Raw genomic sequence first — 72089 nt, 5'->3', positions numbered from 1 at the left:
CTTCTTCCTCCCACAAATACGAATATCTAGCTCAAGCACGAGTTCTAGCTCACTTTGCTGTGATTTTCGATCTCCTTGCTCAAAGCACCTCTCACAAAACTGCTTGGGGAGATTGTTCCTTGGTATGTAACTCCTCCATTGGTCCAATTAGTTTTTGCTCTGGTGCTTTATTCATTGCAATTTTTTGCTGCCTAGGTGACCATGTTCTTGAGCCTCTCGGGAGGCCCTAAAACCTCTCGGGAGGGTTGATCTGGAGTCCGTTCGGGGCTCCGGAGAGGGGGATTCGTCGCCGTCGTCATCATCAACCATCCTCCATCACCAATTTCATGATGCTCACCGCCGTGCGTGAGTAATTCCATCGTAGGCTTGCTGGACGGTGATGGGTTGGATGAGATCTATCATGTAATCGAGTTAGTTTTGTTAGGGTTTGATCCTTAGTATCCACTATGTTCTGAGATTGATGTTGCTGTGACTTTGCTATGCTTAATGCTTGTCACTAGGGCCCGAGTGCCATGATTTCAGATCTGAACCTATTATGTTTTCATGAATATATGTGAGTTCTTGATCCTATCTTGCAAGTCTATAGTCACCTACTATGTGTTATGATCCGGCAACCCCGAAGTGACAATAATCGGGACCACTCCCGGTGATGACCATAGTTTGAGGAGTTCATGTATTTGTTGGGGAACGTAGTAATTTCAAAAAAAAATCCTACGCACACGCAAGATCTTGGTGATGCATAGCAACGAGAGGGGAGAGTGTTGTCCACGTACCCTCGTAGACCGAAAGCGGAAGCGTTAGCACAACGTGGTTGATGTAGTCGTACGTCTTCACGATCCGACCGATCAAGTACCGAATGTACGACACCTCCGAGTTCAGCACACGTTCAGCCCGATGACGTCCCTCGAACTCCGATCCAGCCAAGTGTTGAGGGAGAGTTTCGTCAGCACGACGGCGTGGTGACGATGTTGATGTTCTACCGACGCAGGGCTTCGCCTAAGCACCGCTACAGTATTATCGAGGTGCACTATGGTGGAGGGGGGCACCGCACATGGCTAAGAGATCAATGATCAATTGTTGTGTCTCTAGGGTGCCCCCCTGCCCCCGTATATAAAGGAGCAAGGGGGTGCGGCCGGCCAGGGGAGAGGGCGCTCCGGAGGAGTCCTACTAGGACTCCCCTCCTTTTTCCTAGTTGGATTAGGACTTGGGGGGGGGGAGGAGAGAGGGGGAAGGAAAGGGGGGCGCCGCCCCCTCCTTGTCCAATTAGGACTTGGGGGGGAAGGGGCGCGCGGCTGCCCCTTGGCCGCCTCTCCTCTTCCTCCACTTGGGCCCATAAGGCCCAATAGCCTCCGGGGGTTCCGGTAACACCTCCGGTACTCCGGTAAAATCACTATTTCACCCGGGACACTTCCGATATCCAAACATAGGCTTCCAATATATCAATCTTCATGTCTCGACCATTTCAAGACTCCTCGTCATGTCCGTGATCACATCCGGGACTCTAAACAACCTTCGGTACATCAAAACCTATAAACTCATAATATAACTGTCATCGTAACGTTAAGCGTGCGGACCCTACGGGTTCGAGAACTATGTAGACATGACCGAGACATGTCTCCGGTCAATAACCAATAGCGGAACCTGGATGCTCATATTGGCTCCTACATATTCTACGAAGATCTTTATCGGTCAAACCGCATAACAACATACCTTGTTCCCTTTGTCATCGGTATGTTACTTGCCCGAGATTCGATTGTTGGTATCTCAATACATAGTTCAATCTCGTTACCGGCAAGTCTCTTTACTCGTTCTGTAATACATCATCCCGCAACTAACTCATTAGCTGCAATGCTTGCAAGGCTTTATAGTGATGTGCATTACCGAGTGGGCCCAGAGATACCTCTTCGACAATCGGAGTGACAAATCCTAATCTCGAAATACGCCAACCCAACAAGTACCTTCGGAGACACCTGTAGAGAACCTTTATAATCACCCAGTTACGTTGTGACGTTTGGTAGCACACAAAGTGTTCCTTCAGTAAACGGGAGTTGCATAATCTCATAGTCATAGGAACATGTATAAGTCATGAAGACTGCAGTAACAACATACTAAACGATCGAGTGCTAAGCTAACGGAATGGGTCAAGTCAATTACATCATTCTCCTAATGATGTGATCCCATTAATCAAATAACAACTCTTTGTCCATGGTTAGGAAACATAACCATCTTTGATTAACGAGCTAGTCAAGTAGAGGCATACTAGTGACACTCTGTTTGTCTATGTATTCACACATGTATTATGTTTCCGGTTAATACAATTCTAGCATGAATAATAAAAATTTATCATGATATAAGGAAATAAATAATAACTTTATTATTGCCTCTAGGGCATATTTCCTTCAGTCTCCCACTTGCACTAGAGTCAATAATCTAGTTCACATCACCATGTGATTTAATACCAATAGTTCACATCACCATGTGATTAACACCCATAGTTCACATCGTCATGTGACCAACACCCAAAGGGTTTACTAGAGTCAATAATCCAGTTCACATCGCTATGTGATTAACACCCAAAGAGTACTAAGGTGTGATCATGTTTTGCTTGTGAGAGAAGTTTAGTCAACGGGTCTGTCACATTCAGATCCATATGTATTTTGCAAATTTCTATGTCAACAATGCTCTGCATGGAGCTACTCTAGCTAATTGCTCCCACTTTCAATATGTATCCAGATTGAGACTTAGAGTCATCTGGATCAGTGTCAAAATTTGCATCGACGTAACCCTTTACGACGATCCTTTTTGTCACCTCCATAATTGAGAAACATATCCTTATTCCACTAAGGATAATTTTGACCGCTGTCCAGTGATCTACTCCTAGATCACTATTATACTCCCTTGCCAAAATCAGTGTAGGGTATACAATAGATCTGGTATACAACATGGCATACTTTATAGAACCTATGGCCAAGGCATAGGGAATGACTTTCATTCTCTTTCTATCTTCTGCCATGGTCGGGCTTTGAGTCTTACTCAATTTCACACCTTGTAACACAGGCAAGAACTCTTTCTTTGACTGTTCCATTTTGAACTACTTCAAAAAAATCTTGTCAAGGTATGTACTCATTGAAAAAACTTATCAAGTGTCTTGATCTATCTCTATAGATCTTGATGCTCAATATGTAAGCAACTTCTCCGAGGTCTTTCTTTGAAAAACTCCTTTCAAACACTCCTTTATGCTTTGCAAAATAATTCTACATTATTTCCGATCAACAATATGTCATACACATATACTTATCAGAAATGCTGTAGTGCTCCCACTCATTTCTTGTAAATACAGGCTTCACCGCAAGTCTGTATAAAACTATATCCTTTGATCAATTTATCAAAGCGTATATTCCAACTCCGAGATGTTTGCACCAGTCCATAGATGGATTGCTGGAGCTTGCATATTTTGTTAGCACCTTTAGGATTGACAAAACCTTCTGGTTGCATCATATACAACTCTTCTTTAATAAATCCATTAAGGAATGCAGTTTTGTTTATCCATTTGCCAGATTTCATAAAATGTGGCAATTGCTAACATGATTCGGATAGACTTAAGCATAGATACAAGTGAGAAACTCTCATTGTAGTCAACACCTTGAACTTGTCGAAAACCTTTTGCGACAATTCTAGCTTTGTAGATAGTAACACTACTATCAGTGTCCGTCTTCCTCTTGAAGATCCATTTAATCTTAATGGCTCGCCAATCATTGGGCAAGTCAATCAAAGTCCATACTTTGTTCTCATACATGGATCTCATCTCAGATTTCATGGCCTCAAGCCATTTCGCGGAATCTGGGCTCATCATCGCTTCCTCATAGTTCATAGGTTCGTCATGGTCAAGTAACATGACCTCCAGAACAGGATTATTGTACAAATCTGGTGTGGATCTCACTCTGGTTTACCTACGAGGTTCGATAGTAACTTGATCTGAAGTTACATGATCATCATCATTAGCTTCCTCACTAATTGGTTTAGTAGTCACAGGAATAGATTTCTGTGATGAACTACTTTCCAACTAGTAGGACGCCCGTGGGTTGCCACGGGCCTTTCAAGTTTTTTTTCAATTGCACATATATGAATATAATGCATATCTCTATGTGCCTACCACCCTCCATCTCTCTCCCACCTCTCAGTCTCACCCTGTCTCTCTTTTCTCTCTCACACACAAACCCCTTTCCCTCGACTCAAAACTTAATTTTTGGCTCAGCTCAATTTTGCTCAGTGTTAACGTTCGGCAGCTACGGTAAACATCCTAGAAGCTTAAACATTAAATTGAAATTTTAATTTTTATACAGGCTAAGATAACTTTTCGAAATTCTGGATCACACAAAATAATGATTATAATCTGTACAACAAGAAAAAATAACTTCACATTGTAAACTTTTTAATCCACGGCTAGACTTACATGAGCACCATGGCGTTAGTTCTGATATTTATTCTTGCCTATATTATACTTTTTTTATTTCTCGAGAAGATATCCACAACTAATAAGTAGATTTTAAGAAAAATTATCAAAATCACCGCATCATGGAAATGACATACACAGATGGACCATGGGAAAATAGTACTAAAATACATGTACGCAAGAATTTCTTAGAGGTTGATCATTGCATCGTGACAAGAGCTAACCTTGCCTAGACCGGCAAGATTCTAAGCAACAAGCCATAGATGTTTGGTTCACGCCTGACACTTCCCCTATTGGTGCCGCCACCTAGCGTCCAAGCTTGCTTTCTTCACATTTACTTTGTTCATGCCACCCCCAATCCAATCAACAGATGAGTTGATTGCCCATCACATCACTGGCATAGACCCTACAGTTCAAAATTTTAGTCTAAAAATAAAATAGATGTCGTAAGACTACTTTCAAGATAAAAACTCTTAAATTCATCATAAAAAGGAATGATTGACTGGTTTTAATACTGCACGCGCAACCATGTGTGCATATTAAAGCACATGAGAGAAAATATCTCTTTGGACAAAAAAACAAAAAACTTATATAGAACATTCCATGGTAGATGACTGATAAAAAGGAACAAACAAACCAATGAACTCCGATCTAATGAGAAGAAATAAACAAACAACAAATTCTAAATTGTAAAAGAAACTAATACTCCCGGTAAAAGAAACTAAAAGTTGATGACAAGCATTACATGTATATAGAACAAAGATTTATTCACTCTAAATTTTACACAAATTTGGCTCTTGAAGGAGGATGCTTTTTAGAACTTATTACCGGCCAACTAAATAGCACACCGCCTATATCTGCCTAGATAAATACACATGTGTTGGCACGGAATAACAAAAAAGAATAGCATATGCAATTTTGCACTGATCAAACAAATTTGGCATAATTCGGATATGTGTATTGAATATGACGTCATGCATATTTTAATATTTAACATTTTGATGCTAAGACAAAAAAATCTTTCATTTCTTACACTATCTGATTATAGATCACAACTACTCTACAAAGATGGAATGTGAAAAATAATGTGTGCCCTCTAACATGTAAGAAATAGCAACACTAAAATCACAATCTGAAGTTGCAAAGACACTTTAGAACAGTGACTTGCATGAAAACCACACACACACACACATTTACTCTTGACGATCAGGATATGGTAGCACATACCTTTCTCGTCTCCATACACTTCAGAAACTCTGCTCTCGAGGAAAAGTAATTATGCCAATAGCATTCTATGTTTTTTGTACAAATTAGGCAATGGACATAAAGTGAATTTCCACCAAAGAACGGAAACACAATGCAATTAATGCCAATAATAAGCAATGTATGCTCCCTATACAACTTAGATAGCTACCAAAGACGGGAGGCCCAATCTCATACTGAGTATGCAATGCTAAAGGTCATTAGTGTTCACCACAAGAGTTGATAACATTCCATCACGCTAAAGATCATTTAGTTTATAACTGGCAGCAGCGATGCCAACACCAGTAGCCTTCCCTGTGAATGCCTCCAAAGACGTAACATTTTGTGAAGTGACTCAAGTATCTCGTTAATCGGGCAAACAACAATATTCCTTGCAAGAATTCAAGTTGCAAAATTTGTATTACCATGTTTGAATACTCAAGGCATATATGTTACTGACATGGCTAGATAATTACCTAGTTATCTCAACCTTAGCACAAAAATCAATGTAAGCAGTTTTGAAACAATATGTACTAAATCATTAAACCAAGCATATATATTTCATTTTGCAAAATAATAGACTTCAACTACATTTATCAATAAGTGACCCATGGCTTAACCAAGCTTTGTGGTAGTGTTGGAACCTGCATCGCAAACATGTGCATGGTAACAGCTCTCATTCAATGCAGGATATTGCAACAAAATAGAAGCAGATGCAAAGGTGCAGCGACGATAACTATCAGGCATCACGTTCATGTCTAGCCCCGTGTTCGGCCAAAGTCAATGCATTCCTAAGATTTTTCAGACAACTTGCATATGACGCCTTATAATTTTCTAGTCTATATCCCATATATAATCAACTTTACTATATCTCATATGTACCTTCTAACATGTAAGAAATTGTATAGCAAATCACAACCTGGATAAGGAAGTCATCGAGTACCAATAAATTGATAGAAACACGTACATTTTAGTATTTTTAATTTTAAGAAAAGTTATCTAAAAAAGGTACATCTCATGTATAGCAGGCACTACTTCACTGCAAGTCTGCAATATGCTACAAATACACATACTGCGCAATTGGTATTCAATATGAAGAAAATAGGAAATCTTAAAACTGCTCTGTACACGTACTGACTATGATCAACATCAGCTATATAGCTCATTGTAGAATGCAGTCTTGTTAAATCTGGAAGTAAGTCATGTGTATGCATTTAAGAGCATAATCTTAAGGGCTTGAATTAAAAAGGGGGGGCAAAGACAGATTAATTGCCTCTGATCCATAACATATACATAGCAGCTGCCAGCCAACTCTTGTTGATCCTATCTAATACATGGACCTATTCGCCATTGAATAAGCCTACTGAATTAGCCGACCTCTCAAGCCAAGCTGGCATTACAAGCATGGCCATACTGTCATAGTAAAACCACCTTGAAGCATTTCAGCAAAATATGCAACGGTTTGAGAATAAAATGTGTTTGACCTAAAATGGGAGCACCTCTAGGCCAAGATTGAGCGACACAATCTTGTACCACTAAAATGCAGAACACGGAAATAGCTACAAAGTAAACTTGAGCATGCTGCACTTACCAAAAGCTAGTTGTCTACAGAGTCAAAATTGAATGGATGAAGCCTTATCATCAGGGTTGGGGAGTCGCCTTATCATCACGATGGGGGGATCGTCGCGCAAGCAGCAAGCACGACCCCCATGCCACAGCCTGGACGATCATGGTTGGTGATGCGGCGGTCGCGACCAGCGCCACTGTTGGGTTTCGTAGTAATTTCAAAAAATTTCCTACGCACACGCAAGATCATGTGATGCATAGCAACGAGGGGGAGAGTGTTGTCTACGTACCCAACGCAGACCGACTGCGGAAGCGATGACACGACGTAGAGGAAGTAGTCGTACGTCTTCACGATCCAACCGATCAAGCACCGAAACTACGACACCTCCGAGTTCGAGCACACGTTCAGCTCGATGACGATCCCCGGACTCCGATCCAGCAAAGTGTCGGGGAAGAGTTCCGTCAGCACGACGGCGTGGTGAAGATCTTGATGTACTACAGCAGCAGGGCTTCGCCTAAACTCCGCTACAGTATTATCGAGGTATATGGTGGCAGGGGGCACTGCACACGGCTAAGGAATAGATCACGTGGATCAACTTGTGTGTCTAGAGGTGTCCCCTGCCTCCGTATATAAAGGAGTAAAGGGGGGAGGCTGGCCGGCCAAGGAGGGAGGCGCAGGAGGAGTCCTACTCCTTCCGGGAGTAGGACTCCCCTCCAATCCTATTCCAACTAGGATTCCCCAAAGGGGGAAAGAGGGAGAGGGGGGCCGGCCACCTTCTCCTAGTCCTAATAGGACTAGGGGAGGGGGAAGTGGCGCAGCCACCTTGGGCTGCCCCTTTCTCCTTTCCACTAAGGCCCATGAAGGCTCATATGGCTCCCGGGGGGTTCCGGCAACCTCCCGGTAACCCGGTAAAATCCCGATTTCACCCGGAACACTTCCGATGTCCAAACATAGGCCTCCAATATATCAATCTTTACGTCTCGACCATTTCGAGACTCCTCGTCATGTCCGTGATCACATCCGGGACTCCGAACAACCTTCGGTACATCAAAATGCATAAACTCATAATATAACTGTCATCGTAACCTTAAGCGTGCGGACCCTACGGGTTCGAGAACAATGTAGACATGACCGAGACATATCTCCGGTCAATAACCAATAGCGGGACCTGGATGCCCATATTGGCTCCTACATATTCTACGAAGATCTTTATCGGTCAGACCGCATAACAACATACGTTGTTCCCTTTGTCATCGGTATGTTACTTGCCCGAGATTCGATCGTCGATATCCAATACCTAGTTCAATCTTGTTACCGGCAAGTCTCTTTACTCGTTCCGCAATACATCATCTCACAACTAACATATTAGTTGTAATGCTTGCAAGGCTTATGTGATGTGTATTACCGAGAGGGCCCAGAGATACCTCTCCGACAATCGGAGTGACAAATCCTAATCTCGAAATACGCCAACCCAACATCTACCTTTGGAGACACCTGTAATGCTCCTTTATAATCACCCAGTTACGTTGTGACGTTTGGTAGCACCCAAAGTGTTCCTCTGGCAAACGGGAGTTGCATAATCTCATAGTCATAGGAACATGTATAAGTCATGAAGAAAAGCAATAGCAACATACTAAACGATCGGGTGCTAAGCTAATGGAATGGGTCATGTCAATCAGATCATTCAACTAATGATGTGACCTCGTTAATCAAATAACAACTCATTGTTCATGGTTAGGAAACATAACCATCTTTGATTAACGAGCTAGTCAAGTAGAGGCATACTAGTGACACTTTGTTTGTCTATGTATTCACACATGTATTATGTTTCCGGTTAATACAATTTTAGCATGAATAATAAACATTTATCATGATTATAAGGAAATAAATAATAACTTTATTATTGCCTCTAGGGCATATTTCCTTCAGCCACAAGCCCACAACTGACTATTGGCATGGCTCCCTCTCTTGCAGCAGGAGCAGTTTCTCGTGCTCCCCGTCACCTCTCTCAGCTTCATATGCCGGCCTCCTCCTCTTCCCTGATGCATTATATTGTAGGCCGCTGTTTTATGTTTCTGAAAAAAAAAACTGGATTTGAACTTTAGTTTTCGCTTCCCAATTGCATAAGTAAATGTACTGGCAAATCCAACAGAATAATAAGGGAGTAAACCATTTGTAGAATAAACTCCAGATCTAACAATATGGGAGATAGCCTTCATGTATGCATGTCATTATTCTCTCACTTGTCTAAATGATGAGAGAGGCACCAAATATGATGTCTAGGAAATGCGAGCTAGCTACAGGATACAAGTCCAAAATCAAAACCAAGCTAGCTAATTAATGGCCTTTAAAAAACTAATGGTCTTTAACAAACCAAGCTAGTAAATAATTATGCAGTTGGCATGGATCAGTACAAGTTAAATTACAAGCAGCAACACCAATGGAATTACGGATCACCAGAAGCAACCATGCACAAACAAGCACAAGAAAGTCCATAATTATGACAAAAACTGAAAGTTAAGGCCAGCCAAGTTCTATACGGAAAGGAGAGTCCAAAAGTTAAGTTTGGCCGTGCTAATTTCAGTATCTACATAGAACAAAGCCTTTAACAAAAAATCATAAATGGATTTAAGATGGTGGGAGGATTCTGGATAGTTGGCCTCATCGGAAATAGATGCATTCGGTTGTGCTTGACACAGATAGGATAGTAAGATAGCGAATAAATCACAATTTTATTCAGGTACGAATTATTAGGAATTCGATGCCACGTTAGAATTAACATATTTGCATCTATATTTGTAACATCTACTTGCAGATTGGTCGTCGAGTGGCTCAGGTTGTAGGTTGTAGGCATAGAGGTACAAAGATTTTGACAATGAGTAAACAAATAGTCTGCATTTATTCAGAAAGCCATGCATTTGGGCATAACAACTTGAGTTTGGTGGAAAACATACCCGATTTTTTCACAACTTTGCTCAGTCATCCGGTCACCGTCGTCGGACCTCACAAGGCATAACAATAGTTTCCTTGTGCCAACCTTGCAGCCCATTAGTCAGAAACACATCATGTCTGTTTACCCTCTCCTTCAGCGACATCATCACCGATGTCACACCATTCGTTCCCATTGTTCTTTATCTCCATAGCCACAATGCTAAAAGGAGAAACTTCGATCGAAATGCGACTGTGGAGTGTGGTCGATCGAGACGAGACCAACGGTTGGTCACATGGGCAAGGCAAGGCAAACTAGAATTGGCATAAGATTTCTTCATGCGACCGTGGAGTGGAGTGTGAACATCCTACTCCTGCTCAGGTCGAGTGATGATCCACAAGAGCTAACCTTTGCTCCTTGCGTGATCGAGACACAGACCACAAGAAGGGTCAGTATCTTCCGCCACCCGTTTGCTCGAAACGGTCACTCCTGCGTAAGTACTCCTACCTGACTGCCGAGGTACTTGACAGACAACAAACTTTCTCTATCCATTCATACTTGTTTGTTTAATTTTTTGTTCCTACGAGAAGCTTCATGATTAAGAATACGTGAGAGGAATGCAACAATGACAAAGGATGCCCATTTTAGGTGGGCGTGACTGTCAGGTGTGAAAACTCTAGTTATGGTGCACTGCCGAGCCAGAACCATGCTTGGAGAAAAGAAGAACCAAACAACACCGATGTTGTGATGAACCAGACTCTTGCCATAGATCAACATCGATGAGCATACAAAATGATTTAAAATTACCTCGCAAATTGCGGATATAGAAGAAAATAAGGCAACATGCGGAATGGAAACTGGCCTCACCATGACACATGTCACTTTCGCGATCCTTTCCAAACATCGGACCCGTTGTCTTGGGCGTGGTCCCGATCAAGCGTTGGTAGCTGGAAATTTGAAAACAGATCCCGAAGATTCAGATCAATAAAAATTACAGTGTCGCTGCTTACATAGCCTAGCATCCCTGGAATGTGAGAAATAGAAGTCTTCCAACAGAAAACTATGGCATAAAAGGAATATTCCCTAATGTGGCATAAAAGTTAGTGTGTAAATGATAATAGAGTAGACAAACGAAGTTATAGGACTAAGATGAGAAAAACCTCCTACTTGCCCATCCAATATACAATGATCAGTAGACAATGTCGGGCTCATTTTATTACTACAACAACCTTGGTTGTTCCTGTACAACGCAACATAAGCATAGATATTACCTCCATTTTTTACTTCAAATTAATGGAAGGCCCCATAGGATACAATGCTGGTGACGGCAACGGCAAGGAAGCGGCTCTCCTGGGTAGGAAATCAGACGTACAACGATCCGGTTGACTGAATTTTCTGAACCGTTTCTGTCTTAAGCACCTAGCTAGGCTAGGAAATGTAGAGGTAAATCTTCTACCACATTGCCTCACACATCAGGCTCTATGGTTGTCTGTTCTCTGCTACCAAGAGATTAGACTGGACATTTCAGTCCGCGCATGTCTGCTTGCAGCTTGGCGGAATGCTGGCCATAATTTCCGCTGTCATGTTTTGATAGACATTTTCAGTCTTTATTCAGACACACACTCAGTGTCCTGTGTTCGATCTCTTTGCATTGCTGAAGTGGAACGACACTCTGCATCATCACCCTCATCCTGAGAGTAATCACACTGCATTCTTTTTGTATGCATAACACCAGCCCAGTTTTACTGAGACTACTGTTTATCCAAGACTTAGACTTTGCCCAACACTTTCGTCGAACTAATGCATGTGTGAGAGTGGAGAGGTAGCCACACAGTAAAGCTACACTGTGGCGCAACATTGTTGCCATGTGCTATATTCTTTCATCTGAAATGTGATTTTAAGGCCAATGCATCTTCCTCCTCTCTTTCCTCGAAGGTGGAGTACATGGATCACCGAGACAGGAAGCAAATATCCTAGACGGTCTTTCTGGTTGATTATGCCTGTTACCAGGGTGCTTGCTATTTTGAATGTGACCTATAACCCTGTATCTAGGATATACAGAGACAAGTAGCAATAGCCGTGCTCTGTTTTGCTGGTGCTATCAATCGGTGAAATGCGTATGAACAATCTGGAGCAAATTGTGAGAGACAGTGATGGGTGAAGGCTGGTAAAAGTGAGAATATGACCTGAAAGCACACTCTCATCAAGGTACAGCCAGTCTGCTAAGGTCTTGATTATTATTTTTGTGCCCATGAAAATAAATCCGTGCTTCTCAGCCATTCCCTACAATTGTTAGCAAGTTGTAACTTGTTGCATGAATATATAGTGACAAGAGTGTAGACGAACATGAATCTGAAACTTACTTGTAAATTAAAAGGTCGTCGATAGAATGTACTCCCACATGAAAATAAGTTGGACGGTTGGTCGCGCATGGATGGCAACCAGGAAGGGGTTGACGCAGGTGACGTCGTTGACTACTCAGCAATAAGATCCTCACCAAGTGGGGAGTTGCCACACCCGTATGATGCAGAGGAACTTGTCGAGTCATAAAGTCCTCCTGCTCATAAAGCATACATCTTTGGTAAAACCAGAACCAATATGATGTCTGACAATTTTATTCCCATAAAGCATTGTAACAAGCAAATGTCAATGAGGTTAAAAAGTTATATAGCTCTATGAAGCATTTTAGCAAACAGATGGCGTGGGTGGGTAAGTTCATGCACTCGTAAAACAAAAAAGTGGGGAAGGGGAAAGGAAGGGGACAACCCGAAAGCTTTGATGGATATGTGAGATTCGTCTCTGCACTCATCGCCTGGCAGCGTTGAGGGTGTTGCAGTGCTGAGGTATGGAGGGGAGGCGATGAGACCATGGCCGGGACAGAGAGCCAACTGCAGGTGCGGTCAACAATGGCGAGCCACTGATGGGAGCAGAGGACGCAGCGATGGGGATGGCGAGCACGAGATTTGGCACTGCATGCCGCAGGGATCTCCTCCTCCTCCTTCCAATTCCATCCCTCGCCCTATGTTCTTCACCTCTTGAGATCCTCTCTGCCTCCCCTCTTACCGACTCTCATCTGCTATAGCAAGAGAGAGGGGCAAGGCGGTTGTAGTGATGTACCCTGGCCGGATCCCGTGCGTCAGAGCATAGCTGTTGAGTTTGCCGACCACAAGACAGTGATCGGAGGATCCGCGGGGACCGGCAGGGAAGACAACGACCATCGAGGAAGACGATCGGCGGCGACGGCTCCTTCCTCAGTGGAACACGGCGGAGGAAGCGATTCTAGACATTGTGGGGACTTGGTCTTCGGCGGCCACCTCGAGCCCTTCCGTCACGGCCGCGCGACCTCAGATCCGGGAGCCGCTTCCTTGACGAGCATGTGCGCATCGCGGACGTGGAGCTTCGCCGCCTAACATTGACGATATGCAAGCGGATCCGACAATGGGGAGAAGGGTGGGAGCGGTGGAGGTGGCTGAGCGGGAGGGAGGCAGGGACGGCGGCGGCGGCGGAGCAAGAGATGGGAAGAGAGCGGTCGCACGATGGGTGGATCGAGAGGAGGGTTTTTTTCGTGCGAGGGAGGCTAGGGCGTCGTCCGATTTTTTGTTTGTGCGAAGGGGATCGCTAGTCATCGTTGATTGGTTTTTTTACCGTAGATCGGATCGGGCGGAGGACGAAAAAAAACAGAAAAGGTGGGACGAAAAATAACCGGCGGAGACTACCAACTGCTTCATTAGGAGTAGAGATAAGGGAGCAGGTACACTTACCTCATCAAGTTCTACTTTCCTCCCACTCACTTCTTTCGAGAGAAACTCCTTCTCTAGAAAGGATCCATTCTCAGCAGCGAATATCTTGCCTTCGGATCTGTGATAGAAGGTGTACCCAACATTTTCTTTTGGGTATCCTATGAAGACGCACTTCTCTGATTTGGGTTTTGAGCTTATCAGGTTGAAACATTTTCACATAAGCATTGCAACCTCAAACTTTAAGAAATGACAGCTCAAGTTTCTTGCCAAACCATAGTTCATACGGTGTCATCTCAACGGATTTAGATGGTGCCCTATTTAACGTGAATGCAGCCGTCTCTAATGCATAACCCCAAAACGATAGTGGTAGATCGGTAAGAGACATCATAGATCACACCATATCTAATAAAGTACGGTTATGACGTTCGGACACACCATTACACCATGGTGTTCCAGGTGGCGTGAGTAGTGAAACTATTTCACATTGTTTTAACTGAAGGCCAAACTCGTAACTCAAATATTTTACTTTTGCGATCATATCGTAGAAACTTTTATTTTCTTCTTATGATGATTCTCCACTTCACTCTGAAATTTTTTGAACTTTTCAAATGTTTCAGACTTGTGTTTCATCAAGTAGATATACCCATATCTGCTCAAATCATCTGTGAAGGTCTGAAAATAACGATACCTGCCGCGAGCCTCAATATTCATCGGACCACATACATCAGTATGTATGATTTCCAACAAATCTGTTGCTCGCTCCATTGTTCCGGAGAACGGCTTTTTAGTCATCTTGCCCAAGAGGCATGGTTCGCAAGCATCAAGTGATTCGTAATCAAGTGATTCCAAAAGCCCATCAGCATGGAGTTTCTTCATGCGCTTTACAACAATATGACCTAAACGGCAGTGCCACAAATAAGTTGCACTATCATTATTAACTTTGCATCTTTTGGCTTCAATATTATGAATATGTGTATCACTACGATCGAGATTCAACAAACCATTTTCATTGGTGTGTATGCCTATAGAAGGTTTTATTCATGTAAACAATACAACAATTGTTCTCTAACTTAAATGAATAACCGTATTGCAATAAACATGATCAAATTGTAACATCCTGAAATTCTAAATTTTGGAATGTTATAATAAATAGATAGATTTCATTGATTGTTTGATTGATTGTTTGAAAGTGAGTGAATTCAAAACTTTTGAAAGTTAAATGAGAGGGAATAAAAGGACTTTCCCAAACTTTCATATTTGCTTTTATGATCTCCATGAATTCAAATTCTTTTCAACACAAAACCCTAGAGAAAAGATGACATGACTTCTTCCATTTAAAATGAAAAGGGTGTTTGAAAAATATTTGATTCCATTGGGAAATATTTTCCACTTCAGAAACTTTATGCAACTCAATGATTTTCACGAGAGAAGATAAAATGACTTCTTCAAATTATGAAATATGAGTTGGGAGTTTCAAAGGATCAATTTCAAGTCCTTTTGGAATTAATTTTCAATTTGGATTTATTTGAGTTTTATTCAAATTATTTTCCTCCAAAAACAAAATATATGGAAATTAGGGTAACATGATTCCCTACATTAGAAAATTGCAGAAAAATTAATTTGAAATCATTTTGGTATTTTTAAAATGATTTTTGTTGAATTTTAATAGACCAGTAGCACTCTTTGAATTATTAAAATTTTGTGTATTTTATTTAATGCTAGAAAAATGTTCATGTCGTAGAAAATCTTTTTCTGAAAATTTTGATATATAATATGCCTATATAAAGTTTTATTTTATTTTCATTTTTCAGTTTATCACATTCTGTTTTTTTTAAAAAAAAACTGCACGCGCGCCGGAAGCTAACTGTCGCCCACGTGCGCATCAAAGTACCAGCGGACACCCTAATTTTTTCTTTATCCTATATGGGCCAGGCCCAGCTAGTCTTTTCAGTTTTTCTTCTTAGGCCGAATTTTCAAAAAAAAAACTGCACGCGCACGCTGCGGCCGGCCGAAAGCCTTTAGGCCCATCGCCTCTTTTCTTCTCTGTTTCGTATATTTTCGTCTACGTTTAGTCCCACATTGCCTAACCTTTGACCCCTAAGTCTCTTTTCCATCAATAAATATAGACCCATAGAGCCTCCAAAAATCATCCAATTCGCGTTAAATCAATATTTTGGTTTAACTAGATTTATTTAAGAAAAATATATTTTTCTCTCCGGCGCGACTTCTGGAAATTGTCTTCACTCTTCAAAGATGTCTTTTCTCTGCCTTATAAAGATATCTTTCTTTGTTTTTTTCTTCTTATACCTCGGTAGTTTATTATTTTTAGACTAATACGATAGAATAATTAGATTATCAATTAATCTACGTATTTATACATTAGACCCTAGCCCGTAGCTATTTTTTCTCTCTCTCTTCCGTAAAACAGCTTGGCCCTGATTTTTCAAATAGCCATAACTTTTTACTCGTTTGCCCAAATCCAACGAAACCAACGCCCACTTCTTCGTTCTGATCTCCTCTATCCAGTAATCCAACTCAAACATGTTTTTGAAAATTTTAAAATTTGAATTAGATCAGATTCGAATTCAAACTTCTTTTGATCATATCTTTTTATCCGTAACTCCGTTTGAGTTGATTCTTTTTGCAAATCAAAGCTCTTGACCTAAATTTTTTGATAAGGCCAAATTCACATAATTTTGGTACTGTTAGAAATTGTTTTATGTTGCAAGAACTATTTGCTTGGTTTTGATGTTTTCCGAATCGACTTCTTCGATCTTTCTGGTCTTTTGAGTGATTGCTTATGTGTGGTTACTATTGCTTGATTACGATAGATTGACCGGAGTGTGATGAGTAGAGCTATCAAGAATTTTGAGTGCGAATCATCTTCATCAACATTGCAGGCAAGTTCACACTTTGATCATACCTTTTTCTACAACCCAGTTTTTTTGCATTAGATCAATCTTCACACATTGCATGATTAGGATCTAATTAAACTGTGGGATGGGAAGTAGTTGAGGTAGTACCTATTACCTGTTTATTTTCAAACCCTTGGGAGTTACTCTACGTTTGCTTATTAGGCCATGCTACGCTAGTAGACGTGGATTTGGTGAGTGTATCCATGACAGATGTGAGATTGTTAATTAATGGTTTATTTAAGGTGGCAACTTAAACACACATCTGGGTGGATTGAGGCACCTGGTTTCTATCAGGACTTGCCTGTATTTCTTCGGACCGCCACCCAGGCTCAAAGGGATCATGAGATTATTCAAACTAGAAACTTCCGTGTGCAGCCACAAGCCATTATGGGCTCTGGCATAGTTGACTAAGTTGTGCGAACTCTTACAGTGGTAGACTAGCAGATGTAGGGGATGTAGGTGGTACGGTCTACCCGATCGTAAGGTGCTAGCGCTTTTGAAAGACTATGTCTCGGTCATCCATTTCTCAAACACCATGTAGTGCGAGAAATCCAACGGAGGCGATCGAGTCTTGTGGGGAAAAGTGCGCAAACCTCTGCAGAGTGTATAAACTAATCATGATTAGCCGTGTCCCCGGTTATGGACATCTTGAATATCTAGTACTTGGATATCATGTGAATCTCATCATATTACTTTAAATGAATATTGTTGGGTTTAATGATGTTACTTAATTGGGATTGAGAATGCTGTCAACCATTCTCAATGTTCAACAACCACCATGATAGTTAAATAAAATTTATTCCTTTGCAGTAGGGAAAAATTGGCTTTCGCAAAAACCTTATAACCATAGAGCTTTTCCACCAGGCAAATATGCATGTAGTGATAGCCATTGTTCATCATTTTCTCTATGGTGTGAATTTGCCAGTACATTCAATGTACTGACCCGTTTCGGGCTGCAACGTCTCATGTTGCAGGATTATCTTACGACGAGTAAGTGATACGTTAGGGTTACGATTTCTACACTCAACTTTGCCGTTGGTGTTGATGGGAATCCACAACCTTGTTGCTTCCTCTGTATGGATTGAGGTAATAGTATTTACGTTACTTTATACATGTGATTTACCTCTGTTATAAATCCTTCGAGTACTGTGTGTGTCAGCATACCGATCCAGGGATGACACTTAAGCACAGAGACTTGATCCATTCGGGTCGGGTCGCTACAAGATGGTATCAGAGCACATGTTGACTGTAGGACGTGACCCTAGAAAACTGGCAAGCCCATAGCAAAGATTTTTCTCTACAACTTTCCCTTTCAAAAAGATCTTTTACCTCTCTTCTCTTCTGAGCTTATTCAAAAATTCTCTTTAGTGAGACCATACCCCTTTTCCCTTTTTACCACGAAGATTCGACTGATGAGACCACTCCAAGAAGTACAGGATATCAGACTAGTAAGACCATTCGGAATGAAGAGGATTTTACCATACATTATGATAATGGAAACTACAACTGTTGAAGACTCTGAAGACTAGGAGAATTGGAGGCTCTGAAGAATCCCCAGATTTGTATGACCTAGGAATGCTACCCTTATGGAACTTGGCAGACAATGGAAGTTGTCAATGCCCGAGATCAAGGTGTGTTGGAGAAAGACCGGAGCATGTAGAGTTGAGAACTCAAGGATTTGTCAAGGAAAACCCTAAGGCAGGAGATATCAACTATGGAGAGATAGCTCATGGAAATGACAAGAGAACAACCACGGCTATCCATGAGGTTATCGCCCGCTTATGCTATTGTCACCGTGCTGAGTTAAGGATGCATTTCTTCAGAATGGATTGGATGGAAGAAGGCTGATGGAGCACCTATTAGTAAGATGAAGTTTAACCTTAGCCGGTGTATCACCAGGATCTGGAGTAGTACATCAAGAAGTTAAGATGGAGCTACAAGAAGCCGTATTTTGACAAGGAGCATTTCGTGAAGAACTTAGTTCCAAGAAGCGAAAGTAGCCAAGCTGGAGGAGCTACAACCTCGAGATACCGAAGAATTGTCAGGAACTGAAGGACAGTATGACCATGGTTCATGCCAAGGATGTTGAAACCTAGAAGTTTGAAATACAACTCTAGAATATTAAAGGATGTCACGAGAGATTTCACGTCAACAGAGATGATCTAGCAAAAGAACTTGAGAAGACAAGCATGATCGGAAGAAGCCATTGGAGGCATGAACAAGGTTTGAAGAATTTGGAGACGTTGAAGATTATTGACCTTTAGAAGACCAAACCCCTGTTATATACCTACGTTAGATGCGACGTTTGTGAGCTGTCATTTGTTTGATGTTTTTCCCGACGGCCACAAATAAAATCTATCTTTTCAAAACTTTTGTTTGTATTGTGTGTCCCTCTCCCTCTCCCTTATCTTACCCCAAACCCACATGGACCCAATAGCGGATGAATGGAGATGAGCTTGTATTTTCTGGACCGATGGGTCAGTTGGAGACAGACCGATGGATTCAGAACATGGAGGATCACATGGAGAATAACCTTGTAGTTGGAAATAATATGACCCAGCATGCTCTTCAGTGCTTTGAAAGAGGTGTTGCTACTTGGTGGAGGATGTAGCAAACCATCAATGGATGGCAAGGAGTAACCACTTGGAAAGAATTTAAGTTGACTCTGCCAAAGTCTCGGCTTGTTTCCCAGAAGTTGAAGCCTTATGGAAAGGACATGAAGAAACCTTGTGCATGCAAGATTTGTGGAGAAATCGGGCACACCCAAAGAAGAACTAAGTAAACCCTGCACCAAGTCTTGCTATTCATGTGGAGAAGAAGGACACATCTCCCAAAATTGTTTGAATGGGGATCTAGTAGAATTCCCGATAGAGGAAGTAGAATATGACCCACGGGAAATAGAAGACCTGATTAGAATGGGAAGGTCTAGGAAGAGAAACAGATTGGATTCCAGGAAGGACCTGAGTCGTATCACCTGTTACAGGTGCAAGGAGTCAGGACACTACCTCAACAATTGCCCAAAAATGAAACCTCGATACTTGTCAGAAGTAATATGTTTTAGTGGTAATGGAGCAGGGCACTTTGCCAGAGAATGCCCCAAGGAGAAGGAAACTTGTGCTAGATAGTTGAGTTTGCAACAAAAGTAATGGAGTAGTGGAAGTGAGAACATTTTCTTGAGGTGTTGAGTTGAGACATGTAATGGAAAAGCGAGAGATTGTAATTAATTGAGAATGAATAAAGTAGCATCGTTGGTACTGATATGGATTTTATGAGTTGATACTCTATGAAGAAGGATTTTGACCATTTTTGAGGATAAAAGAAATATGGTCTATGGAAGATTTGTGCATTTTAAGGGTGGTAGTACCCTGTAATGGATTTCGGACAAAATGAATACGAGTTTTGTCTCAATATGTGTGATGCCCCAAGAGTATGTGGGATGAAGTTGGAGACCGACAATTGTTTGGACCAAAGGTGATCAAAGGAGTCGGAAGAGAATGTTAAGTTGATTCGAGATAGACTGAAAGTAGCTCAGTCCAGGTAGAAGAGTTATGCAGACTTAAAAACTCAAGGAGGTAGTCTATGAAATTGGAGATAGAGCATGTCTTCATGTGTTCCCTCTGCGAGGAGTTAAACGAATTGGAGTTAAGGTAAAGTTAGCCCCGAGATTTGTAGGACCATACTGATTTTTGGAGCGTATGAGAGAAGTGGCCTACAAGTTGGAGTTACCCGAAGGACTGTCAGGAGTTCAGGATGTGTTTCACGGTTCCGAGTTGAAGAAGTGCCATGCAGAGATGGCAAATATTCCCGTGTAAGGACGCTTGACCCTGGAAAGGATAATGATGTTCCACTAAGTGGAATAAGGACTTCATAAGTATAAGTTTATCTCGGTATGAGGGATACCCCACGCGGATGAAGAGATGAGTTACCATTGGATATAAAGGAGGTATGATGTTGGAAATATGGATCAATGGAAATTCCATGATGAGTCTGAGTAATCATGTCCTAGTTTGGTGCCAATAGAAGGAAGGAAGACAGTACAATTGGAATGATTTAAGTATGCTAGGAAGCTGGAAGCTAGATGTTGGAATAATGACTAGTTGCCCCGAGGATGAGTTCAAGGACTACAAGTGATGAGATGGGCCATAACCCACAGGCCCCAGGACCTGCCAAGAAGCAAGCACACTCTTGCTGAAGGAAAAACCCTGGAAGAAGTTACGATTTTATCGACAGACGATCTTATAGGAGTTACGCAAAACCTGAGAGTTGTGAAGGAACGATAGATGGTTGTTTGGCTTGCAGAATCTATGGATTTATCTGAACTTGGTTCGTCGACAAGAGAAATTCTGCAATGCTTGTGAGGATGACCGAGTGTTAGAATGGGAGATTCGCTAAACTGTATACATGGTAATGATTTGGGTGCGGGATGGATTGATCACCATACCGACTTACTCTTATTATTCGCCTTGCTATATGGGATGGTAAATCTGAGTGACTTGCCTATAGTAGAGAGACGACAATATTAAACCTTGTTTGAACCTTAGAATGGTATAAGTATTTTTCCCTTGTACACGGCAGTTGTTGCCAACCGTAGGTTATACGGTGAGGATCAACCCAGACCCATTTCCTGCAGGAGAAACCATAAATTGTTGACCACCATGAGATATCGATAGTTGTTTAGTCTTGGCGCCAGACCGTCAGCTAAGAAGACCCAATCTCGGAATAACCTTACCAAGAGGAAAGGATAGAAAAATTGTGGTAAGGTTATGCCACTACCGGAAGAGCCCAGATAAGGAATTATCCTGAAGATCTAAAAAGACTGACACTGTCAAGAATAAGGATGGAGTATATGAGTTTTGATAGAACCGTAACCATGCTTCTAAGGGTGGTAGCAGCCCAGACCCTCTGTGATGATCGATGGATTTTGAGAAGACCCCCAAACCCTAACTTTTTCTTGCTAGCCTCTCCGAATCTCGAGGACGAGATTCCTTTTAAGGGTGGTAGGTTTGTAACATCCCAAAATTCTAAATTTTGGAATGTTATAATAAATAGATAGATTTGATTGATTGTTTGATTGCTTGTCTGAAAGTGAGTGAATTCGAAACTTTTGAAAGTTAAATGAGAGGGAATAAAAGGACTTTCCCAAACTTTCATATTTGCTTTTATGATCTCCATGAATTCAAATTCTTTTCAACACAAAACCCTAGAGAGAAGATGACATGACTTCTTCCATTTAAAATGAAAAGGGTGTTTGAAAAATATTTGAATTCCATTGGGAAATATTTTCCACTTCAGAAACTTTATGCAACTCAATGATTTTCACGAGAGAAGATAAAATGACTTCTTCAAATTATGAAATATGAGTTGGGAGTTTCAAAGGATCAATTTCAAGTCCTTTTGGAATTAATTTTCAATTTGGATTTATTTGAGTTTTATTCAAATTATTTTCCTCCAAAAACAAAATATATGGAAATTAGGGTAACATGATTCCCTACATTAGAAAATTGCAGAAAAATTAATTTGAAATCATTTTGGTATTTTTAAAATGATTTTTGTTGAATTTTAATAGACCAGTAGCACTCTTTGAATTATTAGAATTTGTGTGTATTTTATTTAATGCTAGAAAAATGTTCATGTCATAGAAAATCTTTTTCTGAAAATTCTGATATATAATATGCCTATATAAAGTTTTATTTTATTTTCGTTTTTTAGTTTATCGCATTCTGTTTTTTTTTGAAAAAAAACTGCGCGCGCGCCGGAAGCTAACTGTCGCCCACGTGCGCATCAAAGTACCAGCGAGCGCCCGAATTTTTTCTTTATCCTATATGGGCCAGGCCCAGCTAGTCTTTTCAGTTTTTTTTCTTAGGCCGAATTTTCCAAAAAAAAAACTACACCGCGCACGCTGCGGCCGGCCGAAGGCCTTTAGGCCCATCGCTTCTTTTCTTCTCTGTTTCGTATATTTTCGTCTACGTTTAGTCCCACATTGCCTAGCCTTTGACCCCTAAGTCTCTTTTCCATCAATAAATATAGACCCATAGAGCCTCCAAAAATCATCCAATTCGGATTAAATCAATATTTTGGTTTAACTAGATTTATTTAAGAAAAATATATTTTTTCTCTCCGGCACGACTTCTGAAAGTTGTCTCCACTCTCCAAAGATGTCTTTTCTCTGCCTTATAAAGGTATCTTTCTTTGTTTTTTTCTTCTTATACCTCGGTAGTTTATTATTTTTAGACTAATACGATAGAATAATTAGATTATCAATTAATCTACGTATTTATACATTAGACCCTAGCCCGTAGCTATTTTTTTTCTCTCTCTTCCGTAAAACAGCTTGGCCCTGATTTTTCAAATAGCCATAACTTTTTACTCGTTTGCCCAAATCCAACGAAACCAACGCCCACTTCTTCGTTATGATCTCCTCTATACAGTAATCCAACTCAAACATGTTTTTGAAAATTTTAAAATTTGAATTAGATCAGATTCGAATTCAAACTTCTTTTGATCATATCTTTTTATCCGTAACTCCGTTTGAGTTGATTCTTTTTGCAAATCGAAGCTCTTGACCTAAATTTTCTGATAAGGCCAAATTCACATAATTTTGGTACTGTTAGAAATTGTTTTATGTTGCAAGAACTATTTGCTTGGTTTTGATGTTTTCTGAATCGACTTCTTTGATCTTTCTGGTCTTTTGAGTGATTGCTTATGTGTGGTTACTATTGCTTGATTACGATAGATTGACCGGAGTGTGACGAGTAGAGCTATCAAGAATTTTGAGTGCGAATCATCTTCATCAACATTGCAGGCAAGTTCACACTTTGATCATACCTTTTTCTACAACCCAGTTTTTTTGCATTAGATCAATCTTCACACATTGCATGATTAGGATCTAATTAAACTGTGGGATGAGAAGTAGTTGAGGTAGTACCTATTACCTGTTTATTTTCAAACCCTTGGGAGTTACTCTACGTTTGCTTATTAGGCCATGCTACGCTAGTAGACGTGGATTTGGTGAGTGTATCCATGACAGATGTGAGATTGTTAATTAATGGTTTATTTAAGGTGGCAACTTAAACACACATCTGGGTGGATTGAGGCACCTGGTTTCTATCAGGACTTGCCTGTATTTCTTTGGACCGCCACCCAGGCTCAAAGGGATCATGAGATTATTCAAACTAGAAACTTCCGTGTGCAGCCACAAGCCATTATGGGCTCTGGCATAGTTGACTAAGTTGTGCGAACTCTTACAGTGGTAGACTAGCAGATGTAGGGGATGTAGGTGGTACGGTCTACCCGACCGTAAGGTGCTAGCGCTTCTGAAAGACTATGTCTCGGTCATCCGTTTCTCAAACACCATGTAGTGCGAGAAATCCAACGGAGGCGATCGAGTCTTGTGGGGAAAAGTGCGCAAACCTCTGCAGAGTGTATAAACTAATCATGATTAGCCGTGTCCCCGGTTATGGACATCTTGAGTATCTAGTACTTGGATATCATGTGAATCTCATCATATTACTTTAAATGAATATTGTTGGGTTTAATGATGTTACTTAATTGGGATTGAGAATGCTGTCAACCATTCTCAATGTTCAACAACCACCATGATAGTTAAATAAAATTTATTCCTTTGTAGTAGGGAAAAATTGGCTTTTCGCAAAAACCTTATAACCATAGAGCTTTTCCACCAGGCAAATATGCATGTAGTGATAGCCATTGTTCATCATTTTCTCTATGGTGTGAATTTGCCAGTACATTCAATGTACTGACCCGTTTCGGGCTGCAACGTCTCATGTTGCAGGATTATCTTACGACGAGTAAGTGATACGTTAGGGTTACGATTTCTACACTCAACTTTGCCGTTGGTGTTGATGGGAATCCACAACCTTGTTGCTTCCGCTGTATGGATTGAGGTAATAGTATTTACGTTACTTTATACATGTGATTTACCTCTGTTATAAATCCTTCGAGTACTGTGTGTGTCAGCATACCGATCCCGGGATGACACTTAAGCACAGAGACTTGATCCATTCGGGTCGGGTCGCTACACAAATCATATTCATGCTCAACGCAAACACCAAATAACACTTATTTAGGTTCAACACTAATCCCGAAAGTATAGGGAGTCTGCGATGATGATCATATCAATCTTGGAACCACTTCCAACACACATCGTTACTTCACCCTCAACTAGTCTCTGTTTATTCTGCAACTCCTGTTTCGAGTTACTAATCATAGCAACTAAACTAGTATCAAATACTTAGGGGTTTCTATAAACACTAGTAAAGTACACATCAATAACATGTATATCAAATATACCTTTGTTCACTTTGCCATCCTTCTTATCCGCCAAATACTTGGGGCAGTTCCGCTTCCAATGACCAGTTCCTTTGCAGTAGAAGCACTCAGTCTCAGGCTTAGGTCCAGACTTGGGCTTCTTCACTTGAGCAGCAACTCGCTTGCCGTTCTTCTTGAAGTTCCCCTTCTTCCCTTTGCCCTTTTCTTGAAACTAGTGGTCTTGTCAACCATCAACACTTGATGCTCTTTCTTGATTTCTGATTTCATCATCATGAAAAGCTCGGGAATTGTTTACGTTATCCCTTGGATACTATAGTTCATCACGAAGTTCTACTAACTTGGTGATGGTGACTAGAGAATTCTATCAATCACTATCTTATCTGGAAGATTAACTCCCACTTGATTCAAGCGATTGTAGTACCCAGACAATCTAAGCACATGCTCACTGCTTAAGCTATTCTCCTCCATCTTTTAGCTATAGAACTTGTTGGAGACTTCATATCTCTTAACTCGGATATTTGCTTGAAATATTAACTTTAACTCCTAGAACATCTCATATGGTCCATGATGTTCAAAACATCTTTGAAGTCCCGATTCTAAGCCGTTAAGCATGGTGCACTAAACTATCAAGTAGTCATCATATTGAGCTAGCCAAACGTTCATAACATCTGCATCTGCTCCTGCAATAGGTCTGTCACCTAGCGGTGCATCAAGGACATAATTCTTCTGTGCAGCAATGAGGATAAACCTCAGATCACGGATCCAATCTGCATCATTGCTACTAACATCTTTCAACTTAGTTTTCTCTAGGAACATATAAAAATTAAACGGGGAGCAACATCGCGAGCTATTGATCTACAACATAGATATGCTAATACTACCAGGACTAAGTTCATGATAAATTAAAGTTCAATTAATCATATTATTTAAGAACTCCCACTTAGATAGACATCCCTCTAATCATCTAAGTGATCACGTGATCCATATCAACTAAACCATGTCCGATCATCACGTGAGATGGAGTAGTTTCAATGGTGAACATCATTTATGTTGATCATATCTACTATATGATTCACGCTCGACCTTTCGGTCTCAGTATTCCGAAGCCATATCTGTTATATGCTAGGCTCGTCAAGTTTAATTTGAGTATTCCGCGTGTGCAACTGTTTTGCACCCGTTGTATTTGAACGTAGAGCCTATCACACCCGATCATCACGTGGTGTCTCAGCACGAAGAACTTTCACAATGGTGCATACTCAGGGAGAACACTTATACCTTGATAATTTAGTGAGAGATCATTTTATAAAGCTACCGCTGAACTAAGCAAAATAAGATGTATAAAAGATAAACATCACATGCAATCAAAATATGTGACATGATATGGCCATCATCATCTTGTGCCTTTGATCTCCATCTCCAAAGCATCGTCATGATTTCCATCGTCACCGGCATGACACCATGATCTCCATCATCTTGATCTATATCAATGTGTCGTAACATGGCCGTCACGCCAATTATTGCTCTTGCAACTATTGCTATCGCATAGCAATAAAGTAAAGCAATTATTTAGCGCTTGCATCTTATGCAATAAAGGGACAACCATAAGGCTTCTGCCAGTTGCCGATAACTTCAACAAAACATGATCATCTTATACAACAACTTATAACTCATCATGTCTTGACCATATCACATCACAACATGCCCTGCAAAAACAAGTTAGACGTCCTCTACTTTGTTGTTGCAAGTTTTACGTGGCTTCTACGGGCTGAGCAAGAACCGTTCTTACCTACGCATCAAAACCACAACGATAGTTTGTCAAGTTGGTTTTGTTTTAACCTTCGCAAGGACCGGGCGTAGCCACACTCAGTTCAACTAAAGTTGGAGAAACTGACACCCGCTAGTCACCTGTGTGCATAGCACGGCGGTAAAACTAGTCTCGCGTAAGCGTACGCGTAATGTCGGTCCGGGCCGCTTCATCCAACAATACCGCCGAACCAAATTATGACATGTTGGTAAGCAGTATGACTTATATCGCCCACAACTCACTTGTGTTCTACTCGTGCATATAACATCTACGCATAAAACCAGGCTTTGATACCACTGTTAGGGAACGTAGTAATTTAAAAAAAATTCCTACGCACACGCAAGATCATGGTGATGCATAGCAACGAGAGGGGAGAGTGTTGTCCACGTACCCTCGTAGACCGAAAGCGGAAGCGTTAGCACAACGCGGTTGATGTAGTCGTACGTCTTCACGATCCGACCGATCAAGTACCAAACGTACGACACCTCCGAGTTCAGCACACGTTCAGCCTGATGACGTCCCTCAAACTCCGATCCAGCCGAGTGTTGAGGGAGAGTTTCGTCAGCACGACGGCGTGGTGACGATGTTGATGTTCTACCGACGCAGGGATTTGCCTAAGCACCGCTACAGTATTATCGAGGTGGACTATGGTGGAGGGGGGCACCGCACACGGCTAAGAGATCAATGATCAATTATGGTGTCTCTAGGGTGCCCCCTGCCCCCGTATATAAATGAGAAAGGGGGTGGGGCCGGCCAGGGGAGAGGACGCGTAGGAGGAGTCCTACTCCCATCGGGAGTAGGACTCCCCTCCTTTTTCCTAGTTGGATTAGGACTTGGGGGGAGGAGGAGAGAGGGGGAAGGAAAGGGGGGCGCCGCCCCCCCTCCTTGTCCAATTCGGACTTGGGGGGGAGGGGCGTGCGGCTGCCCCTTGGCCGCCTCTCCTCTTCCTCCACTTGGGCCCATAAGGCCCAATAGCCTCCGGGGGGCTCTGGTAACCCCTCCGGTACTCCGGTAAAATCACTATTTCACCCGGAACACTCGATATCCAAACATAGGCTTCCAATATATCAATCTTCATGTCTCGGCCATTTCGAGACTCCTCGTCATGTCCGTGATCACATCCGGGACTCCGAACAACCTTCGGTACATCAAAACATATAAACTCATAATATAACTATCATCGTAACGTTAAGCGTGTGGACCCTACGGGTTCGAGAACTATGTAGACATGACCGAGACACGTCTCCGGTCAATAACCAATAGCGGAACCTAGATGCTCATATTGGCTCCTACATATTCTACGAAGATCTTTATCGGTCAAACCGCATAACAACATACATTGTTCCCTTTGTCATCGGTATGTTACTTGCCCGAGATTTGATCGTTGGTATCTCAATACCTAGTTCAATCTCGTTACCGGCAAGTCTCTTTACTCGTTCCGTAATACATCATCCCGCAACTAACTCATTAACTGCAATGCTTGCAAGGCTTTATAGTGATGTGCATTACCGAGTGGGCCCAGAGATGCCTCTCCGACAATTGGAGTGACAAATCCTAATCTCGAAATACGCCAACCCAACAAGTACCTTCGGAGACACCTGTAGAGCACCTTTATAATCACCCAATTACGTTGTGACCTTTGGTAGCACACAAAGTGTTCCTCCGGTAAATGGGAGTTGCATAATCTCATAGTCATAGGAACATGTATAAGTCATGAAGAAAGCAGTAGCAACATACTAAATGATCGAGTGCTAAGCTAACGGAATGGGTCAAGTCAATCACATCATTCTCCTAATGATGTGATCCCGTTAATCAAATAACAACTCTTTGTCCATGGTTAGGAAACATAACCATCTTTGATTAACAAGCTAGTCAAGTAGAGGCATACTAGTGACACTCTGTTTGTCTATGTATTCACACATGTATTATGTTTCCGGTTAATACAATTCTAGCATGAATAATAAACATTTATCATGATATAAGGAAATAAATAATAACTTTATTATTGCCTCTAGGGCATATTTCCTTCAGTATTCACTATGTGCTAATGCTTTGTTCCGGTTCTCTATCAAAAGGAGGCCTTAATACCCCTTAGTTTCCATTAGGACCCCGCTGCCATGGGAGGGTAGGACAAAAGATGTCATGCAAGTTCTTTTCCATAAGCATGTATGACTGTATTCGGAATACATGCCTACATTACATTAATGAATTGGAGCTAGTTCTATGTCACCCTATGTTATGACTGTTACATGATGAACCGCATCCGGCATAATTCTCCATCACTGATCCAATGCCTACGAGTTTTCCATATACTGGTTCTTGCTTATTTACTTTCCCGTTGCTATTGTTACAATCACTACAAAACACCAAAAATATTACTTTTGCTTTCTTTACTTTTGTTACCGTTACCACTACTATCATATTACTTTGCTACTAAATCCTTTGCTGCAGATATTAAGTTATCCAGGTGTGGTTGAATTGACAACTCAACTGCTAATACTTGAGAATATTCTTTGGCTCCCCTTGTGTCGAATCAATAAATTTGGGTTGAATACTCTACCCTCGAAAGTTGTTGCGATCCCCTACACTTGTGGGTTATCAGTTGCTCAGACAAGAAGGAGGGTCGTCGATGACGTAGTCGATCACAGTGGCATCAGCAGCGGTCTCAGGGTCTACCGGAGAGAAGAGGAGGAAGAAACAGTAAATACACGCAAACATATGCATAACATGACAATAAGCGATGCTACAGGTGATCTTACGCAGTACTACACGATATAGGTGAAGGGGGAATTCAACCGGGAATGTTTTCCCGGTTCCGGACCTGTGTCACACACATGACCAGAGAGGGAATGTTCCATGTTCAGATAGTTAGGGGCATCTGACAGGTAAACGGACCGCGCATTCGGATTCGTCTCGTCGTTCTGAGCAACTTTCATGTATAAAACTTTTTCATCCGAGTTACGGATTATTTTCTATGATTTTTCAAAGTTTTAACAATATTCTGGAATTAAATAAATTAACAGAAGGGTTTATTGCGTCAGCATGACGTCACAGTGACATCAGCAGTCAACAGGGCGGCTGACCAGGTCAAACCTGGCCTGTGGGTCCAGTGGGACCCACATGTCAGCCTCTGTTAGTCTAACAGTGTATTAAACTAACTAATCTAGGTTAATTAGCTACTGGACCCCACCAGTCATAGACTAATTAGCTAAACTAATTAGTTTTAGGTATTAAAACATTTTAGATAGAGGAATAAGTGGTGGGGCCCGCACGTCAGTGGCTGGGGCCTGCCCAGTCAGCAGTTGACCGAAATCAACAGGACAGTCGGGCCCCAGGGGCCCACGGGTCAGCAACCGAGGGGGTGGCCCCGGTTGGCCAGGTCAGCGGTGGTGCCGGAGCACTCCGGCGGCCAAATCCACGGCGGAGGGCGCGGCTGTGTGTCGGAATTCGCCATCCGGTGGCCAAAATGGGCGCGGGTGGGCGTGTTCGAATGGGGAGAGCCCGCCGCGTCGTGTGGTGAGGCCGGACGGAGCTGGAGCTGCCGGAAACGGCGCCGGTGATGAGCCCAGGTGACGGCCGAAGCACGGGCAAGTCGGAGCCGATGCTAGGAGGCATGGGAGGGGGTGCTGGTGGTTGCCACCGGCTCCTGCGAGCGTTCTAAGCACGACAGCGATCTCAGACGAGGGCTGCAGCCACGGGGGGCCACAGGGGCGAGCTTGACCGCGGCGGCGGGAGCACGTGCGCGACGGGGGCGAGCTACGGCTACCTAGGAGAGCAAGGGGAGAGGGGGAATGGAAGCGGTGCTCACAGCGGGGCAGTAGGGGATGGCAGAGGGCTCGGGGTGGGTCGACGGCGCCGGAAACGACGACGGACGGCGTCGGGTCCGGAGGTAGAAGACGACCTCGAACGGGCGTTGCGGTGGCGATGAGCTTGAACGGGGCGTCGTAGCGGACGTAGGCGAGGACGAGGGAGCTCCTGGACGGGCTTCGGAGACGTGGGGGCGGCGGTGGCCGCGGTTACTCTAGTTGCGAGGCCATGGGCGCGTTCGGGTGAAAGGGGATCTGAGAAGGGGGAAGCGCGGGCACGAGAGAGAGGAAGGGGTCGAGTTAGGGTTGGCGGGGGTCGACGACGACCTTGTAGACGGCAGGGAGAGGCCGGATGGCTGCCGCGTGGCCATCCGCGGCCACACACGCACGCCCGGCGGCCACCGCGTGCGGTGAGCAGTAGGAGGTAGGGGAAAGGCCCCCTAGTGGGCTGGGCTGGCTACTGCGCGCGGTTGGGCCGTAAGAACAGTAGCATTTCCTTCTCTTCCATACCCTTTTCCTTTTTTTCTTTAAAAATTTTCTGTTCTCTTTTATTTTCAGAGAGCAAAATAGTTTTATAAAAAACTAATCTTGCACCTAAAATACCATTTTAACTTAGGCCATTGCTATAATTAACTTGGCACCAAATTAACTAGTTTAGTATTTTTTACCAATTAGAAAGGCAATTAAATTATCGACTGGGACACTGTTTTATTTAGTTTAGGGCAGTGAAACACCTTATAAAAATGTTGGTTCACCACCAATAGCAACAAAAGATTATTTCCCATACGATGAACATTTTAGATTTCATGCTTAACAAATATGAATTTTGACTTTAGATTGGATTTGAATTTGAATGGTGATTTGGATCAAGTGAAGATTAGCAATAGTAACATGATGACACGGCACCATTAACGGGGGATTACTGTAGCATGACACTGGGGGTGTTACACTCGTACTTGTGGTTTTTGACAGACAAAATGAAGAACTTTAATTTACGGTGTGCCCGCACTTTAACATTTTGCTAGCTCCACTCCCGAGTGATAGCGAAAGACGGCTTAAAGGATTTGACAACATTTTTTCTTCTGTGTTTAGAGTGACTTTGTCTATAGAAATTTTGAAATTTTTATGGGAAATACTTGTATTCAGCCAGTCGATCGGGCGTGAAACGTCTGGCGCATTGTCCGTGTGCCACGTGCCCTGATCAAGTATCTGCTACATATCCCTTGTTGCAAGACACGCGGACACAACACAAACACGATGTAACACGAGGCTTGTTGCAACTTGCAAAAGCTCATTGGCTCATGGGAAGATCGGATGACTTGTGTTGTAAAAGCGCTGTGCATAACACGAGGCTTGTTGCAAAGGCTTAGTGGCTCACACGGAAGGATCAAACGATTTCATCAAACGGCTGTCTGGGCGATCGATCTTATAGGACTATCATCCGATCAATGTGTAGTGTCCACTAACTTGTGACGCCCCCGATTCAATCGTACACTAATCATACACGCAAACGTGTACGATCAAGATCAGGGACTCACGGGAAGATATACAACTCTAAAAATAAAATAAGTCATACAAGCATCATAATACAAGCTAGGGGCCTCGAGGGCTCGAATACAAGTGCTCGATCATAGACGAGTCAGCGGAAGCAACAATATCTGAGTACAGACATAAGTTAAACAAGTTTGCCTTAAGAAGGCTAGCACAAAAGTAGCAACGATCGAAAAGGCAAGGCCTCTTGCCTGGGACCTCCTAACTACTCCTCGAAGTCGAACTCCACGTAGAATCATCCTCGGGATCTCCAGCTCCTGGACTCCAGCATCTGGTTGCGACAACCAGGTAGAAGGGAAAGGGGGAAAAGAGGAAGAAAAGCAACCGTGAGTACTCATCCAAAGTACTCGCAAGCAAGGAACTACACTACATATGCATGGGTATATGTGTAAAGGGCCATTTCGGTGGACTGAACTATAGAATGCCAGAATAAGGGGGGGATAGCTAATCTTGTCGAAGACTACGCTTCAGGCCACCTCCATCTTGCAGCATGTAGAAGAGAGTAGATTGAAGTCCTCCAAGTAGCATCGCATAGCATAATCCTACCCGGCAATCCCCTCCTCGTCTCCCTGTTAGAGAGCGATCACCGGGTTGTATCTGGCACTTGGAAGGGTGTGTTTTTATTAAGTATCCGGTTCTAGTTGTCATAAGGTCAAGGTACAGCTCCAAGTTATCCTGTTACCGAAGATCACGGCTATTCGAATAGATAAACTTCCCTGCAGGGGTGCACCACATTACCCAACACGCTCGATCCCATTTGGCCGGACACACTTTCCTGGGTCATGCCTGGCCTCGGAAGATCAACACGTCGCAGCCCCGCCTAGGCACAACAGAGAGGTCAGCACGCCGGTCTAAATCCTATGGCGCAGGGGTCTGGGCCCATTGCCCATTGCACACTTGCACGTTGCGTGGGCGGCCGGAAGCAGACCTAGCCTAGCAGGCGTTCCAGTCCAATCCGGCGCGCGCCGCTCAGTCGCTGACGTCACGAAGGCTTCGGCTGATACCACGACGTCGAGTGCCCATAACTGTTCCTGCGTAGTTGGTTAGTGTGTATAGGCCAGTGGCCAGACTCACATCAAATACCAATATCTCATTAAGCGTGTTAAGTAACCGTGAATGCCGACCAGGGCCAGGCCCACCTCTCTCCTAGGTGGTCTCAACCTGCCCTGTCGCTCCGCCACAAAATAACAGTCGGGGGCCGCCGGGAACCCAGGCCCACCTCTACCGGGATGGAGCCACCTGCCCCTTCAGCCCCCATCTCCGAATAGTATCATAAGTAATGTAAGAGTATAAAGTATATATCATATGGCCGAGATCACCTCCCGGAGTGATCACGGCCCAGTAGTATAGCATAGCAGACGGACAAGAGTGTACGGCCACTGATGGAATACTAGCATCCTAAACTAAGCATGTAGGATTGCAGGTAAAGGTAACAACAGTAGTAGCAAGGACAGGCTATGCATCAGGATAGGATTAACAGAAAGCAGTAACATGCTACACTACTCTAATGCAAGCAGTATAGAGAAGAATAGGCGATATCTGGTGATCAAGGGGGGGCTTGCCTGATTGCTCTGGCAAGAAGGAGGGGTCGTCAACACCATAGTCGTACTGGGTAGCAGCGGCGTCGGTCTCGGTGTCTAGCGAGAGAAGAGCGGGAAGAAACAATAAATACAATGCAAACAAAAGCATGACGATGCATGACATGACAAAGCGTGATGCTAGGGGTGCCCAATCGCGGTAATAGGTGATATCGGCGAAGGGGGAAACACCCGGGGAAGTACTCCCGGTGTTTCGCGTTTCTGGACAGATGAACTGGAGGGGGAAAAGTTGCGAGTTTGATAGGTTAGGGATGTGTGGCAGACAAACGGGCTGCGTATCCGGATTCGTCTCGTCGTTCTGAGCAGCTTTCATGTAGAAAGTATTTTCATCTGAGCTATGGTTTATTTTATATGATTTTCTAAAGTTTTAAATCATTTTTAGTATTTATTTAATTAATTTAATTCAACATTATCCAGAACAGTGCATGCCGACGTCATCATGACGTCATCGGTCAATAGAGGTGTTGACTGGTCAAAACTGACGTGTGGGTCCAGTGGGACCCACCTGTCATACACTATTTAGTTTAATTAGGATTTTAGCTAATCTAATTACTGTTTAATTAAACTAACTAGTTAATTAGATTAATTAAATATGATTAATTCACTTAATTAATTCACTAATTAATTAATCATTAGTTTATTAATTCATTTTTATTTTATTTCCCTTTCCTTTTTCTTTTTTTTAAACATTCTAGGGCGGGGTCCCAGCTGTCATTGGGCCTGGGGCCTTAACGGGCGCGGGTGGCGGTTACAGGTGCCAGGCGAAGCCGAGTGACGGGCGGTGGTACGGGCGGACCCGGCGACGAGCGCCGCGGGCGGGGATCAAGCCCGAGCGGCGACCAGCACACGGGGGCGTCACGACGTGGCCCCCATGTCGAAGTGGCGACGAGGCCGAGGACAGGGTGTGCAAGCTGCGGTGGTGGTGCGGGCGTACGGAGGGGGGCCGTGGGGCAGTGGGGCGCGGTGGTGGAGGTGGTGAGCGCGACGGCTATAGGCGCAGGCCTCGCGTGGCCGTGGCGAGGGCGAGGCGAGGCGGGCGGCGCAGAGCACCTCGCAGCACGCAGCAGGAAGCGAGGAGCGGGACGGCGCGGGCGCGGCCATGGTCGCACAGGCGATGGCCACAGCGGAGCAAACGGTGGGCGCGGCCACCGCGGTGTGAGGCGGTGCGGCGAGCAAGGCGCGCGTGCGGGTCGTGGTCGGTGGGAGCAACAGCATGGAGGAAAGGGGAGGAGAGGGGAAGCTCACGAGGGCCGTAGGGAAAAGGCAGCGGGCTCGGAGTCGGCCGGTGAGGAGGAGACCATGGACGAGGCGGCGCCTGCCGTGGTTCTAAGTCTGACAGTAGTGTAGGGGGGTAAGTATGGAGAGGCAAGATCTTAGCTATGGAGAAGTTGTAAGCACGCAAGGTTTACGAGTTCAGGCCCTTCTCGGAGGAAGTAATAGCCCTACGTCTCAGAGCCCGGAGGCGGTTGACTGGATTATGCGTGTATGAATTACAGGGGTGCGAACCCTTGTCTCGGAGGAGGGGGGTGGCTTATATAGAGTGCGCCAGGACCCCAGCCAGCCCACGTTACAAAGGGTTCAATGTACATTAAGGGAGGGCATTACTGGTAACGCTAGTAATAAAGTGATATGATGACCATAAAAGCTACTTAATAACCGACCGTTAGCATGCAGAGTGCCTTTAGGTCTCCTGACTGTCGAGTGGCTTGGTCTTGATCGAGTGGTTGCTTCTTGGTCGAGTATCTTTGAGTCTGTCGACTGGAACACCTCCAAGTCGATTGAAAGATGATTTCTTCTGGAGATGTCCTTGGGTAGGTCAGTTTGGACAGGTCCATGCCCCTACCCTAGGTACATAGCTTCATCATTAGCCCCCGAATGGATCGAGGTTTGAGTGGGAAAGGGATTGAGCACTTCTTCGACTTATTTTTCATGTCGTGAGCATTTCTTGTTTCGGATCAATGAACCTGAGCGATGGTAGCGACTTCCTTTCCAGTCGCCTTGATCCATTCTTAGGTTTTTGTCGAGTGAGTTTCTTTACTTGAAAGGCTCCAAGTGACGGTTCGGAGGAGATCTTTGGTCTGACAAGTTGTTCCACTGCCCGCAGATTTCGTGGGATCCGAATTTTGGGAAGCGTGCGGGACGGGGGAGGCCGCAGTAATCGGATGGGATAGAGCGGAGCCGCCTCGATCCCCATGCCACCTTTTTCGCCACGTATCGCGCGCGCGATTGTTACGGGATTTGACAGAACCGCCCGGGCCTACCAGTCATCCACTCGGAAGTGGCCTCATATAAGGCGTTGGACCGGGGTCTCCCGAACAGTGTGTCCCCATTATCTCTTCTCCTCTTCACGCTCCTCCGCTGCGCTCGCTCTCGCCCTTGCGCCACCGTTCCGTACGCGTCTCGCTGGCGACGATGGGGAAGGAGAAGACGGCGGCTCTAGAGCGGGCAAAGAAGGCGACAGCGAGGTCGAAGGGGAAGGCGACCAGTCGGGGCGGATCCTCCTCGCGAACTGGCCTGCCGAAGGGCTGGATCTAGGCCGACTGGATCCACTCGAAGCTCACCCAAGAAGACCTCGACGACCTGGCCGAGGGAGGGCTGATCCCCTATGACTCGGCGCGGCTTCCGGGGAAGGAATCCGAGCCGCAACCCCGGGAGGGTGAGCGCGTTCTTCTTGCCACCCACGTCGACCGTGGATTTTCCTTGCCTCCTCACCCTTTCTTTCGAGGATTTCTGAACTTCTTTGGGGCACAACTCCACCATTTTACTCCCAACACAATCGTTTATCTCGCTGCTTTCATTTCTTTGTGTGAGAATTTCCTGGTTTGCCGGCCTCACTGGGGTCTTTTCAAGCATATTTTCACTTGTCGCTCCCAGACAGTGAAAAAGGCTAATCCGAGTGACGAGAGGACTCAAGTGATCCAGATGTGTGGGGGTCTTGGTATCCAGATGAGAGGGAAAAGCTCCTTTCCGGCCATGATTCTTCCTGACTCAGTTCGCGGATGGCAGTCGACCTGGTTTTACTGTAAAGACCAGTCGACGCCAGGGCAGTCGACTGGCCTCCCTCCCTTTACCATGGACCGAGTGAGGAAACCATCCCCTTTGAAGGTGCTCCCGGAGGAGAAAGCGCAGGTGAGGGTGCTGGTCGAGCGAGTGGTCCAGCTTATCCGTGACGGGGTCACCGGTATGGATCTCTTGGAGGTCTTCCTTCAGCGGCGCATCTAGCCTCTTCAAGCCCGAGACCATCTGATGTGGATGTATTCGGGTCTTGAAGACTCCACTCGGATTCACCCGGAGGAGGTCGATGACGACACACTGGAGAAGTGGCTGTCGGGCATTACCGGAAACAAGGATAACCCCAGGGGAGCCAGGAGAGTTCCCCCATTCGACCAGTCTCATGCACCAGAGAAGGTCTGATTCTGAGTTTTTGCTTGTAATCTGAATTCACTCGCGCAGCTGCCTATACTGCATCGACTGACTTTGTTCTCCCTACTTTCTTTCAGGCCATTATTGAAATGTATTCAATGCCCAACGGAGAGCAAGAGCAAGCTCTGGAAGACGAGGCGAGTGGCGGCGACAGTGGCGAGTGGACTTCTGACGGTGAAGGGGATGGAGGAAGCGACGACTCAAGCGATGGAGAAGAAGTCGAGTCGCCCCCTCGCAGGGAGAGGCGATCCAAGCTTGACCAAGAACGACCGAGCGCCCGCGAAAAGGCAACTGCTCAGGCTGGTCAGTCTTCGAAGCGTCCTCGGATCTCTTCACCAACCCCGACTGAGAAGTCGCCAAAGCACCCCAAAGTTGCAGAGCCGAAGACTCGGAAGGCATTGCCGAAGATCAAGATTGATATCCCCATTGCTTCCGCGTGAGTGTCTCTCTTTGTATTCACTCGATGCTCCGCGCTGCTTGTTTTTCTTGTTTTAATTGGACGAACTTTGGAACCGTCAGCGCTGCCACTTCCGGGACCTCAGCTTACAGGGACGATGATGAGGTGATGGAGGATGCGGTCACTTCTAATCTGGGTATGATTTCTGCCATGCTGTCTTTGTTCAGTCGATTCAACTGCAATGTGCATCATTGGGTGATGTGATTTTGGCAATTGAACTTTGCACAGCTCCCAACATTATTGACCTCCCCGATGATGATGAAGAGCCCGAGTGGTCTTTGACGAGGAAGAATAGGCAAGCTTCTGCAAGCGAGGCGTTACAGTCAAAGCCGAGGGTGGAACCAGTCGTTCAGGACACTGGCGACGCCAATCGGGGTTCTGTTACCTTCACCGTGCCACTGTCGAGTGCCTTGCCTTCTTCGTCGACTGCTCAGGCCCCTGTCGACCCACCTTCTATTTTTGCGACCCATCATGTCCCAGAAGACGAAGTGAATGCTGCCAGGGAAGCTATACGCCAGGCGGGCGTCATGATGGAGAAGATGAAGATGGTGCGGGACGCCAGTCAGGCTGCCTACGACGCCAGCTCGGCTCTCCAAAGCAACGTTCAGGTTAGTTGGTCGCCGCTTGTTCTGTTAGGATATGATATCTGAAGACTCTTTCCGAAAATCTTTGCTCCGAAAATCTTTGCGTTAGTACACTCACTGGGTGCGTTGATTGAACTTTGAATTAGTGGGGGCACGCTGAGTGCACCCACTGGGTGTAGTCCCCGAGACTACGGTGGACTGCGGGCAGTCGACTGTAGTCTTTGTATTTTGTCGAGTGTAAACCGAACTGATAGTTTGTCTCTTTCACTCGGTCTGGTCGAGTGGGGTCAGAACCAGTGGGGGCACGCCAAGTGCACCCACTGGGTGTAGTCCCCGAGACCGCGGTCGACGATTGTGGTCTGAGTTCTTTCTCTCTTCTTTTTTTACTCCCTGCACTCGACTCCAGCGGGCCGGTCGAGTGGGATCAAAACTGGTGGGGGCACGCAAAGTGCACCCACTGGGTGTAGTCCCCGAGGCTATGGTGGACTGCGGGCAGTCGACCGTAGCCTTAGTACTTATTGACTTTGTTGTTTTTCGCTGTAAAAATAACTTCTCCCCTTTGATTTCAGAAATCTTGTGATCTTGGAGCTCGCTTTGCTGACTTGGAGAAACAGCAGATCCAACTGAACCTTGACTTGGAGCTGGCCAAGACAGAGCTGCAAAGGGTCAAGGACGACGCCACTGGTAAAACGAATTTGTCGACTGGTCTGTCTTAGGCTTGAGTACCCTTCTGCTCTTTCTGAATCAGGCATCATTTCTTTGTAGAAAAACTGAGAGAAGCTCTGGCGAAGAAGGATCAGGATTTGGATGCTGCTCGAAAGGAGGCTGACGACAGAACCGCTCTAGCTGAACAGAAACTGGCTTCGGTCGGCCAGTTGGAAGAAGAGAATACCAGGCTGAAATCTGCTCTGAATGACGCCAACAAGGAGTGCTCGCGTTGGAAGAAGGAGAATCTCATCCTGGGCGAGAAGATGGAAAGCATTGCTCGCAAGAGGGACGATCTGGAGAGCTATCTGAGGAGCCTTGCCAAGAAGTTGTTCATCAAGCTTGAAGGTGCACATTTTGTTCCGACTGATTTTTTTATGTCGAATCAGTGTACGAAAATCGACTTATCCTTGGATCGTGAATGCAGAGTTTTGCCAGAACTTCGAGGAGGAGACTGGGCGGATTGAGCCAGGTTTGGACCCAATCAATTCTCCCGTAAAAGATGAAACTGCCATGAATCTGCTCCGACTGGAATCCCGCATCGACGGTGTCGTGGACTACTTGGCTCGACTGAAGGTCGCCATGTTGCGGATCGACCCGGCACTTTGGCCAGAGACCACGCCCCAGAATGATCTCGAGTCCCTGATGACTCGACTTAACGAAATCCCTGATTGAGTGCAGGAGTGGAAGAAATCTTCTGCCCGGTGTGGAGCTGATGTGGCCCTGTCTCTGGTTCGCGTCCATTGCAAGGAGGTGCGTCAAGATAAGCTAGCGGCAATCAAGGTCGCCAACACCCAGAAGCATGACTTCCGATCTTTTATGGAGACTTTCATCGCTGCAGCCACTCGGATCGCCGACGGCGTCGGCCTAGACGAGTTCGTCGAGCCTGCTAGTCCTCCTCCCACGGAGTGAACAAACTTTTATGCCTCACCTTAAATTTTCCTCGGGATGCCGAGTGGTTTTTGTAACCGTTAAACTCTTTCGGGCTGAAAGCCCGAGCACTTCAATCTGTGGTCCGAAACCTTCAGGGTTTATCTGAACTTGGTTTATCGTTAAATATCTTCATGAATCCCCCGTCGAGTGGGAATCGTTCTTCATTCGAGACAACTTTTGTATTTGTGGCGCGGCTCCGAAGGAGAAGGTGGTAGTCGACCTGCATCTTGTTACTGCAGAGCGGGACGGAGCGCACATTGTATTTGTGGCGAAGCTCTCAAGGAAAAGGTGGCAGTCGACCTGCACCTCGTTACTGCAGAGCAGGATGGAGCGCACATTGTATTTGTGGCGAAGCTCTCACGGAGAAGGTGGCAGTCGACCTGCACCTCGTCGTCCTTGAGGATTCAGATGTGTTTCATACTTAGGCGAGTACTGGAATGCAGCTAAGCCTCCAAGTGGGAGGCTGGCTCACCACTCGGTAGGATTTTCAGATACTTAGGCGAGTACTGGACTGCAGCTAAGCCCCCGAGTGGGAGGATTGCTCTCCACTCGGTAGGATTTTTTCAAACTTAGGCGAGTGCCGGACTGCAACTAAGTCTCCAAGCGAGAGAACTTAGGCGAGTACTGGACTGCAGCTAAGCCCCCGAGTGGGAGGATTGCTCTCCACTCGGTAGTATTCTTTCAAACTTAGGCGAGTGCTGGACTGCAGCTAAGTCTCCCAGTGAGAGAACTTAGGCGAGTACTGGACTGCAGTTAAGCCCCCGAGTGGGAGGATTGCTCTCCACTCGGTAGGATTTTTTCAAACTTAGGCGAGTGCCGGACTGCAGCTAAGTCTCCAAGTGAGAGAATCTTAGGCGAGTACTGGACTGCAGCTAAGCCCCCGAGTGGGAGGATTGCTCTCCACTCGGTAGGATTTTTTTAAACTTAGGAGAGTGCCGGACTGCAGCTAAGTCTCCAAGTGAGAGAACTTAGGCAAGTACTGGACTGCAGCTAAGCCCCCGAGTGGGAGGATTGCTCTCCACTCGGTAGGATTTTTTCAAACTTAGGCGAGTGCCGGACTGCAGCTAAGTCTCCAAGTGAGAGAACTTAGGCGAGTACTGGACTGCAGCTAAGCCCCCGAGTGGGAGGATTGCTCTCCACTCAGTAGGATTTTTTCAAACTTAGGCGAGTGCCGGACTGCAGCTAAGTCTCCAAGTGAGAGAATCTTAGGCGAGTACTGGACTGTAGCTAAGCCCCCGAGTGGGAGGATTGCTCTCCACTCGATAGGATTTTTTCAAACTTAGGCGAGTGCAGGACTACAGCTAAGTCTCCAAGTGAGAGAACTTATGCGAGTACTGGACTGCAGCTAAGCCCCCGAGTGGGAGGATTGCTCTCCACTCGGTAGGATTTTTTCAAACTTAGGCGAGTGCCGGACTGCAGCTAAGTCTCCAAGTGAGAGAACTTAGGCGAGTACTGGACTGCAGCTAAGCCCCCGAGTGGGAGGGCTGCTCTCCACTTGGTAGGATTTTTTGAATACTTAGGCGAAACGGATTCGCAGCTAAGCCCCCGAGTGGGAGGCTGGCTCGCCACTCGGTAGGAAATTATTTTTACAAACTTAGGCGAAGCGGATTCGCAGCTAAGCCACCCACTGGGGGATTTCTCATGCAAACAAAAACAATAATAATCACTGGGAAAATTATAACGCTCTTGTCTTTGATAAATAAACTACAGGAGTTTTTTCTTATTACATCTCATCCGAGTGAGAATTCAAGTATAAAAGGGGCGGAGGAGCTCCGCATTCCAGGCTCGCGGCTCATCAATCTGGCGATCGACATTGTAGAGGTGGTATGCTCCATTGTGGAGGACTCTGGTGACTATGAAGGGGCCTTCCCAAGTAGGAGCGAGTTTGTGTGGTTTCTGCTGATCCACTCGGAGGACTAAGTCTCCTTCTTGGAAGGCTCGACTCTTCACGTTTCTGGCATGGAATCGACGCAAGTCTTGCTGATAGATGGTCGATCGGATCATGGCCATTTCTCTTTCTTCTTCCAGGAGGTCGACTGCGTCCTGCCGGGCTTGTTCTGCTTCATCTTCAGAGTAGAGCTCGACTCGGGGAGCGTTGTGAAGCAGGTCACTCGGCAAGACTGCCTCGGCTCCGTAGACCAGAAAGAATGGGGTTCTTCTGGTCAATCGGTTCGGGGTTGTCCTCAATCCCCAAAGGACTGATGGAAGCTCGTCGACCCATGCACCTGCTGCGTGCTTGAGATCGCGCATCAATCGGGGTTTCAGTCCTTTGAGAATTAGGCCGTTTGCCCTTTCTGCTTGCCCATTCGACTGGGGGTGAGCGACCGAAGCATAGTCGACCCGAGTGCCCTCAGAGGCGCAAAAGGCCCTGAATTTGTCGGAATCGAAGTTTGACCCATTGTCAGTGATGATGCTGTGCGGAACTCCATATCTAAATATCAACTCTCTGATGAAACTGATAGCAGCGCAAGCATCAAGATTCTTGATAGGCTTGGCTTCAATCCATTTGGTGAACTTGTCGACTGCTACCAGTACATGAGTGAAGCCGCTCCTACCCATTCTCAGTGGTCCAACCATGTCCAGCCCCCAAACAGCGAAGGGCCAGACGAGTGGAATGGTTTTCAGGGCTGACGCGGGCTTGTGCGACATATTGGAGTAATACTGACATCCTTCACATTTGTCGACTATCTCTTTTGCCATTTCATTGGCTCTTGGCCAGTAGAATCCCGCTCGGGATGCTTTAGCCACAATGGTCCGAGAGGACGCATGATGACCACAGGTCCCCGAGTGGATATCATCAAGGATCATCTGACCTTCTTCTGGTGTAATACACTTCTGGCTGACCCCAGTCGCGCTTTCTCTATATAACTGTCCCTTTATGACTGTAAAGGCCTTGGATCGACGGACGATCTGTCGAGCCTCTTCTTCGTCCTCTGGGAGTTCTTTCCTTAGGATGTACACGATGTACGGTACTGTCCAGACGGGAGTGATGACCAAGACTTCCATGATCAGGTCGACCACAGCTGGAATTTCAACTTCAGTCGGATCCGTGGCACTTTTTGGCTGCGGGGCCTCTTCAGTGAAGGGGTCCTCCTGAACTGATGGTGTGTGGATGTGTTCCAAAAACACATTGCTGGGAATGGCTTCTCTTTTGGAATCTATTTTTGCCAGATCATCAGCTGCTTGATTTTTCAGTCGGGGTATGTGATGAAGCTCTAACCCCTCGAATTTCTTCTCCAGCTTTCTCACTGCATTGCAATAACCAGTCATGGCTGGACTTCTGACGTCCCATTCCTTCATCACCTGATTAACCACCAAATCTGAGTCGACATAGACCATGAGGCGACGGACGCCGAGTGAAATGGCCATGCGCAACCCATATAAAAGTGCTTCTTATTCTGCCTCGTTATTGGAGGAATCAAAGTGGATTTGAAGAACATATCTGAGTTTATCTCCTCTGGGGGAGACCAACACCACTCCGACACCGGAACCATCCAGCATCTTGGAGCCGTCGAAGAACATGGTCCAATGCTCCGAGTGAACCTGAGTCGGCAGTTGCTGTTCAATCCACTCGGCGACGAAATCTGCGATTGCCTGGGACTTGATAGCTTTCTTTGCCTCAAACTTGATATCTAGAGGAAGGAGTTCAATCGCCCATTTTGCCACTCGACCAGTTGCATCCCTGTTATGTAGGATCTCTGACAATGGAGCATTGCTGACGACTGTAATGGAATGATCAGAGAAGTAGTGAGCAACTTTCTTTGTGGTCATATAAATCCCATATACAAGCTTCTGATAATGAGGATATCTTTGCTTCGATGGGGTCAAGACTTCAGAAATATAATATACTGGGCGCTGAACTTTGAAGGTTTTTCCTTCTTCTTCCCGCTCGACCATAAGTACCGTACTGACGACTTGTCCTGTGGCTGCAATGTAAAGCAGCAAAGGCTCCTTGCTGATTGGGGCAGCAAGCACCGACTGGGTGGAGAGCGGAGCTTTGAGCTCTGCAAACGCTGCATCAGCTTCAGGAGTCCACTTGAACTTGTCGGACTTCTTCATCAACCGGTAAAGAGGCAATGCCTTTTCACCGAGACGAGATATGAATCGACTTAGGGCGGCCAAGCAACCAGTAAGCTTCTGGACGTCATGCACTCGCACAGGACTTTTCATTCGGAGTATAGTACCGACTTTTTCCGGATTGGCGTCGATTCCCCATTCAGAAACAAGAAAACTGAGTAATTTTCCGCCAGGAACTCCGGATGTGCACTTTGATGGATTAAGCTTGATATCATACCTCCTGAGGTTGGCAAAGGTTTCAGCAAGGTCAGTCAGCAGGTCGGAACCCTTCCGTGACTTGACCACAATATCATCCATGTATGCCTCCACATTCCGACTGATTTGGGTGAGCAAACACTTCTGAATCATCCTCATGAATGTGGCTCCGGCATTCTTGAGGCCGAACGGCATGGTAACATAACAGAAGCACCCGAATGGAGTGATGAAGGCTGTTTTGATCTCGTCAGGTCCATACAGACGGATCTGATGGTACCCGGAATAGGCGTCTAGAAAAGACAATCGCTCACATCCCGCAGTCGAGTCGACTATCTGATCGATGCGGGGGAGAGGAAAATGATCTTTCGGGCAGGCCCGATTGATATGTTTAAAGTCAATGCACATGCGAAGTGACTTGTCCTTCTTGGGGACCATAACAACGTTGGCGAGCCACTCGGAGTGGTAGATTTCTCGGATGAACTCCGCTGCTAAGAGCCGAGCCAACTCCTCGCCAATGGCCTTTCTCTTCTAGACGGCGGACCATCGGAGATGTTCCTTGACAGGTTTTACTTTTGAGTCGACTCTTAGGCGGTGCTCAGCCAGCTCCCTGGGAACACCCGGCATGTCAGAAGGCTTCCATGCGAAAATGTCCCAGTTCTCACGGAGGAACTGGATGGGCGCTTCTTCCTATTTGGAGTCGAGTGTTGTCGAGATATGAGTTGGAGCAGTGCTGGGGTCGGTCGGGTGGATGTGAGCTGTCTTCGTATCGCCAGTCGACTGAAAAGCTGATTCTGTAGCGGGCTTCTTGGCTCGCAACAAATCACTCGGGTCTGCAGTCTTCTGGTATTCCTGCAACTCCACCATTGCCATCTGAGCATCGGCGATCTTCGAACCTTTCTGAAAACATTTTTCCGCTTTCTTCCGATTGCCCGTAATAGTGATCACACCTTTGGGGCCAGACATCTTCAATTTGAGATACACATAACATGGTCGGGCCATGAAGCGTGCATAAGCCGGCCTTCCCAAAATAGCATGGTAGGCACTCTGGAAGTCTACAAATTCAAATGTCAACTTTTCTTTGCGGTAATTCTTGGAATCACCAAAAACCACATCAAGAGCAATCTGGCCGAGTGATTCAGCCTTCTTCCCAGGAATGACTCCATGGAAACTCATGTTGCTGGCACTGAGTCTGGACATCGGAATGCCCATCCCTTTCAACGTCTCAGCATATAATATGTTCAAACCACTGCCACCATCCATCAGGACTTTGGTCAGTCGAGTGCCTTCAACAACTGGGTCGACCACCAAAGCTTGCCTCCCAGGGGTGGCGATGTGCGTTGGGTGATCGGACCGGTCGAATGTTATGGCAGTCTGAGACCACTTCAGATAACTGGGTGTCGCCGGAGCGACCATATTCACCTCTCGGTTGATAACTTCCAGTCGACTTTTGCTTTCAACATCAGCAAAAATCATCAGAGTGGAATTGACCTGAGGGTATCCGTTGTCACTATCTTCCTTGTCCTCAATTTTGTCCGACTCCTTTTCCTTATCTTTGGGCTGCTTGCCCTGGAACTGCTGGATCAAGAGTCGACACTGTCGAGTGGTATGTTTCGGGTAAATGAAATTACCCTCTTCATATTTCTTGGTGTGGACGAGACATGGCAAATCCAACACATCATTTCCGTCCTGGTCTTTAACTTTCTTGGGGTTCCAAGGTCCTTTAGGTTTTCCTTTAAACTTTCCTTGGGTTACAGCTAAGGCTTCCCCAGGAGCAGCCAGCTCGGCTTTCCGCTTCTGTTTCCGATTGGGATTTCCTTCGGTTTATTGGGCGACTGATTTGAGCTTGCCACTCCTGAGTCGATCCTCATCTTCACCATTAGCGTACTTGGTGGCAATCTCCATCATCCGGTTCAGAGACATATCTCCGGTCCGACCAAATTTCAGATTCAGTTCTCTGTACTTGACGCCTTCTTTGAAGGCACAGACTGCTTGGTGGTCAGGCACATTCTCTACTGTGTGATGCAACATGATCCATCTCTGAATGTAATCCCTCAAGGTTTCATTCGGCTTTTGCACACAAGACCGCAGTTCTGTCAGCCCTGCCGGCCTCTTGCATCTTCCTTCAAATGTGGTGACAAACACTCGGGCGAGATCTTCCCAAGTGTAAATGCTGCTGGGTGCTAACTGGTTCAGCCATGCTCTGGCCGAGCCCTCCAACATGAGAGGCTGGTGTTTCATGGCCACTTCATCATTGCCGCCGCCAATCTAGACGGCCACTCGGTAGTCTTCAAGCCAAGTATCGGGCTTGGACTCGCCAGTGAACTTGCTGACTCCAGTCGCCAACCTGAAGTTGGGAGGAATCACAACGGCCCTGATGGCTCTACTAAAGCACTCTGGCCCCGAAACATGTGCTCTGCTGCTGGCAGGAGCATCTCTGTCGTGACCTTCCTGGTGAACTCTGTTCCTGTCGACCAAACCTTGAACGAGAATGGATCTCGCATCAAAGCCTGGCTCCCTGGAGTCGACTGGAATCCTTCGCCCAACACTACGAGGGCGCCTGTCATCTTGTTGTCGAGGCGCATACGACCCGCTCCTCGGGGGAGGGGTGGGCACTCGGCGTCGATCATCACAATCGAATCGGTGATCATATTGCTCACGGTTCCCATACTGATTACGCCGGTCCCCACGTCCTTCACGCCTCGGGGGCGATCTTGGGCTATGAGCCGACTGGACTGTGTCCGCGGCAACGGATCTGCTGTGAATCCTATTCCGCGACTGAGAAACAGCAGAATTCTGGTCTCCTGCTTCCCGGAGTAACGCTCTGATCTGCAGCAAGCCTCTGCCAGCCTCCGACTGGGAAGGCTGAATCGACTCTGCTATACGGGCTGCAGCTGCTAAATTCTGAATCGGACTTCGATATACCTGCGGGGGGTGGGAAGAGCTGACGTCGACTGGATTCGGGAACCCGTTGTCGCGCACGCTTGTCGAGTGCTCGCTGGAGGTTCTCCAGTCGAGTGCGCTCGGCCAAGTTTGCCAGGCGCGCGTCTTCCAAGGCACGAGCCTCGGGGGTTTCTCCAATGATAGGAGTGTGCAGTGCATCCATGTTCCGGCGGCGAAGTTCTTCTCTCTGCAGCGACGTGAGAGGCTCGGGAAGATATTCCTCATGGGGACGCGACGGGTCGCCTCCACCCGCGCCTCCGTCGGTGCGGGGAAAACCGGGAGGACTGGGCGGTCCATCGACCATCAGAACCTCCGCCGCCGGATCGCTGCTGTCGCACTCGGATGCGGTCTCTACGGAGCCAGTCGACAGGTCGAACAGGCCGCAGAGGGATTCGTCGGGCTCGATCGCCGCGACTTGAGGGGTGGCCGACTAGCGTGCCACCACGTGTCTTACCCACCGCTGAAGTCTCGACCGACCGGAGCGCTTGCGCCGGCGGGAAACATGGAGGGAGGACAACACAGGAGCCGACCGGTAGGGGGTCGACGGTTGCCACAGGAGAACGCTGCGGACGCACGCGCTAAAGTGCGTTGCCCCGTGGACAGGGAGTGCGTCCACGTCGAGCGGAGCCTCCTGAAGCCAAGCGGAGTCGTCGACGATGAACGTGAGCGCACCGAGACGGATCTCGCGGCCCTCCACCAAAACTCCGCCGAAAACCATGATGATTCGGGTCGGAAAAGATCGCAACTCCTCCAACAAAACGCTAAAACACCCGCCCCACGGTGGGCGCCAACTGTCATGGTTCTAAGTCTGACAGTAGTGTAGGGGGTAAGTATGGAGAGGCAAGATCTTAGCTATGGAGAAGTTGTAAGCACGCAAGGTTTACGAGTTCAGGCCCTTCTCAGAGGAAGTAATAGCCCTACGTCTCCGAGCCCGGAGGCGGTCAACTGGATTATGCGTGTATGAATTACAGGGGTGCGAACCCTTGTCTCGGAGGAGGGGGTGGCTTATATAGAGTGCGCCAGGACCCCAGCCAGCCCACGTTACAAAGGGTTCAATGTACATTAAGGCAGGGCGTTACTGGTAACGCTAGTAATAAAGTGCTATGATGACCATAAAAGCTACTTAATAACCGACCGTTAGCATGCGGAGTGCCTTTAGGTCTCCTGACTGTCGAGTGGCTTGGTCTTGGTCGAGTGGTTGCTTCTTGGTCAAGTATCTTCGAGTCTGTCGAGTGGAACACCTCCAAGTCGATTGAAAGATGATTTCTTCTGGAGATGTCCTTGGGTAGGTCAGTTTGGACAGGTCCATGCCCCTACCCTAGGTACATAGCTTCATCAGCGCCGGCGAGCAGAGGTGACGCGAGGTGGATGACGGCTCGATCCAGCTGACTTGGGGATCTCCAGCTCGAACGCGTGGTCGGGGAGGAAGTAGAAGTCGTCGGCGGTCCTTCTGGCGCTGTCCTAGGCGACTGGTCGCGGTGGTGGTGCGACGACGGCAGCGAGCACGTTGGGTGAGGGAGAAGTTGCCCCCCGATCCAGATCGGGGGGAAGAGGAGGCGAACGTGGGGGGGGGGGAGGGGAGTGGGGCGACGGGATAGGGGCGCTGGCGATGTGGGGCGATGGCTCGGGGCAGTTGCCCGATCCAGATGGGGAGGAGAAGGGGATCGGGGAGAAGTGGGGGGGTAGTGTCCGCTAGGGTTCGGGGACAGGGGATAAAGGAGTGAGGGAGGGCGGCCTGGGCCGGTTTGGGCCGGCCTAGTGGGGTGGCCGACGGGGCCGGCTGGGTCGAGGCCCAGTGAGGGCTTTCTTTTTATTTTTTGTTTGTTTGTTTCTTTCTATTTTGTAATTTCTTTTCTTTTTATTTATTTTCTGTTTTATTTCTAGTTTCTTTTTCATTTAGTTTTTATCTAATATTAAAATGATCCCTAATTTAGTAATACATTAAAACCCACTACAACAATAGGTTTTACCCCAAAGCAGTTTAGTTTAGTATTTTGTTAATTATAAAAGCATTTAAATATTGGTTTTTGCTACTGTTTTATTCACCTAAGGGTATTTAATTTTTTTTATAAAAATGTGGTTTCTTAACCATAATTACCTATGCATTATTTGGCACGTTTAGAGCATTTTAGTTTTAATGTTTGGAAACTTTTATTGTTTGACTTTATTTTTAAAATTTGAACTGGGTTTCGAACTGACGCGAGATTAGCAACAATAATCGAGGTGACATGACATCATTAGCGGAGGTTACTGTAGACAAGGACTCTGATAATTGTCACACATCAGGTACTAGCACATGGCAAATCAAACGTTTTTTAGCAAGCTTAGTTAAGCAAGGATGATAACTTTAGGTTGTAAACATGACAACTTCCTGCTTCAATTTATTTTTGATAGAAACTTGCAGTGTGTCGTTGAAATTTGTCATCCATGCATGACTGAAATTGTCATTGAAAAACGTCAGAGCCGGAGTGTCACGCACCTGGCTGTGGCACTTTCATTTGGGAAAAACAATGGCATGGATTCAACATATACAAATCACGTCACAAAATCTCAAACAGAAATTCGAATCTATCTCCGAAACAAAGACAAAACTAACTATGAATTCAGCCATATCTACGTGGATACTCTGGCTGCGCCGAACACCGGGGAAAACAAGACAAGAAGGCGTATTCCGCGTTTACGTGTTCGCCGGAACGGCTCTTCTTTATCCTCTCGCCGAGCAACCGACGCCGTCCACTCCGGCTTCGCCAGTTCGCCTCCTTCGCCGTCGCCATGGCCGACGCTAAATCCCAAGGCCGAGCACCGACTACCGCTCCCGCTCCCGCTCCCGCTCCCACATGGGCGCAACGGACCGAGGCCCTGACACACATCCTGACCCACCCGTCCCACTCGCCGTCGCTCCACTCGCAGCTCTTCCTCGCGTCCCGCGTCCCGTGCCCACCTCGGGGCTCCTCCTACCCGCCTTTCCTCTGCCCCGGCGCGTCGCTCCTCCGGTGGGCCCTCACCTCCGTCTTCCTGCCCCGCGCCGCGCGCCTTGGCCTGCCGCCTTCGTCCTGGCGCTCCCGGTGCCCCTTCCAGCTCCCGCCGCCGCTCGTGCCCTCCGCCGGCATCGAGCCGGCACCGGAGCGGTGGACCGAGGCCGAGCTCCGGGGGTACGCGCAGCGGCGGCGGGCTCGGAGGGGGCCCATGAGGACGCGGCCGCCGGTGTCCATGGCGGGGGTGGTGCTGACGACCGTGCCCAACATCGTGATCATCGTGGTCATCATGCGCGAGCTCTTCTGGGTCCGGCCTGGCCGCTTCTGAGCCATTCAGGTAAGCGGATGCTCACGCAGCCGTGCGAGTTCTTCAACTGTGGACTGCGGTGCACTGACATTGTGTGATAGTAGCATATTTGTTATACAAAACAAATCGTCGACTGCAGCTTGCGAAATTGTGACACTATTTCCAGCGTCTTCCAGTTTGGGTAGAACTTGTTAATGCAGTGTTATTTGTTACTCGTACAACTTTTAGCTGCAGATGTTGCTCAACTAGGCTTCTCCAAAGAGAAAGCATCCAAGTCTGAGATAGATGCTGCGATCACCTGTTTTAGCTGCAGATGTTGCTGAACTAGCCTTCTCCAAAGCACAAGTCTGGGACAGATGCCGCGCTAACCTGTTCAACTGTTCAGCGAGAAACAACAAATCGATGTATGCTAGTGCAATTCTAATACATTTTGTCTGTCATGCTAGTAAGACCCTTGTGCAATGCTAATAAAACAGAAGTTAAACATAGTGTAGTAGTAAGCTATAACTTTTTATGTTTATCAAGTATGGACTATGGACAAAGGATGTAGTTACTTATTATATGCAAGACATATTGGGAGTCATAGGCCAGCCAATATGAAGGTTATGATATCGAGGTCCGCTCACAAGATTCGATGAGCTTTGGCCGTTTGGCGTAAATAGGTAGCCATTGTTTTGTGGATTTGGATTTTGACCTAGGTGGTGAAGATTGGAGATTGGCGGAGGGGATCAGGCGACGGGAGACAGCAGGAGCTAGGAGGTGATGGGAGAGTGTTGCTTGCTGCTATGTTCATAAATTTTACATGGCCCTTTGTGAGGGCTGAAATGAGAGTGTCTGAAAAGTAAAAAAAATAAAAAATCGAGGGAAGAATGTCTGAAAAGTAAAAACTAGTGATATCAGATAGGGAACTCTGCCTATGTTGTCTCAACATAGCCGGTCCCAAGCCCGGGTAAAGGAGGAGGGTTGTGATAGGCTTGGCGAGCCAACGTAAAAACTCAGCCACTCTTATGGAGATGAAACCCAAAAGATCCGGAATGATGATATACGAGATAGAGTTGGGGTAGCACCAATTGAAGAGAAGCTTGTCCTACATCGTCTGAGATGGTTTGGGCATATTCAGCGCAGGCCTCTAGAAGCTCCAGTGCATAGCGGACGGCTAAAGCGTGTGGAGATTGTCAAGAGAGGTCGGGGTTGACCGAATTTGACATGGGAGGAGTCCGTTAAGAGAGACCTGAAGGATTGGAGTATCACCAAAGAACTAGCTATGGACAGGGGTGCATGGAATCTTGCTATCCATGTGCCAGAGCCATGAGTTGGTCGCGAGATCTTATGGGTTTCACCTCTAGCCTACCAGAACTTGTTTGGGACTAAAGGCTTTGTTGTTATTGTTGTTGTAGAGATATCAGATAGGGGTAATGTGGCACCACAGTATGCCACCTATGGGAGCAGCGAGAACTGATAATTCTTATTGAAGTGCATGTTGTAGATGCATATTAGCTTTATTAGCCATCTTTTTCGAGTCTGCAAGTTAGTTACAGTGATTTTCTGTATTACTGAATAGGACTGATGTTTGGTGCAGGATCAGGAGGCACATGGATCTCAACTGCTCCATCAAGCACCTGGGTCATCTTATGCATTTTAGGGCGTGTCGCTTGCTCCTGTCATTGCAGTAGTTGGAGTTCCCTGGTTCGATCACTTGCCATACTCAACCTATTTACAGGTTGACTCCACACACCGCAGTGCCACTGCCACAAACAGCTGGACCCTCTTCATGTCAAGGGAAGCTGCCTTGTCTTCCAGCACCAGAAGATTGATATATCCAGCCCAGTCCGTTAGAATTGCTCTATCCTCATGAGATATTTCTTGTTCAACATTTTACCTGCAAGATATGAGCTCCAAAAAGGGTAGATGAGGGGAAGGTTTACAAGGATAGAGCGTCCATGGAGCAAAAGAGGTCCCAAGGACCCAATAATATGTCTTGTCTTTCTTCCGCTTGTCGTGTCATTGCTAATCTCAGATCAGGAGCTGCTGTTCTTTGGCACGTTTAGATACAGTGTTCTGCTCATGGTGCTTTTCGCCTTTCTGTTAGACAGCAGCAGCTCCTTCCAGCAATGAACTTGGTGAAATACCAGACTGCCAAAAAACAAAACTTGGTGAAAAAAAGTGCAGAAACAGTTCAACATGCACATCTCATGCAATTATCCTGATTGATAGTGTACTTGTGCTCATGGCAGCAAGAGCCCAGTCCACAGCTATCACTGAAAGTAGATCAAACTGGTTGGATGTTGAATGATGTTCATCAAAGTCACGACTCTGGGCTTGGACGTCTGCTTGGCACCCTCTGTACTTCTGCTGATCAATGAATGCATAACATGTTGGGAACTGGCAAATGGCAACCCACCTCTGGTTCCTGGTCCAGTCAAATCTGCAGTACCTGTGCTTTAATTTTGTGTTGAACTGCTGTGGTACATGTTCAGCGTGCATACTCTGCTTGCATCTCCTGTTACAACGATGTTGCAGATGCCCCTTGAGATGAAGTTGCAGGAACGTTCCACTGGATGCTCGCTGCTGCCATCTTTGGTAGATGCATCGCCGGAATTCGCCATCTGTTTCAAGCTGGGACGGTGGTGGTGGTCTGCCATGCAGGTCATCTCCACATATGTGATGCTGGCACGGTGAAGTACTACCAGCTGTGAGCCGCTCCTGACGATGTCACTGGACCAAGACGAGCTGTATTGGTTTCCACAGAGTGCAGCCACAGCGTAAAACACGGGGTCTCTCTCATAATCTTGCACATTGAGGAGAAGCCTGCCACCGGTGTTGTCTGTCGCCATGGGCCGGCTGCAGAGTTTTATCCCATGGAGCATTGTTAAGCACTAGATTGGGCAGGTCGGTATTGGCCGGGTTGGTGAAGGTGTCCAAACCAACTGCCCTGGTAAGCACAGTCTCTGGTGTCTGTCGTAGGATGCACAGATGAATCTGGGATTCCAAAGCTCTGAGTGTGCTGAAGGAGCCACCCAAACTGTGCTTCAACTGGCATTCGCATGCTGTAGGTGGTGTATCAAACGATGGCCTTGCCAAACCAGAGGGTGACAAGCGAGCCAAAGGTTGTGTTGCGCTGATGGAGCACTTGAGGATGAGCATCTTACAAGGAGGATGGAGAATTCGGGAGCCACCATTTCTCTTTGCTAGTTGCAGCAGCTCTTGCTTGAGGCTGTAAACCTTCCACATTATCAGGAGCATGGTTGATTTAGACCATCAAGTTAATCTATTGCCTAATATACTTTCTGGAAACGCGACAAGAACAAATCCTTCACTGGCTTAATCGTTTGAAGCTTTTTCCTCTCCAAACAATGGTTGATTGCCCGAAGGCTGAGCTACTGTAGTATGTTTTTTTTTTTGGTTAGAAGGATAGGGGTTTCCCCGGGCACATTTTATTGAAACGAGGCCAGCAGAAAACAGAAATCATGTTCAGTGTGCTGTCACACACAGCCACAAGTACAGGTAAAATTCCAGGTAACAAAGACCTATCCTATTACAAGCCGAGGAGCTGCCAGCATTTTTGCAAAGCTGGCCCACACACAGGATAGTAATCACGAATCTGGAGTCTTGCCTTCCATCCAATGCAGGGCAATCGCTTGACGAGGGCTTCATCCTGCCTGAACGAATTGGTAAGCGTCAGACTTTGGTGCAGCTCAAGACCTCAAGTACAATCAAGGCTCCCGCCAAGGGTTTCCGCTGCAGGCAAGACGCAGCAGTTGTTCGCGTATGTGTTCCATACTCCTGGTGCGTGTGATCCTCCGATTTCTCCAGCTGAGTAGGTTTGCACAATCTTTTCTGGCAATGCATGGTTGAGAGTAATCTGTCCCATACATCCAACGAGCCTTTTCATCTATTGCCCTGGAAACAGATAGCATTGCGATAGTTCGAAAGAGTACATGATAAAGCAGCAGAAATCAACATTGCAGGCTGTGAGGGTGGAAGTGGATCCTCTCGATTACTAGCAATTCCACTCTCAGGATTCGATATGGTAACGATTACAGGGAGGATTACACGAATGGGGAACTAGGGTTCATAGCCAGCGAGAAGGAGGAAGGGGAATAGAGCCGAGCCGCCGAAGCCGTGATCCACTGGATAACCCTAGCTCGCTGTCGCCTTTCTACTTAAGTAGCTGCCGGACGGGCTTCAGTTAACCCACGCTGGGGCGACGATGCGTGGGTTGGGCTTCCTGGGCCGGGCCGCACGAGGGGTCGTGGAGACAGGATCCTTGGAGCTGCCTTGCGGGCCGGCCTCGTTAGGGACGCTGACATCCCCCTCTCCTTGAGCAGAGGCTTGTCCCCAAGCCTCCGCAAGCGGGAAGCGCTCCTTGAGTCGTGCCTTGTCTTCCCAGATTTCGCCAAGCGCCTCTGAATTGGACCAACGGACGAGCACCTGCTCCCTCATCTTGCCCTTCTCCTGGCGCCATCTTGATTGCAGAACTGCCACAGGGACTGCGAGCTCATCAGAACAATGAGGTAACTGAGGTTCAACAGCCGTACCCGTGCTCAGGACGCGTCGAAGGAGCGAGACGTGGAAGACTGGATGGATTGTTGCTTGCGACGGGAGCTGTAGCTTGTAGGCTACCTCGTTGATCTTGCTGATGATAGGAAAAGGCCCGTAGTACTTGAACGCCAGCTTGTGATTTGCCCGTGGAGCGACGGAAGTTTGGATATAAGGTTGTAGCTTCAGGTAGACTTGATCGCCCACTTCAAACTGACGGAATGATCGTTTCTTGTTCGCCTGGCTTTTCATCAGTTGCTTTGCTCTGTTCAAGTGTTGTTGTAACAGTTCCTGCACCGTATCCCTTTCCTCGAGCCACGAGTTGAGGGCTGGGACAGAACAGGTGTTTTCTGCTGTTATGCCCCAGTGCCGTGGCTCGTACCCGAACATAGCTTTGAAAGGTGTCATGCCAATGGCCGAATGGTGAGAGGTGTTATACCAAAACTGAGCCAAAGGTATCCAGAAACTCCACCGCCGGGGGCATGATTGTGTGAAACATCTCAGGAAGGTTTCCACGCATTGGTTAACTCGCTCAGTCTGCCCGTCCGTTTGAGGATGGTTGGCTGTGCTGAGTCTGAGCTGAGTGCCCGTGGCCTTGAAAAGCTCCTGCCAGAAATGGCTAGTGAACACAGGATCACGATCTGATACGATCGCCCCGGGCAGTCCTTGTACCTTGTAGACCTACTGAATGAACAGTTGAGCCACATAAGCTGCCGTGTATGGGTGTGCCAGAGGCAAGAAATGATTGTACTTGGTTCTCTTATCCACGATCACCAGCAGACAGTTGAATCTGCTCGATTGTGGCAAGCCATCCACGAAATCCATAGTAATCATGTCCCATGGCTTGTTGGGAATTGGCAACGGAGATAACAGACCTGGAGAGGCCGCTCTGTCTGGCTTAGCCTGTTGGCACACCGAACAACACTGCACAGACTGCTTGATTTGCACCTTCATCTTGGGCCACGCGAACAGACGTCGTATGCGTCTGTTGTACGTGACAGGAAATCCTGAATGTCCTCCTATCGGGTTGTCATGAAAAGCTTGTATGATATGTTGTTGGATCTGTGTTCCCCCCTAGCCAAATCCTGCCTCTGAACCTGATGATGCCTTGCTGAAACGTGAACCGTCCTTTTGGGTCGTCACGCACTGCCAGTTGCTCCAGAAGTTTCTGCGTGTGCAGATTGCCGTTGTAGCTGTTGATGACGTCTTCCAGCCAGCTTGGTTGGCATGATGTGACCACGAGCAGTGTATCTGCTTGGTTCGCTCATGAAAGAGCATCCGCGCCGTGATTATCAGCTCCTTGTACTTGATCTGGTACCTGAGCCCTAACAACTTGGTGAAAGCCTTGTGTTGCCACGGGGTGTTCAGGCGTTGCTCTTCTAGATGTGTGAGGCTCTTCTGGTCAGTGTAAATAACAAATTCCGCGTGTTGCAAATACGGGCGCCACTGGTCCATTGCTACTATGATTGCCAGGTATTCCTTCTCGTAGGTTGACAGCCCTTGATACCTCGGGCTGAGTGCTTTGCTCATGAATGCGATTGGGTGCCCCTGTTGTTGCAGAATTGCCCCGGTGCCATGGCCGCACGCGTCTGTCTCCACTGTGAATGGCTGAGCAAAATTGGGTAAAGCCAGCACTGGTGCTGAGATGAGCTGCTGCTTCAAAACTTGAAAGGCAGTTTCTGCGATGGACGTCCAGAGGAATGGAACGCCTTTCTTCAGCAAGTTAAAGAGGGGTCGGGCGATCACTCCAAAGTTGCGCACAAAACGACGATAGTAGCCTGCGAGTCCCAAGAAACTCCGAACTTCCTTGATATTTTGGGGTGAAGACCAATTTGCCACCGCAGCCACCTTTGTTGGATCTGTTGCAACCCCTTGCGCGCTGATAACGTGGCCCAAGTACGGGATCTTGCTTTGCCCGAAAGCACACTTGTTGTGTTTCACTTTCCAGTTGTCCCTACGGAGAAGCTCCAGCACTTGCTTGACATGGCATATGTGATCCTCCAACGTGGCACTGAAAATCAAGATGTCGTCGAAGAAACAGAGAACACAGGCGCGAATCATTGTTTTGAGAATAGTTGTCAGCCCTTCAATGAAAGTGTGTGTGTGGGGGGGGGGGGTGCTCCAGCTAGCCCAAAGGATAAAACCTTGAACTCAAAGTGCCCCTGATGAGTTGAAAATGCTGTCTTGTGTTCTTCCCCGGGCGCTAACCTGATTTGATGGTAGCCTGCTCGCAAATCTAACTTAGAGAACCATGCTGCTCCATGTAACTCATCGAGAAGTTCTTCAATTACTGGCACCGGAAACTTGCCGACCACCGTGATTGCATTTAACTGCCTGTAATCGATGCATAGATGCCAGGTGCCGTCCTTTTTCTTCACGAGAATGACTGGTGAGGAGAATGGGCTGTTACTACGCTGAATCACCCCTGATTTCAACAGTGCCTCCACTTGAGCTTCTATCTCAGTTTTCTGCTCTGGTTTGTATCTATACTGCCGGACGTTGACTGGTCGCGCTCCTAGAATCAGAGGGATGCGATGATCGCACGCCCTCCTAGGTGGGAGTCCGGTTGGCTCTTCGAACACGTCAGGGAACTGGTTCAACACTTCCTGAATGCATTCTGGAGTTTGCTCCAAGTCCTCAAGCAACGGTGCTACCACGCAAAGATGTATGACATGTGTGACAGAGCCTTTGCTGCACAAGTTTTGCAGCTGCAGACTGTTGATGGATTGGCAAGTTGTCGACGCTGCGTCATGTCCTCGCAGGCGAAGCGGTCCTGCTGGGGTAGGGATCTCCAGGAAGCGCGCGCGCCAGTCAACCCGCATCGGACTGTGTTCCTCCAGTCAATCCATGCCCAAGATGACATCGTACGTGCCCAGAGCCAGTACCTTCAAGTTCGTATAGAACTCATGCCCTTGCGCATACCAGGCGCATCGAGTGGCCACTTCTGAACAGAGCAGTTCACTTCCGTCTGCCACCCGCACACGGCTGGGCTTGGCGAGGGGTTGGACTCCTGAAAGATGTTGGGCGAGCTGTTGGTTGATGAACGAATTGGAGCTGCCCGAATCCACTAACATGAGAACTTCACGGCCTTGCAGCCACGACCTGAGTTGGAAAGCTTTGGCTGACACTCCCCCTGTAACTGCAGACAGTGAAATGGCCATGGCTGTTTCTTGTGGTGGCTCGTCTTGACCCAGCTGTGTGTCGACGAAGCTGTCGAGGCCGAAGACGTCCAGCAGCTCCTCCACCACATGTAGCTGGACGGTGGTGGGGCACACATGGTCGTGCCCCCACCTCTCGCCGCATTTGAAACACAGGCCACGAGCTCGTCGATAGTCCCGGAGTGACTTCAGCTTGGCTGTGTCTACGCGGGCCGCGTCCGTGCCGCGGCGATCTGCCGCCGGCGCCGCTGGCACCGAGCGCACCAGAGGGGGAGGAAGCGGCATGGGAGTGCCTCCTCGCGGGGATGGCTCTGGTGGGCGAGCTGGGCTACCGAAAGCGCCATCGGCCACCTCTTCCTGGAGTAATGCCAGCACGCACGCAGTATCCAAGTCCGGTGGTCGTTGCACAAGGACCACCGCTCGAATGTCCCTCCGCAGACCCTCGACGAAACGAGTTAAGAAGTAAAAGGGATGGATCGAGTCAGAATAAGATGATAAATGATTGATAATTAACTCAAATTGCTCTATGTAGTGTGCTACAGAGGACGTTTGTCGGACAGTGTAAAACAGCCTGATCAGCGTCTGGTGCCGATCGCGTCCAAAATGAGTGCAAAGTAATGAGGTGAAAGTATCCCAATCAAACTCAGCGATACGTTTCTGTATGGATTGCAGCCACACAGCAGCTGACCCGGAGAAATTCAGGGCCGCCATGGGTACCCAGAACGAAGGCAAGATGCCGAACATTTGGAAGTACTGTTCGCACATAGTTTTCCACAAATTCGGGTTATCACCCGTGAATTGTGGAAATGTGATAGATCGGTGAGTTTGGCCTAGACCAGACAACATCTGACTTGCGTGCGCGAACGATGATGGTGGTGTGGAAATTGTTGCAAGGGAGGAGGACGGACCTGTTGCCGGGGGTGGCGGCGTCTGGAAGGACGCCGTCACATTCCCCCGTGGTAAGTTGAAGATGCCGTGGCCATCGGGCCCATGGGAATCGTTGCCCGCGCCGCCACCGGCCCCGTGGAGGATGCCGGTCGTCGCAGAAGGGCCTTGCTTCGAACTCACGCCAATCGGCTCCTCGCTCGGCTTGGACGGAGGTGGCTGCGCCAGTTGGAGCGCCGCCACCGCGTCGCCCAGATCTGCCACCCGCTTCTCCATATCCGGTCGCCAGTTGACGAGGTCGTCGATTTCGGCCGTGGAGGTCTGGATCTCCGCGATGGCCTTGTTCTGGGCCTTGAGGGTGTTGTCGAGCCTGTCGAGAAAGGCTTTGATGGCCGGATCCATGGCGACGAGATGCGTACGGGCTTGATGGATGCCTCTGGTTTCGATGATCTGCGCCAGGATGGCGCGGTGGTGGTGGATTGCTGGTCTCTGATACCAGATGTGAGGGTGGAAGTGGATCCTCTCGATTACTAGCAATTCCACTCTCAGGATTCGATATGGTAACGATTACAGGAAGGATTACACGAATGGGGAACTAGGGTTCATAGCCAGCGAGAAGGAGGAAGGGGAATAGAGCCGAGCCGCCGAAGCCGTGATCCACTGGATAACCCTAGCTCGCTGTCGCCTCTCTACTTAAGTAGCTGTCGCACGGGCTTCAGTTAACCCACGCTGGGCCGACGATGCGTGGGTTGGGCTTCCTGGGCCGGGCCGCACGCGGGGTCGTGGAGACAGGATCCTTGGAGCTGCCTTGCGGGCCGGCCTCGTTAGGGACGCTGACACAGGCATTTTGTTTTCCAGCGAGCAACAGGGTCAAAGTAAATTACCCATGTCAAGCAAAAGTACGTCAGAGACGAGCTTCAAAATGTTCTTTTAGCAAACGTCCAAGCAAAGAATAAGTGATGACACTTTCATTTTCAGCACAAAATACACACATGATGACTTGATGAGCCATCCACAGTTCGGCGTTTAGCAAGGTGTTATCTCTAGTCAGTATTTTGTTGTTACTAAAAACCTACTTCCTCCATTCCGAATTACTCGTCATGGTTTTAGTTCAAATTTGAACTAAAACCACGACGAGTAATTTGGAACGGAGGGAGTAGAAAACACATGTACACTTTAGGAATAGTAATATTCCAAGCAGAATGGGTATAAGCAGGAATAATCCTCGATTACTCACAATGACATAAAAGGATTTCACCGATTACAAACTAGAATACTAGATGGATCATATATCCATGCATAACATACTCTCTCGTCAGACAGAGAGACACTACGAGCAATCTCACAAAGGTGAAAGCATTGATCCATGGGGCGATCATCAACAGTTCAAGGAAACTGAAGCTTTGAATGCACAGCATCTCAGGCCTGGGCAATGGAGCAATTCTGTTCATTAACAACAGAACTTTGTAGCCAGGCAGCAGTGCCCAAATAAGACATCCTCCCAGAATTAAACATTTGTCATCATACCAATGTTCCATCCATAGGCCATAGCCGATTTTTACTGCTCCAACTGCCCAAGCCACCCCTTGCAGGAAAATGGCTGGCCGTTGTTTACAGCCTTGCAGGAAGTATCGAATACAAATGAGAACCAGTGAATCAGTATAAACAAAAGCTGTAAAACCCGTGCCCAGGCCTGCTTCTGTAAGATGATGGGCACGAAAGACTGGAGAAAACCCTAAAAATAATAACCATTTCTGTCTAATTTATGTGCAAGGAACGACACTTGTGTTTGTGTGATTGTGCTTGGCCCGGGCTTCTCTCGCCCTTGTTAGGAGGCGTGGCGACGACGAGGCCCAGTATTGGCGAGCCCACGGTGCTGGCCGACCCACCGCCGCTGCCGCTGCCGCTTCCGCTTCCGCTGGACGGGCCGGCCGAGGTGGAGGCCGAGTCGCACCCCAGCCGCGGCCACCGCCGCGGTTGGTGGTGGTCGTCCTCCGACTGGCACGGCGTCGCGGGCTCGTCGTCGTCGATGCCGTCCTCGGCGTCCTCCTCCTCGTGCGACGCTCCGGTGGACTGCACGATGCTGTAGAGCTCGACGATGCTGTCGTAGTTGTCCGCCCACCAGCGCTGCGCCGCCCGGGGCCCGTCGAACAGCTCCTCCCGGAACCTCAGCTTGCGGAGGTGGTTGGTGCCGTCGGGGCGCGACACCAGCGTCATCAGCACCCCGGGCTCCGGCTCCGCCACCCACTCGCCATCGCTCTGCTCCTCCCCGGTCGTATGGTCCGCCGCCGCCGCCGCCTCCTCCTCTTCCCCCTCCTCGGGGACGTCTTCCAGGCCGGAGCGGCACCGGTCGCATGGCGCACGCGTCTTCCCCTCTCGCTCCTCCGGCGCGATCTTGGCGGACGCCGACGCCGCGGCCACGTCCTTGTCCTGCGGCTCCAGGTCCTCCTCCCCTTCCGCCCCTTTCCGCCGCCGTCGCCTCGCCCGCGCGTTGCCCCCGCCGCCGCCCGCCTTCATCTTGAGCGACATGGACTTCATCTGCACACACGCACACAGGCACGTTAGATGCATCCGCGCGCGCGCGCGTACATACCGTACACGGGAAGGATGGACCGGAATCTGACGGATGGCGCTGGGCTGCCGGCGTACGTTCTTGGTGAGGTCCCGGATGATGCTGATGGTCCTGGTCCTGCCGCTGCCGCCGCCGCCATGGAAGCACGCGTGCATCTCGTCGATCCAGACCTCCTCCTAGACGAGGACACCTGGACGGTGGGGTGCGCCGCGAAAACCCTGCCCCGCTCTGCGCTGCCCTGCTCCGAAAACTCTGGCGGAAGGAAGGAGGTGTTGGTGGGGATTTGAAATGGGCGTGCGCACTGCGCAGAGCAGGAGGGGGGCGGCACGGGATTAACGCAGGGAGGGGAGGAACGCGCGTGTCCATCTGATCCGGGGCAGCAGAGGCGCATGCAGTTAATGCGGATTGCCGAGTGTTATGGGTGGAATTAGATTTCGGAGCGGTACTCGGGTACTACTACTGGCCAGCCGAAGCCGAACCAACCGACCCGCTCGTACCGGGGCTGGGGTACGGCGGATTTTGAATTATCGCTCCACCCCGCGCAGGCCAGGTTCATTCATGCCATATCCAGACGTTGCGTCGCATTACCAGCTTGCCCGTGGTATGAACGTCTGCACGTACGCATCATTGAAGGAGGGGATACGGGCCGGCGGGATACGCCTGAAACATAAATTGCACCAGCTCACACGTCGCGTTGTGATACGCACTCGCGCAATCCCAACCATCGCTGCCGAGGTTTATTACTCCATCTTCGCGTTTGAACTGAAATGCACCGGAACCAAAATGGCTTTCCGAGAAAAATATTGGGTTGACTTTATTCTCAATGGGTACCAGTAGTACTAATGTTGTATAAAAATAACTGGGTAGTTATTGTTGAGTATATTAGCAGAAAAAATATTACTTCAGAGATAAATTATGATCATACCATTGACAGTGTTAATATCGTATTGATATATAACGACTGATGAAATAAACTTTCTTTTTACCGCCGCCGCCTCCTCCTCCACAAAAAAACTAGTGTTTCTGCCTCCCGCTGGCGCCGCCGCATGTCTGCATCCTCTACGGTGGCCCTAGGGCCATGAGGGCGCGGTGGATCTCGGCAAGGGCCGGCGGGAGGGCTTCGTTTTTAGTCGTTTCTTATAGTTTTGCTAGGGTTTGTGTCCTGCTCAAGAAGACGAGGCGGCGGCGGCTCCCTGAAGATGGAATAAAGGTCTCCCCGCTTAGCCCCTGTTCCGGCGGTGCGTCTAGCACCGTTGGTGGGCGTGTGGAGGTGTGTCTCCGACGGATCTATTTTTGGTGGATTTGCTCGGATCTCGTCGTTGTTCGTCTACGTTCATGTGTCTTCGGGTTGGATCCTTCTGATCTACGTTATTCTTCATCCGCGGCGGTTGCTGTTCTGGTGCGCTAGTCCTACGGGACCTTAGCACGACGACTTCCCGACTGTCTACTACAACAAGTTGTGCTCGACTGCGGCGATGGAGGGACGATGACAGCGGCGCGCCTTCGGCTCGCTTCAATGCTTGTAGTCGTCGCTAGGTGATCTACGGATCTGAATGTAATTTCTATTATTTCTGATATTCGTTGTACTGCCATGATGGAAGATGGATAGATCGGAAATTTTCTCGCAAAAAATATATATCATACTGATATCTGACCACATGATCACGTACTAGGCATATAGTAGAAACATCTACACAAATAGCTAATACAGATAACACAAAAATAAAGAGGAGGAGAAATTAAATTCCATCCAGGGCATTGAAAGAGGCGCCCACCCCATCCACCCTCTCCTATGACTCGCCCACCCCATCTGCCGCCCACCGCCACCGCACCACCCAGTGCCTCGCCAGCTAGTCGTCCCATGCCTCGCCAGAGCAAATCCACGTGCTCGCCGCCTCCTCCACAGCCGCCACGAGATGTGGAGGTACCTCGGATGCTGCTCCTGTTCGTTTATCAGGCGTTTCCGGAGATGCTGCGGCCAATCGGATCTGTGCAACCGACGATACTGGAGGAGACGAGAGCGCAACGGTGGAGGGAGCGACCGATGAGGATCTGCGACGACACGCTCTCAAGGTTGCAGTACTTGTGGGAATGGAAGGAAGCCGATGAAAGATCGTGGATGTCGCCTAGAGGGGGTGAACATGCGCTTTAACATAATTACGGTTTAGGCTTGAACAAAAGCGGAATAAACCTAAGGGTTAATTTGACAAGCACAAAACCTAAAACAACTAGGTTCACCTATGTGCACCAACAACTTATGGTAAGAAAGATAATCAACTATGTGATAGCAAGAGATATGACAAAGAACGATATGGCTATCACAAAGTAAAGTGCATAAGTAAAGGGCTCGGGTAAGAGATAACTGAGGCACGCAGAGACGGCGATGTATCCCGAAGTTCACACCCTTGCGGATGCTAATCTCCGTTTGGAGCGGTGTGGAGGCACAATGCTCCCCAAGAAGCCACTAGGGCCACCGTAATCTCCTCACGCCCTCGCACAACGCAAGATGTCATGATTCCACTAAGGGACCCTTGAGGGCGGTCACCGAACCCGTACAAATGGCAACCCTTGGTGGTGGTCACTGAACCCGTACACTTTGGCAACCCTGGGGGGTGGTCACCGGTACCCGTCAAATTGCTCGGGGCGATCTCCACAACCTAATTGGAGATCCCGACGCTTTCCTGGAGCTTTACACCACAATGATTGAGCCCCGAACACCACCAACCGTCTAGGGTGCCCAAGCACCCAAGAGGAACAAACTCAAGGGCACCAAGCACCCAAGAGTAATAAGCTTCTCAACTTGTAACTTGCACGTATCACCATGGAGAACTCAAACCGATGCATCAAATGCAATGGCAAGGGCACACAGAGTGTCCAAGTCCTTCTCTCCCAAATCCCACCAAAGCAACTAATGCTAGGGAGAAAATTGGGAGGAAGAATAAGAAGGAGAACACCAAGAACTCCGAGATCTAGATCCAAGGGGTTCCCCTCACATAGAGGAGAAAGTGATTGGTGGAAATGTGGATCTAGATCTCTTCTCTCTCCCCCCCCCCAAAAACTAGCAAGAATCAATGGACGGATTGAGAGATAGCAAGCTCGAAGAAGGTCAACAATGGGGGAAGAACACGAGCTCAAAGGATAAGGTTCAATGGGAAGAAGACCCCCTTTTATAGGAGGGGGGAAATCCAACCGTTATCCTCACAGCCCGCACCGAGCGGTATTACCGCTCCAAGGAGCGATACTACCGCTAGGGTGGCAGTAGCCAAAAGAAACACTGCTGCAATGGGGCAACAGTGCGGTACTACTACCGGAGCGGTACTACCGCCCGCCCTTGCAGTACTACCGCATGGGTAGCATTCAACGGCCACACAGGTGCAGCACACGGCAGTATACACAGTGAGGTAGCGGTACTACTGCTGGGCATAGCGGTACTACTGCGCGTCCACAGATGTAAAAAATTACTGCCACGCCTACATCCGCTGGAGCTAACTTCGAGAAGAAAGCCGGCACGGTACTATTGCTCGCAGGGAGCGGTACTACCTCGTAGGGGTGGAAGTAAAAAATTACTTCCGCGCCTACTTCTGTGTGTGACAACGCTATGGGCTAGAGGTAGCGGTACTACCGCTCACCAGGAGCGGTACTACCGCTGGACCCTTGAGCAGTACTACCGCACACCACAGAGGCTTTAGCACTTGGCTGCCTTCATATCACAGCTAAAGACAACAGTAGGATACAATAAAACCAGAACTGCCATAACTTCTACAAATGAGCTCCGAATTGAGCAAACTCAAGCTTGTTGGATACAAGACGACAAGTAGCATCAAAACAAGGAATGGTTATAGTAAGAAGAGGTAGGGGAGGTATGCCTAACAAAAAGAGAAGTGAACCCTGCAATAGAGAAGAACCGACATAACCTCCAACATCGAAAACATCATAGAAGATGCATGTGAACTCCGTTTTTGATGAACTCGAGCTTGTCATCAAGATGACCAAAAGCTCCAAATCTCACAAGGAGAAGAACCAAATAAGAACCAATAAAGATGATGCAAGGATGCAATGGTTTCAGCTCTCTATGAATGATACGATCAAGCTACTCATCGAGAGGCCCCCTTGATAGTACGGCTATCGATCCTATAACCTGGTCTCCCAACTACCACCATGAGACCGGTAAAATAGAAAACCTATCAAGGGTAAACCTTTGCCTTGCACATGGTCCACTTGAGCTAGATGATGACGATCTTGACTCTCTCAAGTTGGACCACCTTTCTTAATTGCGTTGGCTCGATGAAGACTAGTTGATTGCTCCCCCATGCTCCACTATGGGTGAGCCACTCTTCCTCACATCTTCACAAGTACATTGTCACCACAATGGACGTCAAGCTTAAAGCATTTGATCTCTTCGTGATGCTCCACTTTAACTTACACACCACAACCTAACCCCACAAAGAACTCTCACGAATACCATGGGTTAGTACACAAAGCGTAGTTGACAATGCTTACCATACGATGGGATCACTTGATCCCTCTCGGTACATCTTCTACGCTTTGTGTGTTGATCAACTTGATTCACTCTTTGACATAGTCTTGATCAACCTCTCACATGACCGATCTTCAGGTAATTCCTTGAATATCACCTTGGTCAGCACAAACTCTCCTTGAAACCAACAAGTGGACTCCAAGAAAAGCCTATGGACAAATCTTTCAAATATAACTCAAGGCAACCATTAGTCCATAGAGATTGTCATCAATTACTAAAACCACACATGGGGGCACCGGATGTCCTTTCAGCCGAGCAAGACATGGAAGAGGATCCGGATTCGAGATCCAAATGGAGAGGATATGCCCGATATGCAAAGACCAGGAGGATCATGAGTTTCTGAATCTGGCCTGGCGGATCTATTTCGAGGGCACCATGGAGGAGAAGCACAGGATACTGCACCCAACTGCTCCGCTGGTGGTGCTCGTCAATTGGGAGAAGCAGGAAGGGAAAACGAATGACCAGCGCACAAGGCGAGGTGGGAATGTATTGTAGGTTTGATGCCCACACTATAAAAAAAAGACACTTCCGTGATGATAGGGGTTTGTCACAGTAGGTCACGTTTTCTGTCATGCATGTACATCCATGGCAAATTTATGACAGAATCAAGATAGTCATACCTGTGCTGTCGTAGAAGTGTTCCATGACATTACCAAAATTATCATCACGGAAGTGTCCACTTCCATAACGATAAATCGCGCGTCATGGAAGTGCTTTCGTCAAGGGTGACCAACACGTGGCATCCACCGTAACGGGTCGCCGTTAAGCTATTGGGTCCGGTTTTGGATCCGATAACCCATTAACAGCCCGGACCAATGAGGATTTTCCACGTGTAAAATTGTCATTGGCCGGAGGAAACACGTGTTGGCTCACCGTTGAACAGATGTCATCCATTCATTGGACAGGAGGCGCCTATGATAGGTCAACACGTGGCACAGCCCAAAAGTGGCCCATACATATTAAATGGTCGGCCCAACTAAAGGCCCATGAGATTTCACCGACCATAATGGGCCGGCCCAACTAAAGGCCCACGAGATTTCGCCGACCATAATGGGCCGGCCCAGCTAAAGGCCCACGAGATTTCGCCGACCATAATGGGCCGGCCCAGCTAAAGGCCCACTAGATTTTGAGGACACTAAGTTAACAGGTTGCCATGTTTTGGGCCAAATGCTGGCCCATAATTGATCCGGTCCATTAACAACCTGCCACGTTCTGGGCCCAATAAAGGCCCATATGAGATCCGGCCCGTTAAAAGCCTACCAAGTTCTAGGCCAAATTATGGCCCAGATCAGATTCGGCCCTTTAAGGGGCTTTGGGCTAAATTATGGCCCATATCAGATTCGACCTGTCAACTGGACGCTATGCTTTTGGGCCCACTTGCTAAAGGCCCATTTAGTAATTCGGCCTGATATTAGTTTCGGCCTGTTAAAGGCCTGTTTAACATTTTGGCCCAATATTTATTTTGGCCTGTTAAAAGCCCGTCATATAGTTGGGCCTAACTACGGCCCGGTTTGCATCCGGCCTGCTCATCGCCGATAATCTGATTGGGCCAAACAAGGACCGAGACAATTTTGGCCTGTTAACGGCCTGTGATGTGATTGGCACAATCATGGGCCGGGGTCTATTTTGGCCTGCTGCCGACCCATGAGTTGTTCGACACGTTTCAGGGCCCACCTACTTTTCACCCTCCTAAAAGCCCATTGAGTTTTCTTGCGGGAAATAGGGCTGGTGGTTTACTCAGCCTATTAGAGGCCCAAATCTACTAGTGGGCCAGTTTATATTTAGGCCTGTTAACGGACCGATTATGTAGTGATTTGCATGACGACTCGATTATGTACCATAATTTTACGGTTTGGCCGGTTTACTACGAAGACAGGATATATATACAGTAAAATAACTACATCATCGTGAATAAGAAAAACCTAGACTATACAATAAAGAAATTACAACATATTGCATCCACTAGGCATCAAAGTTCGCCACTATGATAATCATTGTTGAGGAAATCGTTAACTGGTAGCTGCTCGGTCGGCTGGTGAGTAGGGGATTAATAGGCTAATCGGCAAATTAATCGGTCATTTAATCAATTAATCGGACGATTTATCGGGTAATCGGCTACTCGGGGACCCTATGAGTAGGGATTAATTGGCAAGTTAACTGGTTAATTGGATGAATTCTTGAACATGGATGATAATAAAGCACAAGCAGACAACAGATTACATACACTGTGCATCAAAGATCTCCACTAGTGCAAATAAACACGCCGACAAAATAATATACAAAACCGACAGCACTTTAATACAGTTCAAGAAAGGTTAGCCCTGCTCGAGAGCTGCAGCGCAAGCAGCTGAGCAAGCTGATGAAACTGCGCTTGTTTGACACTTATATCCTCCTCACTCTGAAAGATAAATACGCAGACAGATGACAAGTTTTGCACATATAAGTATCAGTGCTGACAATTCATCACATTTCTTACTGACGAATAAAGTGACACGGTTTAAAATAGCATTAACACAATATGGTACTGTCCAGGTTAAGACATGGCAGGAAATGACATTGTGAAGGAGTTGGCAGCTTCACGACACCACTGGATTACAGATCAGGAACTCATAAGTATCAATGGTTAGTGTGCTGTCAATTTATCCCATTTCAGATTGGCAAATAAAGAGAGGGTTTAAATAATAGTAGAATGATATGACATTGTTCATAGTTAAGACATTGCAGAATATGACATTGTGTTGTAGTGGGTAGGTTCACCACACCACTGGATTACGGATCAAGAACAGAAGCATACATGCAGTGCAAAAGAAGATCACTTGCTCTGTATAGTTTAATTTACATGGTATGAAGAAGGAACTTGGTTGTACAACTGAAAACTTAAATTGAGAAGGACAAACTTTTGCTTATGAACTACATAATAAACTTTAAACATGCAATTTGATGCAAACACCAAAAAAAAACCAGCTGTTGCAGTCATGCCTAACCAAATATACACAATAAAGTTTGAAGGCTTGAGAAGGACAAACTTACATTATTGGTGAAGACAGGCTCTATAAAGCCCTTGTCCATGCTGATGGGGGGGGGCAATTCAAGAAGTTTACCACAGAATCTTCTTCATAAGAATTGCCGTTATTCTACATTTTGTTAAGAGTAAATATAGATGTGACAATATAAGAAAAAATGGAGAATATTTAAGATAAGATGAAGAGTGATGCTACATGACCAAGTAGCTATAAATGTAAGTATAGCGATACAGGCAAAAGGTACAGCCAAGAGCAATGCAGAGCTAAACTTCTTCAGGACCATCGGTGTTATCCAACCTTATGGTAAGGGTAAATATAGATCTAATGCGTTGAAAATGGAGGGCAAAGGAAAATAAGCTGCAGAGTGATGGTACATGAACAACTACATGTCAATATAAGTACACTGATAAAGGACAGTGGGTACTTACAAGAACAATGCAGACTAAAGAAATTCATTGGCATTGGATATATTCTACACTAATGTAACCATTCATACAGATCAGATAATTTGGAGCGAATAATTGATAAGCAAGATATCATGCATACTGGTGTCACATAATGAACCAGGTATGAATGCAAGTACAGTGATATAGGACAACATGTACTAACAAGAGCAAAGCAGCGGGTAGCATATTTGCGATATCCTGTCGTTCTTTTCAAATCGGAATTCTTCTTCAAGCTAATTTCCAGCAAAAAAGATCTATAAGGCACATGCAAAAAAGTAGAAGTTCAAATTGTCATGTGATATCATAGACAGTACCTCATCCTAGGAACGAGACCGCATAACAAGGTTTTTCCATTCAATGTCTTCTAAATTTAGCACAGGAGACTTCACTGGAAATTCATTTATAGACTTGCCATCAAAGTGTGATTTCCTCGGGTAACACCAATACTGCTGCAATGCTTTCTTGAAAAGCGCAAGCAAGCTTTGCTTGTCATGACTATCCAGATTGAACCTAGCCTACTTACAACAATATAATGTAAAATCATTGATGTGTTCAATCAGCAAAAAACAGGAAAATAATTACCATGAATAATAGCACTACAAGTAAGTGGGACAGGAAGATGTGAAATGGTGTTTGTCTTCACTATAATCTTCCCATGATGGGAATATATGCACGTAGTCCCTAACAACATTGAAAGCATTGTCTTTAAACTGGGAATAACTGGAATGGGGTTCCAATCTGCAGGAATTGGCCGTCTCAGTAGTTGGGATAGGTCTTCGGCCGGTGGACTTGCTGTACTTTTTGGTGGAGTGGGATTTTTCTGTGGTACAGCTGGTGCCATGGCAACTGAAATCGGCATACCTTTAGCTGGAGTGCAGTTCCTGTGTGGTGGGGCTAGTGGTGTGGCCAGTGAAGTATGGGTACAGTCTGTTGGAGTCGGTCCTACGTTTTATGTCACTGGTTGTACATCCAATATAAGCGGGGTGCTGTCTGATTTCTCTGGCACCATCACGTTTTTCAAGGACTTTGCTGGTCCTCCTTCAGGTTCGGCAATCACCCTCTTCCTTTTTGATGTCTGATGCACAAGAACAACGTTTGAGTGAAAAAACATGGTATGATGACAGATGGAATATGTATTGATAATGGATGGGCATGGCATGTTGACATATATGATGAGTAAACTAAGCACATGGCGGTGCAACAAAGTAGAAGAAATGCAAGACAACATATGCAAGATACGCGCAATCGATAAAACCTTGCAAAATTAGAATATGCACCTTGATGGGTGAACAGGACAAGCCTCTGCCTTTGACTCCTCGAGGTTAGAATAGTCATTAGGATCATATTCTGAACAAGAATCTACAGGTGGGGAGCGTATGAGTCTCATTGCATCCAGAATGGCACTCAATGCCTTGGTGCCAATTTTGTAAGTCATTGCAGTGTTCCACAATATTCTTCTGATGCGCGGATTCTGATATTCATTGTAATTACGTGTAATATCTGAGAACCATGAAAATATAAATAGTAGTGAGATAATCTTTGTAATGCAGAGGATATTCTAATATAGGGGCGCCCCTGTAAACCCTTGTGTGCTATCACTGGATTCTGATGAGAGAGCTCATGTGTGCTATAATATGGTTCGTGCATTAATATAATCTGGCACAAGTACACAAAAAATAGGTTCCATAAGTAAGGATAGTTGGCAGATGATAGGTTCATAATATACTGTATAGAGAGTTTATTGCCAAACCATGATAACAAGAGCACACAACAACTAGGCAGATCATAGTGTACATAAATGGGGTACACCATGACCACGATATATCAATCGGGAAAGTGGAACTGGCTGGAAAATATGGTGTTGTATTGCCGCTACTAATTGAAAGCATATCGATTACAGGCCAGCTCTATCAGCTGTTGACTGCAGATGTCCCTGCTCCCCTTTCGGACAAGGAACATACTGTACGTACTAAATACAAAATAACAAAAGAGGAACATGTTAAAGAATAGAAGAAGAAGCATATTCTTGAGGTTCCGCTGCATTGCATACAATGTTGGTTGCCCACTCATGATGAATCACAGCGCCCAAAGAAATGCAATTCCATGCTGTCTCTTTATATGTGGCCACATGCATTTGGAAAATAAAGTGGGAGCATTACCTGACCAATTAAATGTGTGTTTGTTAACTAATATCAGTATCATATCACAATTAGTATTTGAAGAAGTAAGCTTTGGACTTATGATTGGTGTGTTGTTTACCTTCAAGAGTGGACTGCTGCTAGTGCGACACATAGCAGCTACACAAATCATAGTGTAGATATAACAGGAAAACCGTAAGCATCAGGAGTAAAACCAGCAAAGTGAAACTTGCTGGAATATATGTGATAGTATTGCCGGTACGGCTAGAAAGACTTTGGATACCAACTCTCTTCAACTGAA

General features: G+C 46.8%; 3 protein-coding genes across 5 annotated transcripts; 1 reads left to right on the top strand and 2 right to left on the bottom strand.

Moving 5' to 3' along the window:
• The first annotated feature begins 49858 nt into the window (after positions 1-49858).
• On the top strand, positions 49859-53771 carry LOC125538707 (uncharacterized). 3 transcript variants are annotated; one of them, XR_015616935.1, is made up of 3 exons: positions 49859-50520; positions 50719-50894; positions 52070-53771. XR_015616935.1 is itself a non-coding variant. In XM_048701981.2 (2 exons), exon 1 carries the CDS (start codon positions 49981-49983, stop codon positions 50509-50511), a length of 531 nt encoding a protein of 176 aa, XP_048557938.2. In that variant the 5' UTR covers positions 49859-49980; the 3' UTR covers positions 50512-50520; positions 52070-53771. The 3 variants fall into 3 exon arrangements, 1 of the variants encoding a protein (XP_048557938.2); XR_015616934.1 differs by having other exon boundaries at positions 49859-50894; XM_048701981.2 differs by lacking the exon at positions 50719-50894.
• A 3546-nt stretch (positions 53772-57317) lies between these two features.
• LOC147985864 (uncharacterized) lies at positions 57318-60285 on the bottom strand. Its single transcript, XM_087544352.1, has one exon. The coding sequence runs from the start codon at positions 59472-59474 to the stop codon at positions 57870-57872; it is 1605 nt and encodes a 534-aa protein (XP_087400478.1). The 5' UTR covers positions 59475-60285; the 3' UTR covers positions 57318-57869.
• Positions 60286-60474: 189 nt separating this feature from the next.
• Positions 60475-63255, bottom strand: LOC125538706 (uncharacterized). The gene is made up of 2 exons (XM_048701980.2): positions 61722-63255; positions 60475-61610 (listed from the first exon to the last, which is right to left on the bottom strand). Exons 1-2 carry the CDS (start codon positions 61797-61799, stop codon positions 60831-60833), a joined length of 858 nt encoding a protein of 285 aa, XP_048557937.1. The 5' UTR covers positions 61800-63255; the 3' UTR covers positions 60475-60830.
• Between the last annotated feature and the right edge of the window lie 8834 nt (positions 63256-72089).

Source organism: Triticum urartu, chromosome 2A (genome assembly GCF_056163025.1).
Source record: "Triticum urartu cultivar PI428250 chromosome 2A, HENAU_Tu73, whole genome shotgun sequence".
NCBI lineage: Eukaryota > Viridiplantae > Streptophyta > Magnoliopsida > Poales > Poaceae > Triticum > Triticum urartu.
Note: the sequence above shows the minus strand (reverse complement) of the source record. Positions and strands in the feature narration are given on the sequence as shown.

Bases quoted from the DNA above. Each gene is read 5' to 3' on its own strand.
- LOC147985864 (XM_087544352.1), bottom strand. From the start codon at position 59,474: ATGGATCCGGCCATCAAAGCCTTTCTCGACAGGCTCGACAACACCCTC.
- LOC125538706 (XM_048701980.2), bottom strand. From the start codon at position 61,799: ATGCACGCGTGCTTCCATGGCGGCGGCGGCAGCGGCAGGACCAGGACC. The intron at 61,611-61,721 runs GTACGCCGGCAG...GCGTGTGTGCAG, and splicing joins TCCGGGACCTCACCAAGAAC to ATGAAGTCCATGTCGCTCAA.
- LOC125538707 (XM_048701981.2), top strand. From the start codon at position 49,981: ATGGCCGACGCTAAATCCCAAGGCCGAGCACCGACTACCGCTCCCGCT.